General features: G+C 49.2%; 2 protein-coding genes across 2 annotated transcripts; one reads left to right on the top strand and one right to left on the bottom strand.

Annotated features, from left to right (window-relative positions):
• Nucleotides 1–62897: 62897 nt before the first annotated feature.
• Nucleotides 62898–64482, bottom strand: LOC103637983 (proline-rich receptor-like protein kinase PERK14). Its single transcript, XM_008660982.3, has 3 exons — nucleotides 64112–64482; nucleotides 63288–64031; nucleotides 62898–63188 (listed from the first exon to the last, which is right to left on the bottom strand). Exons 1-2 carry the CDS (start codon nucleotides 64456–64458, stop codon nucleotides 63782–63784), a joined length of 597 nt encoding a protein of 198 aa, XP_008659204.1. The 5' UTR covers nucleotides 64459–64482; the 3' UTR covers nucleotides 62898–63188; nucleotides 63288–63781.
• Nucleotides 64483–64736: 254 nt separating this feature from the next.
• Nucleotides 64737–69870, top strand: LOC100193128 (uncharacterized). The gene is made up of 9 exons (NM_001138288.1): nucleotides 64737–64952; nucleotides 66032–66082; nucleotides 66364–66385; nucleotides 66494–66608; nucleotides 66697–66729; nucleotides 67197–67322; nucleotides 68892–68998; nucleotides 69099–69170; nucleotides 69267–69870. The coding sequence occupies exons 1-9, from the start codon at nucleotides 64767–64769 to the stop codon at nucleotides 69644–69646; spliced, it is 1092 nt and encodes a 363-aa protein (NP_001131760.1). The 5' UTR covers nucleotides 64737–64766; the 3' UTR covers nucleotides 69647–69870.
• Nucleotides 69871–70817: the final 947 nt, after the last annotated feature.

Raw genomic sequence — 70817 nt, 5'->3', positions numbered from 1 at the left:
GCTGAGGGTGGGGCTGGCGCTGCAAGAGCTGTCGCAGAATCTCATTCTGCTGGGCCATCAGCTCCTGCACTGTGGGAGCTGGAGGAGGTGGCGGGGGAACCTGCTCGTTCTGCCCGCTACGCTGCCTAGCTGCCATCTGAAAACAGAGATTGTCGCCATTGTTATCCCAACTCACAGTTTCGAACGACAAGATATCATCTCATATGGAAGGAAAATGCCATAATCATAATATTAGGTTCGAAATGAAGATAACACGGTGACAAAGATCCCACAGATTTCAAAAGTTTACAGGGTTACATCAATCAGGGGAAAGTACCCATAAGCCTAGTCCAAAATGTGATATTTCTAAGCTCACATAGGTTTCTATCCGCCTAAAAGTGTCGAAGTGACTGCTTAACCCTGAGCGGTGGAAGCGACACTGGATACGGGCGAAGGAGGCATCGCGGAGGTAGTCCCATTGGCACCAGGGGCTGGTCCTAGCTCCTCGGGAGCCTCTTCTCCCTCGCTTCCTGCTTCATTGGCCTCCATCTCCAGGTGGTGCATGTCCAAGTGGTCATTTGCTTCTTCGAGTTCCCTCTGCACATCGTGAAGCTGGTTCTCCAAGACATCAATAGTGTTGTCTCGGATCTCCACCTGCTGCTCCAAGGTGGCAATGCGCTGGTTCAGCCTCTCCACCTGCAGATCCTTCTCCACCAACTCTATGGATAGGTCGACCACAAAATCTTCCCGACTATCGAGAGTGAGCTTGGCAGTCTGAGCGGTGTTAGCAAGAAGTGCCATAGCATCGCTCTGAAGGGCCTGAAGGCGGTACAGCGCACTCATGCACTGAACGGTGACCCTCCCAACCAAGTCAGGATACATTGCCCACACATCCTTCACATGGCTCACGCGGTTACACCACATGGGATCATCCTTCTTCTCAGCAGGGAAGAGTCCCAAAGGGTGCATCACCATCTCCAGGGGATGGTAGCCACAGAAAGTCGTCAGAGTCTTCATGGCGGCTGCCTCGACGGTGTCGTCCGTCCTGAGTCCAATCGTCTCAGAGTCAAGAGGACGCCAACCCGGCTGAAGGGGATGAGCCTCCAAAGTCAGCCATACCCGACAACGAGGTACCCGATGCTCCTCATACAACTGCACCGTGTACAAAGGGGGCGTAGGGTAACCGGCGGAGTTAAGCACTTCCCACAAGATGGAAGGAAAGCCATCGCGAGAAAGGAAGTCAGAACTAAAACGAGAGTCTCCTCCACTGGCGGGGGTGGGTGAATTCATCTGCGGAAGGGAATCAAAGGTAAAGATTATGGTGGAAGGAAAAAGAAAAAGAGAGCCCGGATGGTTTTTTTAAAGAAAGGGGTTAGCTCAATTTTAATTTCTCTTGGTGTTTTATAATGCATGCATGCTGGAAGAAACGTTGCCTCTCAAAGAGAAAATAGGGTGCCTTTTTAGGGCATCCTAAAAATATAAGTACTGGCCCACGGGGCCTAATTAATTAGCCACCTATTTCTCCCTCTATGCCTAAGGCCTTTCGTCCTAGGTCTAGCGGTCTAGTCCTGACGATCCGTAACAGTTTCTAGGCAAGTTTTAGGTTTTAAAAATTGGTATTCATGGTTTATTGTCCTTCTCTGTGGTGGAATTTGCTCTGATACCAGCTGTGGTAGAACCGCCCGAATTATTCCAGCTTAAGTGCCTAAGTCACGCCTCAGGGGCCGTAACACACTTAAATCGGAATAACCCGTCAGTCCCTCAGATCTAGTCTGATAGAGCCACTTAACCAGGATCAAATTCCACAATCTCACTCGAAGGTGAGTCACAGAAGAAATACAATAAAACAGGAAACCTCAAATTAAGTACTGAGTTATTACATCAATCGGAGTTTTGAGTAGCAAATAAAGTTCACAAAATAAAGTGCAGCGGATAATCGATGTCGTCGGTAATGAGGAAATGGGCAAGGCCCAGCCCACTATTCCTCATGCTTCTCTCCTGTCGGAGCAACATCCCACTCGACCGTCCAACCCGGTGGCAGGGTGGTAGGCCAAGTCACACCATCAACCATTTCCTGCATGGTACCTGCAAAAATGGTGCCACAAGCAAGGCTGAGTATACTAATACTCAACTAGACTTAACCGGTGTGAGGAGTCTACTCCTCTACCTCTAGACTATGTAGCTGTTTGGCTGAGGGGTTTGGTTTGCCAAAAGCACTAGCTGTTTCTAAAAGCAAATTTTAGCTTTTCAAATTCTATCATCATTAACTTAGCTAGATTTGCTCCTTCTAAGCATACATGGTAACAACCAATTAGTTCAATCAACAAATTATCTCATATAACCACATTTCACTTCTTACTCGATGCAGTACAAGGAATCAAGCAGTCTCATTAGCTGCGAGAAGCAGACGATTCGAATCGAGTTTTAACCTTGCAAGGTAAACCTAAACACACGGCATGTCAGGGTACTCCGACCCCACACATGACAACCGTCCCCATCGATTCCACGTTCGCGTCCAGGCCTCACCGCCTTGGCATACAATGCTCCACTGACCCCGGTTGCCACCGTGCAGTGACCGCACTTGTACCCACCATAGCTAGCATGGGAGACCCAGTCTCAGGTCGCATGAGGGATAAAGTTCGCGCCCGGCTTCACTCAGGTACTAGGTTTACCGGTTACCATTTTTCCCGGCATGTGCTTAGTACGTTCAAAAGCTTGACTCAGGTATCCACACATTAATCCTTAATTCATTTTTTCCCGTCTCATGGACAAGGCATCCTCCCTAGATCCAAGTCCATAGATCAACATAAATCCCGTTATCAAGATGAATACAATCAATTCCTGACCTCGCGCGAGTGCTAGAAAAATCACCCGACTTCTACCGAGATCCTGATTAGCAAGCAGCTACTCGACCTAGCATACTAGTATTCATCTCAAAAAGGAATCCTAAGTTCATGCAACTAGAGGTTTCAAGCAACTCCTACACTTAAGTGCACATTGCAATCCTACAAGCATTAAGTGTAGTAAAGTAGCATATAATAATACGGTTATGCATAAAACCGGGGCTTGCCTTCAATTGCTGGGGCTGCGGGGAGATCCTCGATAGCAGCCTCTGAAGCCTGCTCCTGGTCCTCCTCTTGGACAGGTCCTTGCTCGGGGATGAGCACGTACTCTCCGTCGGCAAGATTACAATCTAATGAATGCAATGCGTAAGATATATGCATGATATGATATGTGCTTCTAGAAATTACAACTTTAAAGGTGTATGATCTTCTTGAGTTAAACAAAGTTAACTTTACTTATGTAAGACCCTTAGTGGTATACTTGGTAATTTGGGTTAAACTTAGCTAAGGTAAGTAGATTAAATTTTGGGGTTCCACTGAATTCCCTTTAAGTTTTAGTGAGAATTGATAAGTACTCAAGTTAGATTTATTGAGGTGAGGTTTATTTCTTCTTCCCTTTTCTTTTATTCTCTTAAGGTTTTGGAGTAGATTTGAACTACAAGTTGCTTTTATAAAATTCTAAAAATTCTGCAAAACTTACAGTGGCTTGCTACTGGTGTGTGTTTCTCTGTCTCAAATTTTGGGGATCAGAAAGTGAATAGTTTTTTCTGGACAAAATTATTAAATTCTAGGGCAGAAGGGGTGCTCTGAACTACAACTACTATTTAACAGTGGGCAAATCTCCAAAACTTATTTTTGCTGGCTTTTAGGTGTTATAACATGACTTGATACAGATTTCTACTCATTAATATCTTTTAATTATTTCTCTATGGTTTTCTCAAGTTTCTAGCCAAATGGGTGCTTTCTACTACCACTATATTTGAAAAACATCAAACAACAGAGTTCTTATTTTTCTTGGTTATCATTTTGTGCAAGAGCAATCATTCTGAAGTTTGGCATCTTTTTGCTTAAGGGAAGGGGTGGTATGCATTATTTGGATTAAGTGGTCTTTCTCTTAAATCATTAGCAATAGGTGTGAGTTTGCTTTTTTTTCATGGGTTTGCATTTTTCTCTGGTAGTTTATCTCATCATGGACTTAGCAAAATTTTGGTTGCCCATTATCATATTATTTGGGGCTGTTCATGATTTATTTGGAAAATACCTTACTATCACTTTGTATTTATTTTCCTTACTTAAAAAGTTGGGCTGAGGTGCTCTGTATTTTTGTAGTGGGGCTCTGGTGGTTGTAAGTCCACTGGATTTTTATTACCCATTTTGGTTATAGTTTTGCTACCTTAATAGTTGATTTTCAGTCCAAATAAGGCTAAATAAAACATTTTAATTTAAAACTGGTCCAACTTAATGGTCTCTGTATTTTTCCTAGGTTCTTTGTTACATAAGTAAACTAGGAAAAATAACCTTAATCACTGTTCATTAATTTCTAATGCCTTTCTGATTTTCTCTAAGTTTTGGACAAAATAGCTTTAAAGGAATAACTACATCATGATTTCTAATGCTGGGGTTCCTACTATTTTTAAACAGTGTCTAAATGAGGTTTAAACATCTACAAATTTTCTTAAGTTCAGCACAGAAGAAAAACTAATTTCCCTTAATTAAACAAGGTTTAGTGGGTTTCTGTTTTTAATTTTAAACTCTAAAATTTAGAACAGAAAGCATAGGGTTTACCATTTTTAAATGACAGTTCATAATATTTAGGATCTAGCAAAATTAGTTTGACATCTTTTGATTAAGAATTCATCAAGTTATGGATTTTCTAAGTTCTCTAGTCATTTTAAAAAGATTAACAGAATTGATTAAATGGAAATCCACTTTGCACTGGGGTCCCTGGCGGGTTTTAAGTTTTCTTCGCGGATTAGTCCTTAAGCTACTATTCACATGAGTCACTGACGTTACAGAAAACCCCTCGGGTTCTACAAATCCTAACTGAAAGGGAAATGTGCCCTTGGGCCATTTCTAAGTATTTTGGTGATTGAGTGCCAACACAAAGTGCTTAAATGTGAATTTATGCCCATGGATGAACAAAGTGCAAATCACAAGTAAAGGTATGTTTCTAAGCCTTAGTACATTGGTTTTGTGTACTAATATACTTGTCTAAGTGTTAGAAACAGGAGAAAACGAGTCAGAGAAGAGTTGGCTGTGTACAGCCAAAAGGCTGTTTCGGTCTGGTGCACCGGACTGTCCGGTGGTGCACCGGACAGTGTCCGGTGCGCCAGGCTGACTCGGCGCGAAGTGGCCGCTCTCGGGAATTCGCCGACGGCGTACGGCTAAAATTCACCGGACTGTCCGGTGTGCACCGGACTGTCCGGTGAGCCAACGGTCGGCCGAGCCAACGGTCGGCCGCGGAATCTGCGCGCGACACGTGGCCTGGCCAACGGTCGGAAGGCGGCACCGGACTGTCCGGTGTGCACCGGACATGTCCGGTGCGCCTACGGCTCCCAGATCTGCAACGGTCGGCTACGTCGTTTAAGGAAGGAAATCGGGCACCGGACAGTGTCCGGTGTGCACCGGACTGTCCGGTGCACCCGACGACAGAAGGCAAGGATGGCCTTCCAGATTTGTTCTCAACGGCTCCTAGCTGCCTTGGGGCTATAAAAGGGACCCCTAGGCGCATGGAGGAGTACACCAAGCATTCCTACAACATTCCTAAGCACCAAGACATCGATCTCGCGCATTTGGTTCATTGTGATAGCATCTAGAGCTCTTGTTGAGTTGTGAACTCATTGAGTTGTGTTGCGAGCTCTTGTTGCGACTTGTGTGCGTGCTGTTGCTCTGATTTTGAGTCTTGTGTGCGTTGCTAGTTCCTCCCTTACTCCGTATTTCTTTGTGAATCTCAAGTGTAAGGGCGAGAGGCTCCAAGTTGTGGAGATTCCTCGCAAACGGGATATTGAAAGGCAAAGCAAAACACCGTGGTATTCAAGTTGGTCTTTGGACCGCTTGAGAGGGGTTGATTGCAACCCTCGTCCGTTGGGACGCCACAACGTGGAGTAGGCAAGCGTTGGTCTTGGCCGAACCACGGGATAAACCACTGTGTCATCTCTGTGTTTGATCTCTTGTGGTATTGTGTTTTGTTGAGACTCCTCTCTAGCCACTTGACGATTATTGTGCTAACACTTAACAAGTTTTTGTGGCTATAAGTTTAAGTTTCCCAGGATCACCTATTCACCCCCCCCCCCTCTAGGTGCTCTCAATTGGTATCGGAGCCGTTCTCTTCAAGAAAGGGACTAACCGCCCGAAGAGATGGATCCTAAGGGGAAGGGAATCGTGATCAACGATAAGGAGAAGGAGTCCTTCATCAACGAGCCCAAAGATGACAAGCCTACCGACTCCGGCTCGGGCCATAGACGGAAGGAAGGGAAGAAGAAGAAGACAAGGCACATCAAGGAGATCGTCTACTACGACGACAGCGACGAATCTTCCTCTTCCCAAAAGGACAACGACGACAACGACTATGACAAACAAAAGACGGTTAACTCAAACTTTTCTTTTGATTATTCGCGCATTCCGCATAGCTCAAATGCTCATTTGCTCCCCATTCCACTTGGCAAGCCTCCTCACTTTGATGGAGAGGACTACGGATTTTGGAGTCACAAAATGCGTACTCACCTATTTTCTCTCCATCCAAGCATTTGGGAGATTGTGGAAAGTGGAATGAAATTTGATAGCTCGAATAGCCCTTCGTTTATTAATGAACAGATCCATAAAAATGCACAAGCTACTACTGTGTTGCTAGCCTCTTTGTGCAGGGACGAGTATCACAAGGTGAGCGGCTTGGACAATGCCAAGCAGATTTGGGACACCCTCAAGATCTCTCATGAGGGGAATGATGTCACCTTACTCACCAAGATGGAGTTGGTGGAGGGCGAGCTCGGACGATTCGCGATGATAAGGGGCGAGGAGCCGACACAAACATACAACCGGCTCAAGATCCTTATCAACAAAATAAGGAGCTACGGAAGCACGCGATGGACGGATCACGACGTCGTCCGCCTAATGCTAAGGTCATTTACCGTTCTTGATCCTCACTTGGTGAACAATATTCGTGAAAATCCTAGGTACATCAAGATGTCGCCCGAAGAAATTCTTGGAAAATTTGTAAGCGGGCGAATGATGATCAAGGAGGCGAGGTACGTGGACGACGCGTTGAATGGCCCAATCCATGAGCCTCAACCCATTGCTCTCAAGGCAACAAGGAGCAAGGAGGCGCTACCCAGCAAGGTGGCGCAAATTGAGGCGGCCGGTCTTAATGATGAAGAGATGGCCCTCATCATCAAAAGATTCAAGACGGCACTAAAGGGTCGCAAGGGACAGCCAAGCAAGACTAAGACCAAGGGAAAGCGATCATGCTTCAAATGCGGTAAGCTTGGTCATTTTATTGCTAACTGTCCCGACAATGATAGTGACCAGGAACACGGGAGCAAGAGGGAAAAGAAGAAGCATTACAAGAAGGCCAAGGGCGAGGCACATATCGGAAAGGAGTGGGATTCGGATTGCTCCTCCTCCGACTCCGACAATGAAGGACTCGCCGCTACTGCCTTCAACAAGTCATCCCTCTTCCCCAACGAGCGTCACACATGCCTTATGGCAAGGGAGAAGAAGGTATGTAATCAAAACAATGTCACTTATGATTCTTCCAGTGATGATGAGTCTAGTGATGATGAAATAGATTACTCTAGTTTGTTCAAGGGATTGGATAGAACTAAGGTAGATAAAATTAATGAATTGATTGATGCCTTGAATGAAAAAGATAGACTCTTAGAAAAACAAGAGGACCTTTTGTATGAAGAGCATGACAAATTTGTAGAGGCACAAAAATCTTATGCTTTAGAAGTTAAAAGAAATGAAGTGCTTTCTAGTGAACTATCTTCTTGTCATGAAATCATTGCTACTTTAAAGAGTGTTAATGATGACTTAAATGCTAAACTAGAAGTAGCTAGTAAATCTAATTCTTGTGTAGAACATGTTGAGATTTGCACTAGGTGTAAAGATTTCGATGTTGATGCTTGTAGTGATCATTTAGTTTCAATTTCCAAATTAACTGAGGAATTGGCTAGTCTTAATGCCAAACTTAAGACTAGCAAGAATGAATTTGATAAACTAAAATTTGCAAGGGATGCCTACACGATCGGTAGACACCCCTCAATTAAGGATGGACTTGGCTTCAAGAGGGAAGCCAAGAACTTAACAAGCCATAAGGCTCCCATTCCGGCTAAGGAGAAAGGGAAGGCCCCTATGGCTACTAGTGCTAAAAAGAACCATGCCTTTTTGTATCATGATAGGAGACAAACTAGAAATGCTTATAGGGGTTATAATGCGTACGATGATTTTTCTCATGCTATGTTTGCTTCTAGTTCTTCATATGTGCATGATAGAAATGTTGGTAGAAGGGATGTTGTTCATAATATGCCTAGGAAAAATGTTGTTAATACTCCTAGGAAAGTTAATGAGCCTTCTACAATATATCATGCTTTGAATGCTTCCTTTGCAATTTGCAGAAAGGATAGAAAGGTAATTGCTAGGAAGTTAGGGGCAAAATGCAAGGGTGATAAAACTTGCATTTGGGTCCCTAAGGAAATTGTGACTAACCTTATAGGACCCAACAAGAGTTGGGTACCTAAGTCCCAAGCCTAAATTTGCCTTGCAGGTTTATGCATCCGGGGGTTCAAGCTGGATTATTGATAGCGGATGCACAAACCATATGACGGGGGAGAAGAAGATGTTCACCTCCTACGTCAAGAATAAGGATTCCCAAGATTCAATTATATTCGGTGATGGGAATCAAGGCAAGGTAAACAAGTGGGAGGAGCGCATCATAGCAAGAATGTGATGACCACTTCAAGACCCCTGGAGCTGCTGCATATGGATCTTTTCGGACCCGTCGCCTATCTGAGTATAGGAGGAAGTAAGTACGGTCTAGTTATTGTTGATGACTTTTCCCGCTTCACTTGGGTGTTCTTTTTGCAGGATAAGTCTGAAACCCAAGGGACCCTCAAGCGCTTCCTCAGGAGAGCTCAAAATGAGTTTGAGCTCAAGGTGAAGAAGATAAGGAGCGACAACGGGTCCGAGTTCAAGAACCTTCAAGTGGAGGAGTTCCTTGAGGAGGAAGGGATCAAGCACGAGTTCTCCGCTCCCTACACACCACAGCAAAATGGTGTGGTAGAGAGGAAGAACAGGACGCTAATCGATATGGCAAGGACGATGCTTGGAGAATTCAAGACCCCCGAGCGTTTTTGGTCGGAAGCCGTGAACACGGCTTGCCATGCCATCAACAGGGTCTACCTTCACCGCCTCCTCAAGAAGACTTCGTATGAGCTACTAACCGGTAACAAAGCCAATGTATCTTACTTTCGTGTATTTGGGAGCAGGTGCTACATTCTAGTGAAGAAGGGTAGAAATTCTAAATTTGCTCCCAAAGTTGTAGAAGGGTTTTTGTTAGGTTATGACTCAAATACAAAGGCGTATAGAGTCTTCAACAAATCATCGGGTTTGGTTGAAGTCTCTAGCGACGTTGTATTTGATGAGACTAATGGCTCTCCAAGAGAGCAAGTTGTTGATTGTGATGATGTAGATGAAGAAGATGTTCCGACGGCCGCTATACGAACCATGGCGATTGGAGAAGTGCGGCCACAGGAACAAGATGAACGAGATCAACCTTCTTCCTCAACAATGGTGCATCCCCCAACTCAAGACGATGAACAGGTTCATCAAAAGGAGGCGTGTGATCAAGGGGGAGCACAAGATGATCACGTGATGGAGGAAGAAGTGCAACCGGCACCTCCAACCCAAGTTCGAGCGGTGATTCAAAGGGATCATCCCGTCGACCAAATTTTGGGCGACATTAGCAAGGGAGTAACTACTCGGTCTCGATTAGTTAATTTTTGTGAACATTACTCCTTTGTCTCTTCTATTGAGCCTTTCAGGGTAGAGGAGGCCTTGCTAGATCCGGATTGGGTGTTGGCCATGCAGGAGGAACTTAACAACTTCAAGTGTAATGAAGTTTGGACGCTGGTGCCTCGTCCCAAGCAAAATGTTGTGGGAACCAAGTGGGTGTTCCGCAACAAACAAGACGAGCACGGAGTAGTGACAAGGAACAAGGCTCGACTTGTGGCAAAAGGTTATGCCCAAGTCACAGGTTTGGACTTTGAGGAGACGTTTGCTCCTGTGGCTAGGCTAGAATCAATTCGTATCTTGCTAGCATATGCCGCTCACCATTCTTTCAGGTTGTACCAAATGGATGTGAAGAGCGCTTTCCTCAACGGGCCAATAAAGGAGGAGGTGTACGTAGAGCAACCCCCTGGCTTCGAGGATGAACGGTACCCCGACCACGTGTGTAGGCTCTCTAAGGCGCTCTATGGACTTAAGCAAGCCCCAAGAGCATGGTATGAATGCCTTAGAGATTTCTTAATTACTAATGCTTTCAAGGTTGGGAAAGCCGATCCAACTCTTTTCACTAAGACATGTGATGGTGATTTGTTTGTGTGCCAAATTTATGTCGATGACATAATATTTGGTTCCACTAATAAAAAGTCTTGTGAAGAGTTTAGCAGGGTGATGACGCAGAAATTCGAGATGTCAATGATGGGCGAGTTGAACTACTTCCTTGGGTTTCAAGTGAAGCAACTCAAGGACGGCACCTTCATCTCCCAAACGAAGTACACGCAAGACCTGCTGAAGCGGTTTGGGATGAAGGACGCCAAGCCCGCAAAGACGCCGATGGGGACCGACGGACACACCGACCTCAACAAAGGAGGTAAGTCCGTTGATCAAAAAGCATACCGGTCAATGATAGGGTCATTACTTTACTTATGTGCTAGTAGACCGGATATTATGCTTAGCGTATGCATGTGTGCTAGATTTCAATCCGATCCTAAGGAGTGTCACTTAGTGGCGGTGAAGCGAATTCTTAGATATTTAGTTGCTACGCCTTGCTTCGGGCTCTGGTATCCAAAGGGGTCTACCTTTGACTTGATTGGATACTCAGACTCCGACTATGCTGGATGTAAGGTCGATAGGAAGAGCACATCGGGGACGTGCCAATTCTTAGGAAGGTCCCTGGTGTCATGGAACTCTAAGAAACAAACTTCTGTTGCCCTATCCACCGCTGAGGCCGAGTATGTTGCCGCAGGACAGTGTTGCGCGCAACTACTTTGGATGAGGCAAACCCTCAGGGACTTTGGCTACAATCTGAGCAAAGTTCCACTCCTATGTGATAATGAGAGTGCTATTCGCATGGCGGAAAATCCTGTTGAGCACAGCCGCACAAAGCACATAGACATCCGGCATCACTTTTTGAGAGACCACCAGCAAAAGGGGGATATCGAAGTGTTTCATGTTAGCACCGAGAACCAGCTAGCCGATATCTTTACCAAGCCTCTAGATGAGAAGACCTTTTGCAGGCTGCGTAGTGAGCTAAATGTCTTAGATTCGCGGAACTTGGATTGAATTGTAGCATACATGTGTTTATGCCTTTGATCATGTTCATTCTGCATTTTGTTGCTTATTGTGGTGCTCAAGTTGTACAAACACTCCCTGGACCTCACAAGTCCGTTGCAAAGTGATGCACATGTTTAGGGGGAGATGTGTTACAACTTGACCCTTTGAGACTAACTATATGCTTGAGTTTGCTTGATTTAGTCTCAAAGGAGAATTGAACGGGAAAAGGTGGACTTGGACCATGCAAGACTTCCACTGCACTCCGATGAGAGGGTAACTTATTCCAAGTCCATCTCATGAACTCTTATTGCCTTTGTATTCTTATTGAAGATTTTGGTGAGGCAATGGGGTTAAAGGGCCAAAGTTGATCCCGTTTTGGTGCTTGATGCCAAAGGGGGAGAAAATAAAGGCCAAAGCAATAAATGGATCAGCTACCACTTGAGAAATTTTGAAAATAGTGAAATAGAGATTTTGGTTTGTCAAAACTCTAGCATTGTCTCTTTTGTCAAAAGTTGGCTTCTTGTGGGGAGAAGTAGTGATTATGGGAAAAAGGGGGAGTTTTTGAAATCTTTGGTCAATCTCTTTTGGAATGACTCTCTTTATGCTTCAACATGTGTGTTTGACTTAGAGATAGAGATTTGAGTTTAATTTGCAAAAACAAACCAAGTGGTGGCAAAGGATGATCCAAATATGCCAAATCGAATCAAAATGAATTTAAGTTCTATTTGAAGTGATTTTGCACTTGTTCTAGTTGCTTTATGTTGTGTTGGCATAAATCACCAAAAAGGGGGAGATTGAAAGGGAAATGTGCCCTTGGGCCATTTCTAAGTATTTTGGTGATTGAGTGCCAACACAAAGTGCTTAAATGTGAATTTATGCCCATGGATGAACAAAGTGCAAATCACAAGTAAAGGTATGTTTCTAAGCCTTAGTACATTGGTTTTGTGTACTAATATACTTGTCTAAGTGTTAGAAACAGGAGAAAACGAGTCAGAGAAGAGTTGGCTGTGTACAGCCAAAAGGCTGTTTCGGTCTGGTGCACCGGACTGTCCGGTGGTGCACCGGACAGTGTCCGGTGCGCCAGGCTGACTCGGCGCGAAGTGGCCGCTCTCGGGAATTCGCCGACGACGTACGGCTAAAATTCACCGGACTGTCCGGTGTGCACCGGACTGTCCGGTGAGCCAACGGTCGGCCGAGCCAACGGTCGGCCGCGGAATCTGCGCGCGACACGTGGCCTGGCCAACGGTCGGAAGGCGGCACCGGACTGTCCGGTGTGCACCGGACATGTCCGGTGCGCCTACGGCTCCCAGATCTGCAACGGTCGGCTACGTCGTTTAAGGAAGGAAATCGGGCACCGGACAGTGTCCGGTGTGCACCGGACTGTCCGGTGCACCCGACGACAGAAGGCAAGGATGGCCTTCCAGATTTGTTCTCAACGGCTCCTAGCTGCCTTGGGGCTATAAAAGGGACCCCTAGGCGCATGGAGGAGTACACCAAGCATTCCTACAACATTCCTAAGCACCAAGACATCGATCTCGCGCATTTGGTTCATTGTGATAGCATCTAGAGCTCTTGTTGAGTTGTGAACTCATTGAGTTGTGTTGCGAGCTCTTGTTGCGACTTGTGTGCGTGCTGTTGCTCTGATTTTGAGTCTTGTGTGCGTTGCTAGTTCCTCCCTTACTCCGTATTTCTTTGTGAATCTCAAGTGTAAGGGCGAGAGGCTCCAAGTTGTGGAGATTCCTCGCAAACGGGATATTGAAAGGCAAAGCAAAACACCGTGGTATTCAAGTTGGTCTTTGGACCGCTTGAGAGGGGTTGATTGCAACCCTCGTCCGTTGGGACGCCACAACGTGGAGTAGGCAAGCGTTGGTCTTGGCCGAACCACGGGATAAACCACTGTGTCATCTCTGTGTTTGATCTCTTGTGGTATTGTGTTTTGTTGAGACTCCTCTCTAGCCACTTGGCGATTATTGTGCTAACACTTAACAAGTTTTTGTGGCTATAAGTTTAAGTTTCCCAGGATCACCTATTCACCCCCCCTCTAGGTGCTCTCACTAACCCGAGGTCCTTCTTCTACCTTAAACAGTAACCGCGGCGAAAGAAAGGGCGGAGGGGCTTACCGGCGGCGAGATTGCTCCGGTGAAGTGGTCGAGGACGTAGGGGAGGTCTCGGGGATCACAACGGTGTGCGGGACGCCGTCGGAGATGGCCGGAGTCGGTCGGTTCACGCGCGCAGGCGGGGATGCTCGTCGGCGGCGAGGAGACCGGCCTGGTCACGGCGAGATAGTTCAATCAGATGGGTCAGGGAGGTCCATGGGATGCTAGAGAAGACATGAACGCAAGGAATTGGGCGGAGACTCACTGGATAGCTCGGTCCATGCGCGGCGACGGAAGACCGAAGTCCGGTGAGGTCGATCTCGGGCCTCCAGTGAAGTCCGGCCGGGTCCGAGGGCTTGGCGAGCTTCACGGGCTACTGGCGGAGCTAGCCGAAGCACTGGCTTGCCCAGAGGGTGGCTGGAGTGGGCTGGCCACGATGGCCGAAGCTCTGGCGGCAATGGCGGGCGGAATTGAGCTCGCCGGAGCTAAAGGAAAGTGGCTGGCCGGTGAGGGTGAGTGCGGGGCAAAGTGGGGCGCGCCTGGGAGGGATTTATAGGCGCGGCGCGGTGCACGGGCGGTCGTGGACCAGCGAATGCGCGCGGGCGTGCACTGGGAGGCGTGGTGCGCGAACGGGCGTGAACCGGGGGTGTCAGCCACGGTCGAACACGTGTTCCCGTTGCCTCCGCCCCTGTTCAAGCGCCGATTGGGAGCAAATCTTCGCGAATTTGGGCAAGATCGATGTGAAGGATTTGTTCACCTGACCAAGCTTTGTCTTTTGTGTATGGACGTCGCGCGGTTTTAGGCTAGGGACAGGGAGTTGTAGCGTCACCAAGGTGCCAGTGTCAGAATGCCTGGTCCCGAGGTCAAGCTGCGCCAAAACCGTGCCAAATGAATTTGGTTTGAGTTCAAACTTTTCCAGGACGTGTTCAAGGGAATTTGGCACAACTTTGATATTTGGATCTCCTGGCTTTGAGTTTTGAAAAACAGAGAACGCAGATGATCTTTGGGAAGAGGTCTGAAATTCAGAAATTCAGAAATCTGAATTTCTCCAAGGGTTCATAGATCAAGGGCTGATTTGGGGATTTATTTGAGTTATTTTGGCTAAGCTTTCTCAATCTTTTTTGTTGCTTAATAAACATACTTTAATTTTTATAATTGGCTCAACTCAAAATTTTAAACTTTTCATTCCCTTTTTCTTATTTCCTTGAAATTTTCTCATGGGGCTCACTTAGGGTTTTTAATTAGGGTTGCACAATCATATCTTTTAAAAGACTCAATTGTTTTGATCATGATACTTTTAAGTATATACTTGGTGAATTCTTTCTCACTTTTATTAATGTGATGCTCATGCTTACTTTGGCTCACATAAAATAATGATTCTTGGGTTGGTATTTGAGAGAAACCCTAGGTGACACTGGGGTGTCACAGCGGGAGGACGCCGGCGGGCGGGGAAGGGTGAGGGAGGGGAGGGAGAAGGGGGGAGGGGGAGGGGGGCGGGGGGAGGGGGAGGGGAGAGGGAGAGAGGGAGAGAGAATGACGGGTGGGGCCCACATGGGAGGAGAGAGGAAATTGGGGGAAGGGGGAGGGGGGCGGCTGGGCCGCTTTGGGCCCAAATGGGGCGCGGGGGGGGCTGGGCCGCCGGGGTGGCCCACGGCAGGGGAGGGAAAGGGGAGGGGGCGCGGCTGGGCCGGCTGGCTGGGCTGGGCGCGAGGGGGAGGGGGCGGCTGGGCCAAAAATGGGGAAGGACGGGGGGAGAGAAGAAAAAGGTTTTCCTTTTTTCTAAAATCTATTTTCCTCTAGATGAATGTATTCACATTTTTAAACAATCAAAAGGTATGCATGGTTCGGCATGGTGCATCACATAAAATAAAGTATTTTAGGATTTTGCTTTACATGGGATCTCAAGCCGAATCCCGCTATAACTTTGGAAAAGATCAAGGTTTAGCGAGGAGAAAAGGGAAAAGGAAAGGGTAACGCCTGAATTTGGTGAGGGAAAAGAAGAAAAAAATTCTACCCCCAAATTCAGGGCGTTAAGCTGTCTTTAGAAGAAGTGATGATTCAGTAGCATTTAAGGGAGTGTTAGAGGGTCAGCTATACTTAGTTGATTTTAATAGAGCTGAACTCGACACTTGCTTAATTGCTAAGACTAACATGGTGTCGGCGTTTCGAGACCGGGGGGTCCCTGGGCCGACGAGTGAAATGTCGTCGCGTGCCCCAGCCCAGATGGGTCGGCGTGAGGCCGAGCGCGAAGAGGGGAGAAAAGGCAGCCGGAGACGGGCGTGAGAGAGGTGGAAATCTCGCGGCCTTCGTGTTCGTCCCGCGCCCAGGTCGGGTGCGCTTGCAGTAGGGGGTTACAAGCGTCCACGCGGGAGAGGGAACGAGCGGCCTCACGTGAGCGCCTGTCCCGTCCTCGTCCCTGCACGGCCAACCCTCTGTAAGAGGGCCCTGGTCCTTCCTTTTATAGGCATAAGGAGAGGATCCAGGTGTACAATGGGGGGTGCAGCAGAGTGCTACGTGTCTAGCGGAGGAGAGCTAGCGCCCTAAGTACTCGCCATCGTGGCGGTCGGAGAGGTTTTGGCACCCGGTTCGTGTGGTGTCGTGGCCGTCGGAGGAGCGCTAGAGCCTGGCGGAAGGACAGCTGTCGGGGCTGTCGAGTCCTTGCTGACGTCCTCTTGCTTCCGTAAGGAGGCTGAGAGCTGCCATCGTCATAGAGCGTGTGGGGCGCCATCATTGCTTGTCTGGCGGAGCGAGACAGATGGGACGCTGGTCTTGTTTCCCTTAGCCTGAGTCAGCTTGGGGTAGGGAAATGATGGCGCCTCCCGTTGACGTGGACGGTCCGCGCCCTAGGTTGGACGATGTGGAGGCTCCTCCGAGGTCGAGGTCGAGTCTATTTTCCGTGGCCGAGGTCGAGTCCGAGCCCCTGGGTCGGGCGAGACGGAGACCGTCGGCTAAGGCCAGGGCTGAGTCCGAGCCCTGGGGTCGGGCGAATCGGAGTTCGTCGTTTTCCGGGGCTGAGCCCGAGTCCGAGCCCTGGGGTCGGGCGGAGCGGAGTTCATCGTCTTCAGGGGCTGAGCCCGAGTCTGAGCCCTGGGTCGGGCGGAGCGAAGTTCGCCGTCTTCCGGGGCTGAGCCCGAGTCCAAGCCCTGGGTCGGGCGGAGCGGAGTTCGCCGTCTTCCGGGGCTGAGCCCGAGTCCGAGCCCTGGGTCGGGCGAAGCGGAGTTTCCTATGGTGCCTGAGGCCGGGCCTGACTGCCTGTCAGCCTCACTCTGTCGAGTGGCGCAGCAGTCGGAGCGGCGCAGGCGGCGCTATCCTTCTGTCAGGCCGGTCAGTGGAGCGGCGAAGTGACTGCGGTCACTTCGGCTCTGTCGACTGGAGGACGTGCGTCAGGATAAAGGTGTTAGGCCGCCTTTACATTAAATGCCCCTGCGACTTGGTCGGTTGGCGTGGCGACTTGGCCAGGGTTGCTTCTTGGTGAAGACTGGGCCTCGGGCGAGCCGGAAGTATGTTCGTCGCTGGAGGGGGGCCTCGGGCGAGACGGAGATCCTCTGGGGTCGGCTGCCCTTGCCCGAGGCTGGGCTTGGGCGAGGCGTGATCGAGTCCCTCGAATGGACCGATCCCTGACTTAGTCGCACCCATCAGGCCTTTGCAGCTTTGTGCTGATGGGGGTTACCAGCTGAGAATTAGGAGCCTTGAGGGTACCCCTAATTATGGTCCCCGACAGTAGCCCCCGAGCCTCGAAGGGAGTGTTAACACTCGCTTGGAGGCTTTTGTCGCACTTTTTTGCAAGGGGACCAGCCTTTCTCGGTTGCGTTTTGTTCCGGTGGGTGCGCACGAGCGCACCCGCCGGGTGTAGCCCCCGAGGCTTCGGAGGAGTGGTTTGACTCCTCTGAGGTCTTAATGCCTCGCGCAATGCTTCGGCTGGTCTGGTCGTTCCCTCATGCAAGCTGGCCGTAGCCCGGGTGCACGGTCGGGTCCCAAGTTCTCGGGCTGGTATGTTGACGCTGTCAACGGTTTGGCCGGAGCCGGGTTTGCGAGAGCAGCCCCCGAGCCTCTGCATAGGGCGAGAGGACGGTCAGGGATAGACTCGACTTTTTTACATACGCCCCTGCGTCGCCTTTCCGCAAGGAGGAGGGGGGGAAAGCGCCATGTTGCCCTCGGAGGGCGTCGAACATGGTGTCTCCAGTGAGCTGCTGGCGGGTAATCCGAGCGGACGTCCGTGCCCCATTTGTTAGGGGTCGGCTAGAGGCCCAGAGGCGCACCCAAAAGTACCTGCGGGTGATCTGCCGGACCCGGTCCCCTGTCGACGGGGTCCGAGGGCTCGATGCCTCCCTCTGATGGGATTCCATTACAAGATCGTTCCCGCTGGTCTCGGAAATGTCCTAGGGTACCTCGGGAGCGTAGCCCGAGCCTCGGTTATGTATCGAACGTACCCAGGGTCATCCCTCGCTCTATGTCTGAGGCGGCTGTGAACCCTTCGAGGGCCAGCCTTCGAACCCCTGATCAGTAGTGGGCGCGGAGCCCGAGTGGCCTGAGGCGGCCGTTGAACCCTTCTGAGGGGCCGGCCTTCGAACCTCTGACCAGTAGTGGGTGTGGAGCCCACGCGCTCTTAGGCGGCTGTTAAACCCCTCCGAGGGGCCAGCCTTCGAACCTCTTATCAGTAGGGAGGCTCGGAGCCTGTTTCCTTCACGGAGAAGGATCCTTTTCGGGGTATCCCCCTTTCCCGGCCCCTTTTGTAAGAGAGAGAAAGAGGAAAAGGAAAAGGATACGAAATCGAACGACGCGGCGTACCTTTTTTGACGCGGTCATTATGGCGAAGGCGAAGCGTCGCTTGCTTCTCCTGCCAGAGGCGCCGCCTGTCCCGCCGCGGAGTTAATGCAATGGGGCGAGTGGTTCGTGGGGCGGCCGTTGCGCGTGCGCGAGCCGTTCGAGGAACGGAACACGGGCACGCCGTCTTCACGCCGTGAGAGAGGGTTCTCTCACTGCCCCAGGATGGGACGTAAGCTTGGCTGACGACGTGACCGCTGCTCCCGCCCGCCTGCCACCGCCATTACTGCCGGCCCATTTTTGGCCGTATTGACCGTCGCGCCAGGCTGGCGCTGCTGGGTCGTGCGCTGGGTCGCCTCGAGTCGCGGTACTGGTTCCACAGTCGAGGAGGCGCGGTAGTGGTGCGGGTGGCGGCGCAGTTGCTTGCACGTAGCGACCGGCGCGCCGGTTGCATGACGCGTGGGCGTGGGCCCCCATGCTGGGTGCGTTGGAAGTCGGAGGGGCGCGCCCACTTGGCGCGGTTGCATGCCGCCTGCATGGCTGCCCGCCATTTCACCCGCTGGTCTGGGCGAAAGTGGAGGGACGCTTGTAACCGCTGGACGGTTGCATGCATCGCGCACGGCGGTTTGGCTTCTTCTGCCGTGGGCCAGCTTGCATGACGCGTGGGACCCAGCCCCCGCGCCTAGGGGGAGGACCTTGGAGCGTGTTGGAGAAGACTCAGCCCATGACGGCTGGGGACGCAAGTAGGGAGAGTCGCCTTTAAAAGGAGGGTGACTCCCTTGAAAGGCGACCATGTCTTCGCGCTCCCTTATGCATCGTGTCTTTCCACCTTCCGAGCCCCCGGATGGGGGATGCCCGCAGTCCTTCCGCCTTGTCGTTGGAGGAACACAACTCCATGGGAGTTGGTACCTTTCAGCCATCGTTTGGCTTCAAGGATTTTCATCATGCAGTCCGGCTGCACCCCTCCGCCGGCGGTCACCCAAGACGGTGACCTCCAGTTTGATGGCGGGGGAAAGCACGCCGGACTGCGGCCTCTGCCCCTCCCTCAGCCTCAAGGATTTTCATCATCAGTGCTGGGGAGGGGAGTGTGCTGAGTTGGGGTCGGCCCCTGCGTGGGCGGTGGCCCGCTCCTTCCCTCAGTGATGGGGGGAAGGGCGTTCGCCGTTCGTGGCGCTGGCAGCTGCCGCATTCCCGGCTCTCGGACCCGAGTGGCTTCGGAGCCGCTCCCGGCGCCGCCATCCGCCACGGCAGCTGGAAGAGGTTCTTCCGCCGACGAGATAGCCGGGGCCGCCCACGGACCGACCTCCAACTCTACGGCCTTCTGCCCGTCCTTGCCTCACGAGTTTGGGCACGAGCGGGGGCCTCCTGGCAGCAGCATTCGCCCTGAGGTCATTGCTGCTGCTGTTCGGCCCCCCAGAGCAGAAGTCGTCGTCGTCGCCGCTGCTGGAGCGGGTGACGGCGTGCCGTTCGTCGGTCTTCTGTCGCTCCGCAGGCCCCCCGATCGAGTGGGGTTGTTCGTACCTGCGGAGGTGGAACCGGAGTTCCGTTTGTAATGGCACCTTGAATGCCGGTCTTTTGTTCATTGTGGCTGTCGGGGCCTGAACGTGTATGTATTTTTGGCACGGAGCCATGTTTTTTCCTCATTTTCGAGCACTAAGACTCGCCTGTTGGTTGTCTGAACCGCTTCACCAAGCGTGAGTCGCCCCGTGCAAAGGTGACGAGTGAGCTATCCGTATCCCGGAGGCGTAGGAGTCCCTCGACTCGGTCGGCCTTGCTGTCCGAGGCTTCTCTTGCTTAGTTAAAGGAACCCCTCGGCCGCTCTTCGATGAGCCGAAGCCAGGGGTAGCGGTGTCAGCACGGACAGAGGCAGAGTTGGCTCGAAAAGAAGACTTGGTCGGCCGGAGCCTGGCCGGGTCGTCCGTTAGCGGGATCAACGCCGGAGTTGATCTGCCGAGGCCTCGGGCCGGGCTGATGTCTTCGGGGGACAGCTGGCTGAGGCCTCGGGGTGATCAGCCGAGCCGCCTGCTCGAGCCGAATTCTTGGAGGAAACCCAGGCGGCGATGGCTCGGGCGTGATGATGAAGTCGTCCTTCAGAGTGGAGATCCTCGGACCACGTCGCCGTCGGAGGCTAGGTCGGACCTCGCCGAAGGTGTAGTCGACGCCGAGGGTGCTGCTGCTCCCTTCAGCCGTCAAGATCCGAGCCTGCAGGATCGGATTATCTTGTAGTGTGTGTTTTCTATGGCCGCCGAGGCCCAAACACACCCTCGCCGTGTTGTAAAGTTGTGCTTCTTTTCCTTTTGTTTCGAGTATCTAGACTTTTTTGTCGGTAACAGAATTGTCTGTGCGAGCGAGAGTTGCTTTTCACGGAAGGTGATGAGTGAGGTATCCGTATCCCGGAGGCGTAGGAATCCCTCGGCTCGGTTGGCCTTGCCGCTTACGCGCGCTCTTGCCCGTCCATGGGGTTCTGTCACCGACGCAGTCGAGAAGGCCCGAAGAATCGCTTTGGCAGAGGAGCTTTCGAACGTGAAGACTTGTTCGGTCCGCGGAATCACTTATCCGACCGTGAGTTACTTATCGCAGAAGGTGATGAGTGAGGTATCCGTATCCCGGAGGCGTAGGAGTCCCTCGGCTCGGTCAGCCTTGGCTGCTTACGTGTACTCCGTCATTTTCAGGATCCACTTTCGAAGTAGTCGAAAAGCACGAAAGACATTCTGGCAGAAAGGATCTTTTTTCGAGGAAAAAATTCGACACAGAGGGGGTTCCCCCCTTTTAGCCCCCGAGGGAGGGTCGGGCTTTGCCGAGGCAAGGCTGACCCTTCCTTGATGACTAAACTTTGCGTGGGAGCGAGGTATATGAACAACTTGAAAACATCTTAAGGGTAGAAGCGACGTAGCTGTTGGATGTTCCAAGCGTTGTTGTAGACCTCGCCTTGGCTGTTGGCCAGCTTGTATGTTCCGGGCTTCAGAACTTTGGCGATGACGAACGGCCCTTCCCAGGGAGGCATGAGCTTGTGCCGCCCTCGGGCGTCTTGTCGTAGCCGAAGCACCAGGTCGCCCACCTGGAGGTCTCGGGACCGGACCCCTCGGGCGTGGTAGCGTCGCATGGACTGGTGGTACCGCACCGAGTGTAGCAAGGCCATGTCCCGAGCCTCTTCCAGCTGGTCCAGCGAGTCTTCTCGACTAGCTTGGTTGCTTTGGTCGGCATAGGCCCTCGTCCTCGGGGAACCGTATTCTAAGTCTGTGGGCAAGATGGCCTCGGCCCCATAGACTAGAAAGAACGGCGTGAAGCCCGTGGCTCGGCTCGGCGTTGTCCTCAGGCTCCAGACCACCGAGGGGAGTTCCTTCATCCATCGCTTGCCGAACTTGTTGAGGTCGTTGTAGATCCGAGGCTTGAGTCCTTGTAGAATCATGTCGTTAGCACGCTCTACTTGCCCATTCGTCATGGGGTGAGCCACGGCGGCCCAGTCCACCCGGATGTGGTGATCCTCGCAGAAGTCCAGGAACTTTCTGCCGGTGAACTGGGTGCCGTTGTCGGTGATGATGGAATTCGGGACTGTCGGTGTTTTGGGTCCGACCGCACACCCGGGGTTGCCCCTCAAGGTGTTTTTAGGAGTAGGACGGTGTCGACGACTATAGCAAAATGGTTCGTGCCGATCGCACGAGGGACAATGGACAAGATTTGCAGGTTCGGGCCGCTTAGAGATGCGTAACACCCTACGTCCTGATGAGTGTTCTAGTATGGTTACAAGAGGACTCTCCGAGTTGAAGGCACAGAGAGTTTACGTGGGTGGCTAAGTAAAGTAGGGTCGATCGATCTGAAGGGGTGCCCCCTAGGCCTTATATACTCGACCGTGGGGCAGTACATGTGACATGATAACATCAAGTAGCTAAAAGATAGTGAACCTCTTGAGTTTATCCCTACGTAACCCTCGTCGACTTATCCTCGCATGGCTTCGTTGCATGGGGGCTTCAGCGCGGGAAAGTCGGGTCTCTGTTGCGATTCATTCGTTCGACGTTGTGGGCCGTCCGGGTTTGCACCAGTCCAGTCTCACGTCTTCTCTTCTTTGTTGGTTGTCTTTCCCTAGGCCCACGAAAGAATGACCTTACGAATTATTGGGCCCTTGGGCCTTTCGTGAGGCCTTTTACTTCTTTAGTGGACCCAGGGGATATCTATCCCCCACAAGCCCCCGATCTTTGGGTTGATTTAGAGGTAATCAACTCAAAGATCCAAGGTCCAAAAAATGACTCCCTGCTGTCTTCTCTTGCTCCGATCACTCGTTCGACCAAAGTTTAGTTTTGTGCTTGTGCCTTAGAGGTCGGCATTTTGGATTGTAAGATTCTGGACTTCATTGGGTGCACCGGAGGTGCACCCAATGGGTGTAGCCCCCGACCTTTGAGTAGATTTTAGAAGATAATCTACTCGAAGGTCTTCTCCAAAGATTATCTCCATTCGCGCTCCTGCATCTCGGTTGAGGATTGATCTTTTCAATCTTGTCCCACGCCTTAGAAGTCGGCGCTATATCGGTTTAGAATGATACTCCATGGGGTGCACCGGAGGTGCACCCAATGGGTGTAGCCCCCGACCTTCAAATGGATTTTTTAAGGATAATCCATTCGAAGGTCTTCCTTTTGAAAAAATTGGCATGAAGCTATTCGCATTATGCTTTGGAGGTCAGCATTATGTCATCAAAATTTTTGCTGCAGAGGTCAGCATATATTTTGTCTTTAGCAGCCGAGTTTGCAATCCGTCCATATCTTGCTAGGTAATGCAATTTATTTGCTTCTGCAACTTGATTGGACGTTTGATGGACGTTCTGTGTCTAGTCCTCACATCGCTTCTGTCGGTCATATCTTGTACTTTGCTGGCTATATTTGGCTTTCCTCTGATCCTTACTGATATCTCATTTTTGTCTTGAGGTATTTACTGCATGCCCTGCACGGATGTGACCGTTTTGAAAAATATACTGATAATTCCTGGGCGTCCCCCCCCAATGGGTGTGGGCAAGGGACGGCTTGGTACGCTGAGTGTTTTAGCCGGCTACTTCTGAGTAGTAATGTGATGGGACGGCTAGTGTAATCATATCCTTTGCGCTGTTGACTGGAGTCCCAATGGGTGTAGTGTTGCATGAAACGGCGTCCGCCGTCTGACGTGTCTTCAGATGGGTGGGAGTGCTTATTGAATGCTTTGCGACTGTTCAGTGACCGCGGTTGGAAGTGAGCGGTTGCCTTTCCTTTCTATAAATAACGCCCTTGCTCCTCTGGTTTTTTCGCATCCTTTGCTGTTCTCTGCTTCTTCCCTTTATTCTCTCCCAAAGCTTCCACCATGGGCAAGAACAACAAGCGCAAGCGTGAGCCAACTCCTCCATCGGAGGAGTTTGGTGACTCGGAATACTCAGAGGAGGAGTTCTCCTCTGAGTCCGAGGGGTCTCCGGCTCCGATCCCCCTGCATGAGTCGTCTGATGACTCAGACGACTCCCAGGGGCTTGCTGCGGAGGTCTGGACGTACATCCGGGCCGTCGAGCGCTCCGGGCTCGAGGGCTCGGATGAGTCTGAGTTCTCCTCGGACGAGGAGGACTCGGACGGCGGCGAGGACGAAGATGATGACGACGACGACGGCGACGACGACGACGGTGGCGACGGCGACGGTGATGGCGGCAACGGCGGCGGAGGCAGCGGCGGCGAGGGCAGCACCAGAGGCGGCAGCAGCACGGGCAGCACCAGAGGCGGCAGCAGCAAGGGCAGCACCAAGGGCGGCGGCGGCAAGGGCAGCGGCGGCAAGGCCAGTGGCTAAACGCCACTGGTCTTTAGATATTAGTATAGTGTAGTTAAAATAATGTAGTAGTAATGTAGAGTAGTATAGTGTAGTTTTAGTAGTAGTAGTAATGTAGAGTAGAAGTAGGGAAGCACCAACTCGCGAAGAGTTGGTTTGTAAACTTATTAACTTCCCCTTAATGAAGAACTGTCGTTGACCCCCCTTTTCGATGACTCGGCATTGCTTTTTCTGAATGTTGAACTGATTCTTTTGATATGGTAGAAACGACGCCGAGCGATGTGAAGGTTGACATCAGCGTTTTAGAAGTAACACCGAGCAATCGAACAAGAAACCGATGTTTTAGAGGCAACGCCGAGTCAGTGAAGATCAACATCGGCATTTTTAGAAGTAATGCCGAGCGATAGAATACGAGTTCAGCGTTTTGGAGGCAACGCCGAGTGTTTAAAGGTCGACGTCGGCATTTTAGAAGTAATGCCAAGCGATTTGGACACGAGGTCGGCGTTTTAGAAGCAACGCCGAGTGATTGAAGGTCGGCGTCGGCATTTTAGAAGTAATGCCGAGCGATAGAATACGAGTTCGGCGTTTTAGAGGCAACGCCAAGTGTTTAATGGTCGACATCGGCATTTTAGAAGTAATGCCAATCGATTTTGAACACGAGGTCGGCGTTTTAGAGGCAGCGCCGAGTGATTGAAGGTCGGCGTCGGCATTTTAGAAGTAATGCCGAGCGATAGAATACGAGTTCGGCGTTTTAGAGGCAACGCCGAGTGTTTAATGGTCGACATCGGCATTTTAGAAGTAATGCCAAGCGATTTGGACACGAGGTCGGCGTTTTAGAAGCAACGCCGAGTGATTGAAGGTCAGCGTCGGCATTTTAGAAGTAATGCCGAGCGATAGAATACGAGTTCGGCGTTTTAGAGGCAACGCCGAGTGTTTAATGGTCGACATCGGCATTTTAGAAGTAATGCCAATCGATTTTGAACACGAGGTCGGCGTTTTAGAGGCAGCGCCGAGTGATAGCCGGCCGCACGAGTTATTTTGAGGATAATAACCGAGCGATGAAGTGGCACGTCGGCTTTTTTGGAAATAACTGTTTAGATGTCTACGTGGCATGCTGGGATTTCGGAAGTAACTGTCGGGTGATGACTGGGTACTTTTTGAAAGGGTATCTGGCTCAAGAATATCCCATAAGAGTTGCGCTTTTAGCCGCCTTTGCTTTCCGTGCCCTAGTTCTTGCATTCCCGCATCTGAATCTTCTCTGCCACTCGCCTCCTACTCTGTTCGCCAGTGAGAAGCAAGATGGCGCCCAAGAGGAAAACTGCGAACTCGTCTGCTGCGGTGATCCCCGCAATCGACCCCAACAGTCAGTTACCCTTCGTAGGTAACCACATGTCCGTTATTTCCGAAGCTGAGCTTCTCCGTCTTGTCTCCATCGGGGTTCTTCCTCCGCGGGAACTCTGTTCTTGGCGGATTTGCCATGGGACTACTGTCCCAACCGAAGATACTCACGAGTCAGTAGTTTATGCTCCTTTCCTTCTCCGCGGCCTCGGCCTTCCCATCTCTCCTTTTTTCCGTGGCCTCCTTGATTTCTATCATATCAACTTGACTCATTTGAACCCTAATTCCATTCTCCAAATCTCCATTTTCGTTCACCTGTGCGAAGCCTACCTCGGTGTGCTGCCGCATTTTGGTTTATGGAAGTATCTGTATCATTGTCGCCCTGGGATGGCCGGGGGGCAACATCAGCTGGTCGGAGGTGCTAGTTTGGAGATGCGCCGTGGGCGGAAGACCGAGTATCTTGAGATTCCCCTCAAAGATAGCATTAAAGGGTGGCGTCTGGGGTGGTTTATAGTTGACAATTATGGAAATTCTCTCCCCTCCCGGCCGGGAAGACAGCCAGACGTTCGCACTCCGAGTTGGACTGAGTCTCCTACAGATCAAGAAGTTGCCGAGGCAGGCGTGTTGCTTACTGAAGTCGGATTACTGAAAGAGAGAGGTTTGACTGCCGAAGCTGTGGTCACTGATTTTGTTTTCAAGAACATTCAGCCACTGAAAGACAGGGCCTATCCGGCATATCTGTATCGAGGGCTGGCCGACTCAACTCGGGTTACCAATAGGAGAATTCCTTCTGTTGACTTGGTAAGCCGACTTGAAATGATCCTCAGGGGTAAAGTTTCAAATGTCGGTGCTCCAGTGGCATACTCGGCTTGGAACCTACCTCCTCCCCAAGCTTTCTCCCTTTTTGTGTCAAATCCGCCTGTGACTGATAGCAATTTGGGCCTTAGAGTGCGACCCTCTGCTGAAGAAGTCAGTACTTTGGTCGCTTCGCTCGGGGCGATTCCTGATGATGAACGGCAGGTTTATTTTGAAGTGCCTCTGAACCCCAGTGATGCTGACATAAACGACATGCTTGATCTGTTAGCTGAGGATTCATCTGATATTGCTCCTGATGGTACATTGGCAGTGGTGCCTCTTCCAGAGGTTGATACAACTTTGGATGTCCCGAAACCTGTCAGCACTCGTCCGAGGCGCCCTAGCCGAACCAGTCAGCCCGAGCCTTCTGCTGATGAGCAAAAGAAAAAGAGAAGACGCCTCCGGCGAGTATCCAGTTTTGATGAGGACGCCGGCACTTTAGCTCCTGCTGCTGAAGAAGTGCCTGTAATCGGTCTTACTGACACTGATCCCAATGGGTGTGCCCAAACTGTTGCTGAACCCAATGGGTGTGCCCAAACTGTTGCTGATCCCAATGGGAGTGCTGCTTGTGTTGCCGCTGTGGAGGATGAAGAGGAAGAAGATGAAGCTCCTTTAACTCGGAAAAACAGTCGGCAGTTCATTGCCAGCGGTGGAAGTAGTGGAGTTCCTTCTCCTGCTTTGTCTGCCCTTATTGGTCTGCAAGAGCTGTCCATGGCCAACTTTGATCAAACTCTAGAGGATATGGTCCCAGAGGATTTGCTATCAGAGCCTGTAGATGTTGATGCAACAGAGACTTGTGCTGCCGTGCCCGATGCTGGGTTGAGGTCATCCCGTGCCTTGTCGACCTTAGAGCATGATCTCGAGGGTCGGGATGTTGATTTGGATTGTCCTGGTCCCATGGAAGTAGCTGAAGTCCCGTCAACCTTAGAGGTGGTTACGGCAGAGAGCTTGGACCCCTTGAATAGTGCTGACACGCGCCCAGCCCCCGAGGATGTCGCCGGGGAAGGCTTAGCTCGGGTGAAGAGTGTAAGCCACTGCCCAGCCCCCGAGGGTGTTGCCGGGGATGATCCGGCTCAAGTTTGCAGTGCCAACTTTGACCCAGCCCCCGAGGGTGTCCGAGCGAGGTCTCCTTCCTGCACTTCCATGGATGTTCATGTGGGTTCACCTCCGCACTCTGGCGGTATGGTGGTGGCCCAAACTCCGGATCAGGGGGTCGCTTTAGAGGGCAGCATCCCCACTGGTCTAGCGTTAGGCTCTGTTGAATGTACTGAGCTTGTTCCTGCTGGTCTGCTGCAAGCTGCTTCGAGTGGTGGTCTGGCACCTGGTTACCAGCTGATTTCTCCTGACTTGGGGATCCCTTCGCTCTTTTCCAACCTCCAGGTGCATTGCTGTGCTTTAGTTTGATCTTTATGTTGCATGAATTGTTGTCATTATGTTCATCCGCTCTTCTTATCAGGCTTTGGTGGATGGAATGGCCAGTCGCTGAAATCGTAGGGTGCTTCCATCCCAGAAGTGGCTTCATCTCTTGAGCGTTGGAATCCGGTGTTGCTTCATCGTCGTGTATCCGAGTTGGAGGCAACTAATGCTGGTTAGTGCCCTTTTTTCTTCTTCCTTGCCCTTGTTCGTGGATTGTTTTACCTTCTGACCTCATTTCGTTTGATTACCTCTTGATAGGAATGACTCGGCAGATTACAGTTCTTGAGGAAAAACATTCCCAAGATCAAGCTGAAATGGCTCGACGGTGCGCTGACTTCGAGGAGAGGTATTCTCAGAGCCAGACTGAACTGAGTCAGGTCTCCGCGGCTTTGGATGACGCCAACGCTCTGAGTTCTTCTCTTCATGCTCAGCTTGACTCTGAAAAGGTAACTTACAAAACCGTGCTTCGCCTTATCATGCTCTTTTTACTTGCTTGGATTCTGAAGGAGTTGATTTTTGTTTGCAGGAAGAGAAACGTATCCTCGCTGCTTCTCGCGACAATCTGGATAGATTGTATCGAGATTCTAGCAATTCGCTGACCATCTTGGAGAGGAGCCACCGTTTTACAATGGAAGAACTGGACAATCAGCGTTGCAAGCTGCAAGAATCTTCGGACGAAGTGACCCGCCTTACGCAGTTGCTATCAGCAAAGGATGCCACCATCAAGGGACTCCGAGCTTCTAAGAAATCCATTGCTCAGGAGTTAGAAGCTGCTCAGCTGGCTACTAGAGTTGCCGAAGAAACTGCTGTCACTTTCAAAGCTCAGCGTGATAAAGCCCTGGACAAGGCTATTCGGGCGGGACGAATCTTGATGAGAAGACCCGGCGTGGTTGTCCCTGAAGACATAAGAGCCGATGTGAATGCTGCCCCCGATTCTTCGAATCGCCCTTCTTCGTCAGTCGTTCCTGAGAAAGACATTGGAAAATAAAGAAACATTTCGCGTGCTATGAGCGCGCGGTTAGCATGATCAAGTACTCGTTAGAGGTTATCGGCTTATCATTCGAATGACATCATCACTCTCTTATTGTATCCGAATTTATTAATTTGCAAATTTGTGGTAACGCTGCATGATGATTATGAAGTTTGTTTTCGGGATATGGAAGTCATCCCTTGGGTTGCGCAAGCGCGAGTAAGCTGCACCGGCTTGAGCCACCACTGACTTTAGCCGATAGCTCCGCTAGTAGGGTATAGTGGTCACCCTGGGTTAAGTAAGCGTGAGCATGTTGCACCGCCTTAAGTCGTTGCCGACTTAAGTCGATTGCTCCGTTTGTAGGGCATAGTGGTCACCCCGAGTTAAGTAAGCGTGAGCATGTTGCACCGCCTTAAGTCGTTGCCGACTTAAGTCGATTGCTCCGTTTGTAGGGCATAGTGGTCACCCCGAGTTAAGTAAGCGTGAGCATGTTGCACCGCCTTAAGTCGTTGCCGACTTAAGTCGATTGCTCCGTTTGTAGGGCATAGTGGTCACCCCGAGTTAAGTAAGCGTGAGCATGTTGCACCGCCTTAAGTCATTGCCGACTTAAGTCGATTGCTCCGTTTGTAGGGCATAGTGGTCACCCCGAGTTAAGTAAGAATGCAAGTCAATCGTAAACGAGCCGAGTATCTTTGAAATCTCTCTTTATTGATGACGTATTTCCATTATACAGAATACATGGTCGCCCCAGCTGTTTTGAAATACAGCTAGGGGTAAAACTTTCGGAGGTGCTCTATGTTCCAGGAGTTCCCAACTTCTGTGCCATCCATCTGGGTGAGGCGATATGATCCGGGCCGAGTGACCTCTGCTACTATGAAAGGCCCTTCCCATAAGGGTGATAACTTGTGCCGTCCCTCCCCCGTTAGAATTCGGCGGAGGACGAGGTCTCCTATCGAAAAGAAACGTTGCCGCACAGCTTTGTCGTGATAGCGCCTTAGAGTCTGCTGGTACCGTGCTGATTGGATTACTGCATTCAGTCGTTCTTCCTCGAGTACATCAATATCCTCCAGCCTGGTGGCCTCGGCTTCTGCTATGCTTTCGAAGATCAATCTTGGCGCCCCAAATTTGAGATCAGCAGGTAGCACTGCCTCTGACCCATAGACCATGAAGAAAGGGGTGTTTCCATGCAGGGCTCGGCTAGGTTGGGTTCTCAGGCTCCAAACAACATAAGGCAGTTCTCTTATCCATTTTCCCGCGAATTTTTCATTCTTATCGAAGACCCTTTTCCTGAGTGCCTCCAGTATCATTCCGTTGGCTCGCTCAACCTGCCCGTTGGCTCTTGGATGTGCTACGGATGCGTACTTGATCTGAATGCTCTTTTGCTCGCAGAAGTCAAAGAATTCTGAGCTGGTGAAGTTGGATCCCAAGTCAGTAATGATACTGTTTGGTATCCCGAATCTAAATATTATGCTTTGTATGAATTCCACGGCTTTAGCAGAGGTTAAAGAAGCAATGGGCTGAAACTCTATCCATTTAGTGAATTTGTCAATTGCCACCAATACATGGGTATATCCTCCTTGAGCTTTCTTGAAAGGTCCAATCATATCCAGTCCCCAGCATGCGAAAGGCCAAGTTACTGGTATGGTCTGCAGCTGCTGCGCTGGCATGTGCTGTTGCTTTGACAGGTATTGGCAAGCTTCGCATCTCTGAACTAACTCGGCTGCATCGTCCTTCGCCGTCGGCCAATAGAATCCTGACCTGAAAACCTTCCCGACTAGTGTTCTGGATGCAGCATGTACTCCACATTGCCCTGCATGGACTTCCTTCAGAAGTTGCTTCCCGGTGGACGGGAGAATGCATTTCATGAGGACGCCTGACGCGCCCCTCCTGTATAATACCTCCCCAATGAGTGTATAGTGAGCCGATTGTCTGGCAATACGCTCTGCCGAGTTCTTGTCATCTGGTTCTTCTTCATTCTTTATATACTTAATAATCGGCCGTCTCCAGTCATCAGAGTCTGACTCGGGTTGATCTATGACGTTGCACTCTTCTGCTTGATCCATCGAGATACTCGGCTGCAGGATTTCTTGCACGAAGACTCCGGGTGGGACCTGAGTTCGACCGGATCCGAGCTTGGACAATACATCGGCTGCCGTGTTCCGATCTCTTTCTACATGATGAAATTCCAGACCCTCGAATTTATCTTCCAGCTTTCGGACGGCAGCGCAGTATTTTCCCATCGAATCACTTGAACAATCCCATTCTTTGTTTATCTGGCTGATGACTACCAGAGAATCTCCGTATACCATCAATCTTTTGACGCCCAATGATATGGCGATGTTCAATCCGTGTATCAAGGCTTCATACTCGGCTGCATTGTTAGAGGCCGGGAATAGCAACTGGAGAGCATACTTGAGGTGTTCGCCTCCAGGTGCAGTGAAGAGGATCCCTGCTCCTGCTCCCTGCAGCTTCAGCGAGCCATCAAAATACATTCGCCATACTTCTGTCGTCTCTGGATTGTCTGGAACTTGCTGTTCTGTCCACTCTGATACGAAATCAACCAGTGCTTGAGTTTTGATGGCAGTGCAAGGTCGGAACTCGATATCATGGGATCCCAACTCGCAAGCCCACTTGGCTATTCGGCCAATGGCTTCCTTGTTGTGAAGAATGTCCCCTATTGGAAAACCAGTAACTACTATGACTTTGTGGTCGTCAAAGTAGTGACGCAGCTTGCGGGCAGTTAGAAGTACTGCATATAATAGCTTCTGAACCTGAGGATACTTTTTCTTCGAGGGGCCTAGAACCTCACTGATGAAGTAAACAGGATGCTGCACTGGATAGGCATGTCCTTCTTCTACTCGCTCGACTACCAACGCAGTGCTTACCACGTGAGTCGTGCAAGAAATATACAGCAACAAATCTTCAGCCGGTTGAGTTGGCGTAGCTCGCCGGGGTGGTTTCAATACTGGTGGTGTTGTCAAGAATTTCTTCAGTGCGTCTAGAGCTTCTTGTGCTTCTGAAGTCCACTGAAACTTATCCACCTTCTTGAGCAGTTTGTAAAATGGCAAACCTTTTTCTCCCAGCCTGGATATAAACCTGCTCAGAGCTGCCATACACCAGTGAGTCGTTGAACCTTCTTTTGTGACCGAGGAGCTTCCATCTTCATGATAGCTTCAATCTTATCTGGATTGGCCTCAATTCCCCGGTGGCTGACGATAAATCCGAGCAACTTTCTCGCTGGTACCCTGAAAACACATTTTTCAGGATTGAGCTTCCATCTATATCTTCTCAGGCTGTTGAAAACCAGCTGTAAGTCTTCGATGAAGTCTTCCGGATTCTCTGTTTTGATCACCACGTCATCTACGTAAGCCTCCACACGCTTGCCCCAGTGATCGGCTAAGCATGTTTGAATGGCTCTCTGATAAGTCGCTCCAGCGTTTTTGAGGCCGAACGGCATGGAGGTATAGCAGAAAGCACCAAACGGGGTGATGAACGCCGTCTTTTCCTCGTCTTCTTTTGCCAAACTAATCTGATGATACCCAGAATAGCAATCTAAGAAAGACAGCACAGAACATCCAGCGGTGGAATCCACCACTTGATCTATCCTCGGGAGCCCGAAGGGATCCTTCGGACAGTGTTTGTTGAGGTCAGTATAGTCGACGCACATGCGCCAATCCACTTTATTCTTTTTGAGTACAAGAACAGGGTTGGCTAACCACTCGGGGTGTAATACTTCTCTAATAAATCCAGCTGCGACCAAGCGAGCTAACTCGGCACGAATGGCCTCTCTCTTGTCGGGCGTGAAACGACGTAGCTTTTGCCGGATCGGCCTCGCCTGAGGATAGACCTTCAATTTGTGCTCGGCCAGTTCTCTTGGGACTCCCGACATATCCGCAGGTTGCCATGCGAATACGTCTCGGTTATCTTGCAGGAACCGGACGAGCGCGCTTTCCTATTTGTCATTCAAACTGGAGCTGATGATGGCCGTCTTGCGCTCATCAGCGAACCCCAGGTTGACCCGCTTGGTTTCTTCAGTCGGCCGCATAGAGGTCGTGGCCTGAGCTTCGTTTGTCGGTACGGCGAGGTCTTTCTCAGGCTTAGAGTTCGCCGGTGTAGAAGGAACCGTTGACGGCTTGGTGGTGAGGGCAGCTTGGATGGCCACTCGGAAACATTCTGCGGCGCCTTGGAAGTCGGCGCGCACAGTTATGATTCCTTGCGGTCCTGGCATCTTCAGTATCATGTATGTATAGTGCGGAATGGCCATGAATTTGGCCAGCCCCGGCCTCCCGATGATGGCGTTGTACCCGCAGTCGAAGTTCGCCACCTCGAACCTCAGGAACTCGGTTCTGTAGTTCTCCGGAGTTCCGAAGGTGACCGGCATGTAGATGTGGCCCAGCGGGTATTCCCCTTCCGTCGGCACGATGCCGAAGAAAGGAGTGTCCGACTCGTGGAGCTCTTTGAGGTGAACTCCCAAGCCTTGGAGCGTACGGGGGAAGGTGACGTTGATGCTGCTCCCCCCGTCCACTAGCACCTTCTTTACCCGGCTCTCTCGGATCACTGGATCGACGAGGAGCGGGTATTTGCCTGGATGGTCGAAGTTGAGCCATTGATCCTCCCGAGTGAAAGTGATCGGGTGCTCCGACCACCGGTATGGGGCGGGAGGACCGGTGGTTGCCACCAGTATCTGGCGGTCGTTGAGCTTTTGTTGTCTTTTGTTCTCCTGCAACCCATGTCCGCCGAAGATGACGTTGACCTCCCTGTCAACGCGTGGGAAAGCTCCTCCTCCCCCCTCCTCCTGCTGATGGGGCTGTCGTGGTTCATCTGGTCCTCCCCTCGGCGGAGGAGGCGGTAGAGGTTGGAAGGGTCGGCCGTGTCCGACGGAGTGCTTGAAGTCCCGGCAGTTACGGAGAGTATGGCGCATGTCCTTGTGGTACGGGCACTGGGCGTCGAGGATGTCGTCCAGCGTGCACTCGCCTCCACGAGGCCCTCCTCGGGCGCGAGAGGCGGGTGGTCCGGCGGCGTGTACTTCTTCACGAGGCCTCTTCTCCCAGCGTTTGTCGGGTGGCTGGTTCGCGTCGCGTCGTGGTGCTGTCGGTGCAGGCTTTGCTCCTCCAATGAGATCCTGGGCCCGCTCGTCGGCGGTGATGTAGAGGTCGGCTTCCCGGAACAGCTCCTCGGAGGTAGTCGGCGCCTTTTGTAGTATGGCTCGGACGAAAGCCGAGTCATTGGATCCTCTGTAGAAGTCCTCGATCACGGCCGCCTCCGTGACCTCGGGGATGCGGTTTCTCATGGTCTGGAACCTTTTGAGGTATGACCGGAGAGTCTCATCCCCCCGGCGCTTGATGGATTTGAGGTCCCATGGTTGCGCTGGCTTGTCGGAGAGAGACTGGAAGTTGGCGGTGAAACGTCGACTGAAGTCTCCCCAGTCGTCGATGCAGTGTCGGGGTAGATGTCGTAGCCACTGCAGCGCATCTTGCCCAAGGACGATGGGTAGATACGCGGTCATGACGTCTTCGGATGCTCCGGCAGCCCGAGCAGCGGTGGTGTAGACGGCTAACCAACCCCCCGGATCCTGCTTAGGTTCATATTTGTCGACATTGGATACCTTGAAGTTGGGAGGCCATTGGATGGCCCTAAGGCGTGGAGTAAGAGCGGATACTCCGCACGTGTCCTCCTGTCGTCGGGGATGACGTCTGTCCCGGGGAGGGGAGTGGTGGTGGTGGTTCCTCGACCGTCCCCGGGTGGTACCGCCAGTTGAAGCTGTTGCCGACTCAGTCCTGGTGGCCTGGCTTTGAGTCGGGAAGCCATGATCTCGGTCATACTCCTCCCGACGGCGAATTTCGTTCTCATGCTGCCGTTCGCGCGAAGCATTGATAGAGCTTCGCGCGTCTCGGCGACTGTTGATGGCGTGTCGCAAATCGTTCGGCGGGTGAGCGAGCGGTAGAAGATGGTTGGCCGCCTGAGTGAACAGGCGTCGGTATCCCTCGGCGTCGGGAGTCCGAGGAAGTCCGTCAGCTATCCGAGCTAGAACGCCTCCGACCTCGCTCGGCGTGTTCATAGCTCGGGCGAAGTCGGGGTTCAGGTTGCGCCCGAAGAGCGGATTCTCCCGGCGTTGCCTTGCATTTTGCTCGGCTTGCTCCTGAGTCCGTCGGCGATCACGTCATCGGGAGTTCCTTCGTTCCCTGAAGACGCGTTCTTCCGGAGTTTCCCCTATCTCCGAGACCTCGTCTCGCGAGACAGGCTGCTCCGGATCCCGTTCTCCGGCCGCGTGATGTCGTCGAACGTTCCTGCGTCGGTTCCTCCGTCGGCGGGATTCTCGTTGAGGTGGTTCTTCTCCAGGCGCGGTCGGTTCGTCGTCAGAGACGGCGGGCGACTCCACTCTCCCGATGAAGAGGACGTCGGGGTAGAACGGTACTGCTGTCGTGGCGACTTTCTTTCTGTTCTCCTTTGAGGCCGGAGGAATGGGAAGAACGACTTGCCTCTCCCTGGTCTCCTTCTTTCTCGCGACCCGTGTCCACTCTTTCGTCGGGGAAGTAGACAGCGGAGTCTTCCGGGTCAGCGAGCTTCTAGCTCCAGCCTCCCCGGAGACGATCTTTTTCCGAAGAGCCGGAGGTAGCGTCTTTCCAGCATTTTCGGAGTTTGTTGGAGGAAACTTCTTTTCCGGCAGATCCGCGATGCGGTGTAGAATTCCCTCTTCATCCGCTACAGATGAGATTGTCCCGAAGCAGAATACAGATCTGGGACGCACGGTGATCTTGCTACGGAAGGTGACGGCCATTGAGCTAGCTTGGATCGTCGACACACCCCCTACTTGGCGCGCCAGCTGTCGGTGTTTTGGGTCCGACCGCACACCCGGGGTTGCCCCTCAAGGTGTTTTTAGGAGTAGGACGGTGTCGACGACTATAGCAAAATGGTTCGTGCTGATCGCACGAGGGACAATGGACAAGATTTGCAGGTTCGGGCCGCTTAGAGATGCGTAACACCCTACGTCCTGATGAGTGTTCGAGTATGGTTACAAGAGGACTCTCCGAGTTGAAGGCACAGAGAGTTTACGTGGGTGGCTAAGTAAAGTAGGGTCGATCGATCTGAAGGGGTGCCCCCTAGGCCTTATATACTCGACCGTGGGGCAGTACATGTGACATGATAACATCAAGTAGCTAAAAGATAGTGAACCTCTTGAGTTTATCCCTACGTAACCCTCGCCGACTTATCCTCGCATGGCTTCGTTGCATGGGGGCTTCAGCGCGGGAAAGTCGGGTCTCTGTTGCGATTCATTCGTTCGACGTTGTGGGCCGTCCGGGTTTGCACCAGTCCAGTCTCACGTCTTCTCTTCTTTGTTGGTTGTCTTTCCCTAGGCCCACGAAAGAATGACCTTACGAATTATTGGGCCCTTGGGCCTTTCGTGAGGCCTTTTACTTCTTTAGTGGACCCAGGGGATATCTATCCCCCACAGGGACCCCGAAACGATGGATGATGTTGGTGAAGAATGCCACCGCCTGCTCGGACCTGATGCTGTTTAGGGGTCGGACCTCGATCCACTTGGAGAATTTGTCGATGACGACCAATAGGTGCGTGTAGCCCCCGGGTGCCTTCTGCAAGGGGCCGACGAGGTCCAGACCCCACACAGCAAAAGGCCAGGTGATGGGTATCGTCTGCAGAGCCTGAGCAGGCAGGTGGGTCTGCCTTGCGTAGAACTGACACCCTTCGTAGGTGCGGACAATTCTAGTGGCGTCGGCCACCGCCGTCGGCCAGTAGAAACCTTGTCGGAAGGCGTTTCCAACAAGGGCTCGGGGTGCTGCGTGATGGCCGCAAGCCCCCGAGTGTATCTCTTGTAGGAGCTCCTGGCCTTTGGCGATGGAGATGCATCGCTGGAGGATGCCTGAGGGGCTGCGGTGGTAGAGCTCCTTCCCGTCTCCCAGCAAGACGAACGACTTGGCGCGCCGCGCCAACCGCCGAGCTTCGGCTCGGTCGAGGGGTAGCTCTCCTCGGTGGAGATATTGCAGGTACGGGGCCTGCCAGTTTTGATTAGGCGTGACCCCGCTTCGCTCCTCCTCGACGCGCAGTGCCTCACCCTCGGGGGCCGAGGGTACCTCGGGCTGAACCGAGGATGCCTCGGGCCGAGCTGAGGGTGCCTCGGGCCAAGCCGAGGGTGCCTCGGACTGAGCCGAGGGTACCTCGAGCTAGGCCGAGGGTGCCTCGGGCTCGGGCGAGTCGTCGATCTTGACGGAGGGTTGATGCAGGTCTCGGGAGAAGACGTCCGGGGGAATCGTTGTTCGCCCCGAGGCTATTTTAGCCAGCTCGTCCGCAGTCTCGTTGTAGTGTCGGGCGATGTGGTTGAGCTCGAGCCCGTAGAACTTGTCTTCCAGGCGCCGAACCTCATCGCAGTAGGCCTCCATCTTTGGGTCGCGGCAGTGGGAGTTCTTCATGACTTGGTCGATGACGAGCTGCGAGTCACCGCGAGCGTCGAGGCGTCGGACCCCTAGCTCGATGGCGATCCGCAACCCGTTGACCAGAGCCTCGTACTCAGCCACATTGTTGGACGCCGGGAAATGGAGGCGTAGCACGTAGCGTAGGTGCTTCCCGAGGGGCGAGATGAAGAGTAGGCCTGCGTCGGCTCCTGTCTTCATCAGCGACCCGTCGAAGAACATGGTCCAGAGTTCCGGCTGGATTGGAACTGTTGGGAGCTGGGTGTCAACCCATTCAGCCACGAAGTCCGCCAAGACTTGGGACTTGATGGCCTTCCGAGGGGCGAACAAGATTGTTTCGCCAATGATTTCCACCGCCCACTTTGCGATTCTACCCGAGGCCTCTCGGCACTGGATGATCTCCCAGAGGGGGAAGGATGACACCACAGTTACCGGATGAGACTCGAAGTAGTGTCACAACTTCCGTCGCGTCAGGATCACCGCGTACAGCAGCTTCTGAACTTGTGGGTAGCGGATCTTGGTCTCGGACAGTACCTCGCTGATGAAGTAGACTGGCCTCTGGACGGGCAATGCATGCCCCTCTTCTCGTCTCTCAACCACAATTGCGGCGCTAACCACCTGAGTGGTCGCAGCGACGTAGATCAAGAGGGCTTCTCCGGCAGCGGGGGCACCAAGATGGGCGCGTTCGTGAGGAGCGCCTTCAGGTTCCCGAGGGCTTCCTCGCCCTCAGGGGTCCAAGTGAAGCACTCGGCCTTCCTTAAGAGGCGATACAGAGGCAGGCCTCTTTCGCCGAGGCGTGAGATGAAGCGGCTCAGAGCCGCAAGACATCCCATGACCCTCTGTACGCCTTTCAAGTCCTTGATGGGCCCCATGCTGGTGATGGCTGCGATCTTCTCCGGGTTGGCTTCGATGCCCCGCTCGGAGACGATGAACCCCAAGAGCATGCCTCGGGGCACCCCGAAGACACACTTTTCGGGATTGAGCTTGACGCCTTTCGCCTTGAGACATCGGAATGTCACTTCAAGGTCGGAAAGGAGGTCGGAGGCTTTCCTCGTCTTGACTACGATGTCATCAACGTAGGCCTCGACCGTCCGGCCAATGTGTTGGCCGAACACATGGTTCATGCACTGCTGGTACATCGCACCCGCATTCCTCAAGCCGAACGGCATGGTGACATAGTAGTACATGCCGAAGGGCGTGATGAAAGAAGTCGCGAGCTGGTCGGACTCCTTCATCCTGATTTGGTGATACCCTGAGTAGGCATCGAGAAAAGACAGGGTTTCGCACCCAGCAGTGGAATCCACGATTTGATCGATGCGAGGCAGAGGGTAGGGAACCTTCGGACATGCTTTGTTTAGACCAGTGTAGTCTACACACATCCGCCATTTCCCCCCTTTCTTTCTCACAAGCACAGGGTTGGCAAGCCATTCGGGATGGAATACCTCTTTGATGAACCCTGCCGCCATTAGCTTGTGGATCTCCTCGCCTATGGCTCTGCGCTTTTCTTCGTCGAATCGGCGCAGAGGCTGCTTGACGGGTTGGGCTCCGGCTCGGATGTCCAGCGAGTGCTCGGCGACATCCATCGGTATGCCGGGCATGTCCGAGGGACCCCACGCGAAGACATCGGTGTTCGCGCAGAGAAAGTCGACGAGCACTGCTTCCTATTTGGGATCGAGCTCGGAGCCGTTCCGGATCTGCTTGGAGGCGTCGCTGCTAGGGTCGAGGGGGACGGACTTAACCATCTCCGCTGGCTCGAAGTTGTCGGCGTGACGCTTCACGTCTGGCACCTCCTTAGAGAGGCTCTCCAGGTCGGCGATGAGGGCCTCGGGTTCGGCGAGGGCCTTGGCGTACTCCACGCACTCCACGTCGCATTCGAACGCGTGTTTGTACATGGGGCCGACGGTGATGACCCTGATGGGGCCCGGCATCTTGAGCTTGAGGTAGGTGTAGTTGGGGACGGCCATGAACTTCACGTAGCATGGCCTCCCCAGTACCACGTGGTAGGTTCCTCGGAACCCGACCACCTCGAACGTGAGGGTCTCCCTTCGGAAGTTGGAGGGCGTTCCGAAGCAGACGGGAAGGTCGAGTTGTCCGAGGGGCTGGACGCGCTTCCTGGGGATGATCCCGTGGAAAGGCGCAGCGCCTGCCCGGACCGAGGATAGATCAACACGCAGGAGCCCGAGGGTCTCGGCGTAGATGATGTTGAGGCTGCTGCCTCCGTCCATGAGGACCTTGGTGAGCCTGACGTCGCCGATGACGGGGTCGACGACGAGCGGGTATTTCCCCGGGCTCGGCACGTGGTCGGGGTGGTTGGCTTGGTCGAAGGTGATGGGCTTGTCGGACCAGTCTAGGTAGACTGGCGCCGCCACCTTCACCGAACAGACCTCCCGACGCTCTTGCTTGCGGTGCCAAGCCGAGGCGTTCGCCGCTTGCCCACCGTAGATCATGAAGCAGTCGCGGACCTCGGGGAACTCTCCTGCCTGGTGATCTTCCTTCTTGTCGTCGTCGCGAGCCCTGCCACCCTCCGCGGGTGGCCCGACCCTGTGGAAGTGGCGCCGAAGCATAGCGCACTCCTCAAGGGTGTGCTTGACGGGCCCCTGATGATAGGGGCACGGCTCCTTGAGCATCTTGTCGAAGAGGTTGGCACCTCCGGGGGGTTTCCGAGGGTTCTTGTACTCGGCGGCGGCGACAAGGTCCGCGTCGGCGGCGTCGCGTTTCACTTGCGACTTCTTCTTGCCCTTCTTCTTGGCGCCGCGCTGAGTTGACGCCTCGGGGGCGTCTTCCGGTGGGCGGCCCTGGGGCTGCTTGTCCTTCCGGAAGATAGCCTCAACCGCCTCCTGGCCAGAGGCGAACTTGGTGGCGATGTCCATCAGCTCGCTCGCCCTGGTGGGGGTCTTGTGGCCCAGCTTGCTCACCAGGTCGCGGCAGGTGGTGCCGGCGAGGAACGCGCCGATGACATCCGAATCGGTGATGTTGGGCAGCTCGGTGCGCTGCTTCGAGAATCGCCGGATATAGTCCTGGAGAGACTCTCCCGGCTGCTGCCGGCAGCTTCGGAGGTCCCAGGAGTTTCCAGGGCGTATGTACGTGCCCTGGAAATTGCCGGCGAAGGCTTGGACCAGGTCGTCCCAGTTGGAGATCTGCCCCGGAGGCAGGTGCTCCAACCAGGCGCGAGCGGTGTCGGAGAGGAACAGGGGGAGGTTCCGGATGATGAGGTTGTCATCGTCCGTTCCACCCAGTTGGCAGGCCAGCCGGTAGTCCGCGAGCCACAGTTCCGGTCTCGTCTCCCCTGAGTACTTTGTGATAGTAGTCGGGGGTCGGAACCGGGTCGGGAACGGCGCCCGTCGTATGGCGCGGCTGAAAGCCTGCAGACCGGGTGGTTCGGGCGAGGGACTCCGATCCTCCCCGCTGTCGTAGCGTCCTCCACGCCTGGGGTGGTAGCCTCGGCGCACCCTCTCGTCGAGGTGGGCCCGACGGTTGCGGTGATGGTGCTCGTTGCCGAGGCGACCCGGGGCCGCAGGCGCTGTGTTGCGCGTGCGCCCGGTGTGGACCGAGGCTTCCCGCATGAATCGGGAAGTCGCGGCGCGATGTTCCGAGGGGTACCCCTGCCTTCGGGAGGCGGAGCTTTCGGCCCGTCGGACCGCGGCGCCCTCCAGGAGATTCTTGAGCTCTCCCTGGATTCGCTGCTGAAAGTCGCCTAGAGGGGGGGTGAATAGGGCGAAACTGAAATTTACAAATATAAACACAACTACAAGCCGGGTTAGCGTTAGAAATAAAATCGAGTCCGCGAGAGAGGGCGCAAAACAAATCGCAAGCGAATAAACAAGTGAGACACGCGGATTTGTTTTACCGAGGTTCGGTTCTCGCAAACCTACTCCCCGTTGAGGAGGCCACAAAGGCCGGGTCTCTTTCAACCCTTCCCTCTCTCAAACGGTCCCTCGGACCGAGTGAGCTTTTCTTCTTCTCAATCAAACGGGAACAAAAACTTCCCCGCAAGGGCCACCACACAATTGGTGCCTCTTGCCTTGGTTACAATTGAGTTTTGATCACAAGAACAAGTGAGAAAGAAAGAAAGCGATCCAAGCGCAAGAGCTCAAAAGAACACGGCAAATCTCTCTCGCTAGTCACTAAAGGCTTGAGTGGAATTGGAGAGGATTTGATCTCTTTTGTGTGTCTAGAATTGAATGCTAGAGCTCTTGTAGTAGTTGGGAGGTGGAAAACTTGGATGCAATGAATGGTGGGGTGGTTGGGGTATTTATAGCCCCAACCACCAAAAGTGGCCGTTGGGAACCTGTCTGTTCGATGGCGCACCGGACAGTCCGGTGCACACCGGACAGTCCGGTGCCCCCTGCCACGTCATCACTGCCGTTGGATTCTGACCGTTGGAGCTTCTGTCTTGTGGGCCCGCCTGGGTGTCCGGTGCACACCGGACAGGTACTGTTTGCTGTCCGGTGCACAGTATGGGCGCGCCTGACTTCTGCGCGCGCAGAGCGCGCATTAAATGCGCGGCAGAGAGCCGTTGGCGCGGAGGTAGTCGTTGCTCCGGAGTCGCACCGGACAGTTCGGTGCACACCGGACAGTCCGGTGAATTATAGCGGACTAGCAGTTGGAGTTTCCCGAAGCTGGCGAGTTCCTGAGGCGGATCTTCCTTGGCGCACCGGACACTTCCGGTGAATTATAGCGTGAGTGCCTCTGGAAATTCCCGAAGGTGGCGAGTTTAAGTTGGAGTCCTCTGGTGCACCGGACACTGTCCGGTGGTGCACCGGACACTGTCCGGTGTACACCGGACAGTCCGGTGCTCCCAGACCAGAGGGCCTTCGGTTCCCACTTTGCTCCTTTGTTGAATCCAAAACTTGATCTTTTTATTGGCTGAGTGTGAACCTTTTACACCTGTATAATCTATATACTTGGGCAAACTAGTTAGTCCAATTATTTGTGTTGGGCAATTCAACCACCAAAATTAATTAGGGGCTAGGTGTAAGCCTAATTCCCTTTCAATCTCCCCCTTTTTGGTGATTGATGCCAACACAAACCAAAGCAAATATAGAAGTGTATAATTGAACTAGTTTGCATAATGTAAGTGTAAAGGTTGCTTGGAATTGAGCCAATAAGACTACTTACAAGATATGCATGGATTTGTTTCTTCCTTTTAACATTTTGGACCACGCTTGCACCACATGTTTTGTTTTGCAAACTTTTTGTAAATCCTTTTCAAAGTTCTTTTGCAAATAGTCAAAGGTAGATGAATAAGAGTTTGCAAAGCATTTTCAAGATTTGAAATTTTTCTCCCCTGTTTCAAATGCTTTTCCTTCGACTAAACAAAACTCTCCCTAAATGAGATTCTCCTCTTAGTGTTCAAGAGGGTTTTGATATATCATTTTGAAATACTATTTTCTCCCCCTTTTGAACACAATAGGAAAACCAATTGAAGAATATTCAACACTTAAGTTTTTTTTGAATTTGGTGGTGGTGCGGTCCTTTTGCTTTGGGCTTATTTCTCCCCCTTTTTGGCATGAATCGCCAAAAAACGGAACCATTAGAGCCCTCGAAGTGCTATCGTCCCTTTTGGCAATAAATAAATGAGTTAAGATTATACCAAAGACGAAGTCCGGTCCTTTTGCTTGGGGCTCTTACACTCTCCCCCAAAGACAAGGTCCTTTTCTTTGATGCTCAGCTTTTCTCCCCCAAGAATGGAGAGTTGCTTGAAGTGACGGCGAAGTATGAGTTACGTAGTGGAAGCCTTTGTCTTCGCCGAAGACTCCAATTCCCTTTCGATACACCTATGACTTGATTTGAAATAGACTTGAAAGCACATTAGTCATAGCATATGAAAGAGATATGATCAAAGGTATATAAATGAGCTATGTGTGCAATCTAGCAAAAGAAGTTCCTAGAATCAAGAATATTGAGCTCATGCCTAAGTTTGTTAAAAGATTGTTCATCAAGAGGCTTGGTGAATATATCGGCTAATTGATCTTTAGTATTAATGTAAGAAATCTCGATATCTCCCTTTTGTTGGTGATCCCTTAAAAAGTGATACCGAATGGCTATGTGTTTAGTGCGGCTGTGCTCGACGGGATTTTCGGCCATTTTGATTGCACTCTCATTATCACATAGCAAGGGGACTTTGGTCAATTTGTAACCGTAGTCCCGCAGGGTTTGCCTCATCCAAAGCAATTGCGCGCAACAATGGCCTGCGGCAATATACTCGGCTTCGGCGGTGGACAGAGCGACCGAATTTTGCTTCTTTGAAGCCCAAGACACCAAGGATCTTCCCAAGAACTGGCAAGTCCCCGATGTGCTCTTTCTATTGATTTTGCACCCCGCCCAATCGGCATCAGAATAACCAATCAAATCAAATGTGGATCCCCTAGGATACCAAAGCCCAAACTTAGGAGTATAAGCCAAATATCTCAAGATTCGTTTTACGGCCGTAAGGTGAGCTTCCTTAGGGTCGGCTTGGAATCTTGCACACATGCATACGGAAAGCATAATATCCGGTCGAGATGCACATAAATAGAGTAAAGAACCTATCATCGACCGGTATACCTTTTGATCCACGGACTTACCTCCCGTGTCGAGGTCGAGATGCCCATTAGTTCCCATGGGTGTCTTGATGGGCTTGGCATCCTTCATCCCAAACTTGTTGAGAATGTCTTGTGTATACTTCGTTTGGCTAATGAAGGTGCCCTCTTGGAGTTGCTTTACTTGAAATCCTAGAAAATACTTCAACTCCCCCATCATTGACATCTCGAACTTTTGTGTCATGATCCTACTAAATTCCTCACAAGTAGATTCGTTAGTAGACCCAAATATGATGTCATCAACGTAAATTTGGCATACAAACAAATCATTTTCAAGAGTTTTAGTGAATAGAGTAGGATCGGCTTTACCGACTTTGAAGCCATTAGCAATAAGGAAATCTCTAAGGCATTCATACCATGCTCTTGGGGCTTGCTTGAGCCCATAAAGCGCCTTAGAGAGCTTATAGACATGGTTAGGATACTCACTGTCTTCAAAGCCGGGAGGTTGCTCAACATAGACTTCTTCCTTGATTGGTCCATTGAGGAAGGCACTTTTCACGTCCATTTGATAAAGCTTAAAGCCATGGTAAGTAGCATAGGCCAATAATATGCGAATTGACTCAAGCCTAGCTACGGGTGCATAGGTTTCACCAAAATCCAAACCTTCGACTTGGGAGTATCCCTTGGCCACAAGTCGAGCTTTGTTCCTTGTCACCACACCATGCTCGTCTTGCTTGTTGCGGAAGACCCATTTGGTTCCTACAACATTTTGGTTAGGACGTGGAACTAAATGCCATACCTCATTTCTAGTGAAGTTGTTGAGCTCCTCTTGCATTGCCACCACCCAATCCGAATCTTGAAGTGCTTCCTCTACCCTGTGTGGCTCAATAGAGGAAACAAACGAGTAATGTTCACAAAAATGTGCAACACGAGATCGAGTGGTTACCCCCTTATGAATGTCGCCGAGGATGGTGTCGACGGGGTGATCTCGTTGGATTGCTTGGTGGACTCTTGGGTGTGGCGGTCTTTGTTCCACATCCTCCTTGTCTTCATCATTTGCATCTCCCCCTTGATCAATGCCATCATCTTGAGGTGGCTCATTTGCTTGATCTTCTTCTTCATCAACTTGAGCCTCTTCCTCATTTTGAGTTGGTGGAGATGCTTGCGTGGAGGAGGATGGTTGATCTTGTGCATTTGGAGACTCTTCAGATTCTTTAGGACACACATCCCCAATGGACATGTTCCTTAGCGCGATGCACGGAGCCTCTTCATCACCTATCTCATCAAGATCAACTTGCTCTACTTGAGAGCCATTAGTCTCATCAAACACAACGTCACATGAGACTTCAACTAGTCCAGTGGACTTGTTAAAGACCCTATATGCCCTTGTGTTTGAGTCATAACCAAGTAAAAAGCCTTCTACAGTCTTAGGAGCAAATTTAGATTTTCTACCTCTTTTAACAAGAATAAAGCATTTGCTACCAAAAACTCTAAAATATGAAATGTTTGGCTTTTTACCGGTTAGGAGTTCATAGGATGTCTTCTTGAGGATTCGGTGTAGATACAACCGGTTGATGGCGTAGCACGCGGTGTTGACCGCCTCCGCCCAAAACCGATCCGAAGTCTTGTACTCATCAAGCATGGTCCTTGCCATGTCCAATAGAGTTCTATTTTTCCTCTCCACTACACCATTTTGTTGTGGTGTGTAGGGAGAAGAGAACTCATGCTTGATGCCCTCCTCCTCAAGGAAGCCTTCGATTTGAGAGTTCTTGAACTCCGTCCCGTTGTCGCTTCTTATTTTCTTGATCCTTAAGCCGAACTCATTTTGAGCCTGTCTCAAGAATCCCTTTAAGGTCTCTTGGGTTTGAGACTTTTCCTGCAAAAAGAATACCCAAGTGAAGCGAGAATAATCATCCACAATAACTAGACAGTACTTACTCCCGCCGATGCTTATGTAAGCAATCGGGCCGAATAGATCCATGTGGAGTAGCTCAAGCGGCCTGTCGGTCGTCATGATGTTCTTGTGTGGATGATGGGTGCCAACTTGCTTTCCTGCCTGACATGCGCTACAAATCCTGTCTTTCTCAAAATGAACATTTGTTAGTCCTAAAATGTGTTCTCCCTTTAGAAGCTTATGAAGATTCTTCATCCCAACATGAGCTAGTCGGCGGTGCCAGAGCCAACCCATGTTAGTCTTAGCAATTAAGCAAGTGTCGAGTTCAGCTCTATCAAAATCTACCAAGTATAGCTGACCCTCCAACACTCCCTTAAATGCTATTGAATCATCACTTCTTCTAAGGACAGTGACACCTACATCAGTGAATAGACAGTTGTAGCCCATTTGACATAATTGAGATACGGAAAGCAAATTGTAATCTAAAGAATCAACAAGAAAAACATTTGAAATGGAATGGTCAGGAGATATAGCAATTTTACCCAAACCTTTGACCAAACCTTGATTTCCATCCCCGAATGTGATCGCTCTTTGGGGATCTTGGTTTTTCTCATATGAGGAGAACATCTTTTTCTCCCCAGTCATGTGGTTTGTGCACCCGCTGTCGAGTATCCAACTTGAGCCCCCGGATGCATAAACCTACAAAACAAGTTTAGTTCTTGACTTTAGGTACCCAAATGGTTTTGGGTCCTTTGGCATTAGACACAAGAACTTTGGGTACCCAAACACAAGTCTTGGAGCCCTTGTGCTTGCCCCCAACATATTTGGCAACTATTTTGCCGGATTTGTTAGTCAAAACATAAGATGCATCAAAAGTTTTAAATGAAATGTTATGATCATTTGATGCACTTGGAGTTTTCTTAGGCAACTTAGCACGGGTTGGTTGCCTAGAGCTAGATGTCTCACTCTTATACATAAAAGCATGGTTAGAACCAGAGTGAGACTTCCTAGAATGAATTTTCCTAATTTTGTCCTCAGGATAACCGGCAGGGTATAAAATGTAACCCTCGTTATCCTGAGGCATGGGAGCCTTGCCCTTAACAAAATTGGACAATCTTTTAGGAGGGGCACTAAGTTTGACATTGTCTCCCATTTGGAAGCCAATACCATCCTTAATGCCCGGGCGTCTCCCATTATAGAGCATACTTCTAGCAAATTTAAATTTCTCATTTTCTAAGTTGTGCTCGGCAATTTTAGCATCTAGTTTTGCTATGTGATCATTTTGTTGTTTAATTAAAGCCATATGATCATGAATAGCATTAATATCAACATCTCTACATCTAGTACAAATAGATACATGCTCAACAATAGATGTAGAGGGTTTGCAAGAATTAAGTTCAACAATCTTAGCATGAAGAATATCATTTTTATCTCTAAGATTGGAAATGGTAGTATTGCAAACATCTAGTTCTTTAGCCTTAGCAATCAAATTTTCATTTTCTACTCTAAGGCTAGCAAGAGAAATGTTTAATTCTTCAATCCTAGTAAGCAAATCATTATTATTATCTCTAGGATTGGGAATTGAAACATTACAAACATGTGAATCAACCTTAGTATTTAAACTAGCATTTTCATGTCTAAGGTTGTCAATCATCTCATGGCAAGTGCTTAGCTCACTAGATAGTTTTTGACATTTTTCTACTTCTAGAGCATAAGCATTTTTAACCTTAACATGTTTCTTGTTTTCTTTAATTAGACAATCCTCTTGGGAATCCAAAAGGTCATCCTTTTCATGAATAGCACTAATTAATTCATTTAACTTTTCTTTTTGTTCCATGTTAAGATTGGCAAAAAGGGTGCGCAAGTTATCCTCCTCATCGCTAGCATTTTCATCACTAGAGGTTTCATATTTAGTGGAGGATCTTGATTTTACCTTCTTTCTTTTGCCGTCCTTTGCCATGAGGCACTTGTGGCCGATGTTGGGGAAGAGAAGCCCTTTGGTGACGGCGATGTTGGCGGCGTCCTCGTCGTCGGAGGAGTCGCTTGAGCTTTCGTCGGAATCCCACTCCCGACAAACATGGGCATCGCCGCCCTTCTTCTTGTAGTATCTCTTCTTCTCCTTTCTTCTCCCCTTCTTGTCGTCGCCTCGGTCACTGTCACTTGATATAGGACATTTAGCAATAAAATGACCGGGCTTACCACATTTGTAGCAAACTTTCTTGGAGCGGGACTTGTAATCTTTCCCCCTCCTTTGTTTGAGGATTTGGCGGAAGCTCTTGATGACGAGCGCCATCTCCTCATTATCAAGCTTGGAGGCGTCGATTGGTTGTCTACTTGGTGTAGATTCCTCCTTCTTTTCTTCCGTCGCCTTGAATGCGACGGGTTGAGCTTCGGATGTGGTGGGTTCGTCAAGCTCGTTGATTTTCCTCGAGCCTTCGATCATGCACTCAAAACTTACAAAATGCCCGATTACTTCCTCGGGGGTCATTTTAGTATATCTTGGATTACCACGAATTAATTGAACTTGAGTAGGGTTAAGGAAAATAAGAGATCTTAGAATAACCTTAACCACCTCATGGTCATCCCACTTTACGCTCCCGAGGTTGCGCACTTGGTTCACCAAGGTCTTGAGCCGGTTGTACATGTGTTGTGGCTCCTCTCCTTTGCGAAGCCGGAACCGACCGAGCTCCCCCTCGATCGTTTCCCGCTTGGTGATCTTGGTGAGCTCATCTCCCTCGTGCGCGGTTTTGAGCACATCCCAAACCTCCTTGGCGCTCTTCAACCCTTGCACTTTGTTATACTCCTCTCTACTCAAAGAGGCGAGGAGTATCGTTGTCGCTTGAGAGTTGAAGTGCTCGATTTGGGCCACCTCATCCTCATCGTAATCCTTATCCCCTACGGATGGTACCTGTGCACCAAACTCAACAACATCCCATATACTTTTGTGGAGTGAGGTTAGATGAAATCGCATTAAATCGCTCCACCTAGCATAATCTTCACCATCAAAAGTTGGTGGTTTGCCTAATGGGACGGAAAGTAAAGGTGCATGTTTAGAAATGCGAGGATAGTGTAGGGGGATCTTACTAAACTTCTTACGCTCTTGGCGTTTAGAAGTTACGGAGGGCGCGTCGGAGCCGGAGGTCGATGTTGATGAAGTGTCGGTCTCGTAGTAGACCACTTTCCTCATCCTCTTTTGCTTGTCCCAACTCCGATGCGGCTTGTGGGAAGAAGATTTTTCCTTCTTCTCTTTGTGGTGAGAAGAAGATTTCTTCTCCTTCCCTTTGTTGGAGGAGATCTTCTTCTTCTCCCTCCTCTTGGTGCGGGATTCTTCCGATGAAGTGCTCCCTTGGCTTGTAGTGGGCTTTTCGTCGGTCTCCATCTCCTTCTTGGCGTGATCTCCCGACATCACTTCGAGTGGTTAGGCTCTAATGAAGCACCGGGCTCTGATACCAATTGAAAGTCGCCTAGAGGGGGGGGTGAATAGGGCGAAACTGAAATTTACAAATATAAACACAACTACAAGCCGGGTTAGCGTTAGAAATAAAATCGAGTCCGCGAGAGAGGGCGCAAAACAAATCGCAAGCGAATAAACAAGTGAGACACGCGGATTTGTTTTACCGAGGTTCGGTTCTCGCAAACCTACTCCCCGTTGAGGAGGCCACAAAGGCCGGGTCTCTTTCAACCCTTCCCTCTCTCAAACGGTCCCTCGGACCGAGTGAGCTTTTCTTCTTCTCAATCAAACGGGAACAAAAACTTCCCCGCAAGGGCCACCACACAATTGGTGCCTCTTGCCTTGGTTACAATTGAGTTTTGATCACAAGAACAAGTGAGAAAGAAAGAAAGCGATCCAAGCGCAAGAGCTCAAAAGAACACGGCAAATCTCTCTCGCTAGTCACTAAAGGCTTGAGTGGAATTGGAGAGGATTTGATCTCTTTTGTGTGTCTAGAATTGAATGCTAGAGCTCTTGTAGTAGTTGGGAGGTGGAAAACTTGGATGCAATGAATGGTGGGGTGGTTGGGGTATTTATAGCCCCAACCACCAAAAGTGGCCGTTGGGAACCTGTCTGTTCGATGGCGCACCGGACAGTCCGGTGCACACCGGACAGTCCGGTGCACACCGGACAGTCCGGTGCCCCCTGCCACGTCATCACTGCCGTTGGATTCTGACCGTTGGAGCTTCTGTCTTGTGGGCCCGCCTGGGTGTCCGGTGCACACCGGACAGGTACTGTTTGCTGTCCGGTGCACAGTATGGGCGCGCCTGACTTCTGCGCGCGCAGAGCGCGCATTAAATGCGCGGCAGAGAGCCGTTGGCGCGGAGGTAGCCGTTGCTCCGGAGTCGCACCGGACAGTCCGGTGCACACCGGACAGTCCGGTGAATTATAGCGGACTAGCAGTTGGAGTTTCCCGAAGCTGGCGAGTTTCTGAGGCGGATCTTCCTTGGCGCACCGGACACTGTCCGGTGAATTATAGCGTGAGTGCCTCTGGAAATTCCCGAAGGTGGCGAGTTTAAGTTGGAGTCCTCTGGTGCACCGGACACTGTCCGGTGGTGCACCGGACACTGTCCGGTGTACACCGGACAGTCCGGTGCTCCCAGACCAGAGGGCCTTCGGTTCCCACTTTGCTCCTTTGTTGAATCCAAAACTTGATCTTTTTATTGGCTGAGTGTGAACCTTTTACACCTGTATAATCTATATACTTGGGCAAACTAGTTAGTCCAATTATTTGTGTTGGGCAATTCAACCACCAAAATTAATTAGGGGCTAGGTGTAAGCCTAATTCCCTTTCAGCCGCCCCTCGGTGGTTGATGGCTCCGGCATCGCGCGGAGGAGCATTACTGCTGCAGCCAGGTTCTGGCCGACCCCACTGGAAGCGGGCGGCGGCCTTACCCTGACATCGTCGGCGATGCGGTGCTGGATACCCTGGGGTAGATGACGCATTTCTTCGGCCGGAGGCTGGCCCACCCATTCCTGCCCGACGTCCCGGCGGATCGGCTCAAGTGCTCCTGCTCCCTCGTCGAGCCTGGCCTGCACCCCACGGATTTGCTCAAGCTGTGGGTCATGACCCCCCGCCTGAACGGGGACCACAGCTAGCTCCCGTAGGATGTCAACGCGAGGCATAGGCCTAGGGAGATCACCGTTCTCCGGCATACCAAGATGGTTGCCTTCGGAGGGACCCCCTACATCGACGTGGAAACATTCACGACTTGGGCCGCAGTCCTCGTCGCCGAGGCTGCGGCTACCGTCGGAACAGTCGGAAAGGCAGTAGTCGCACGCGGTCATGAAGTCCCGCATGGCACTGGGGTTACCAAGTCTGGAGAAATCCCAACCGAAGTCGGGCACGTCATCTTCCTCAGAACCAGAGGGCTCGTAGGTCGAGACGTCTGTCAGCCGGTCCCAGGGTGACCGCATACGAAACCCCAGAGGGTTTGGACTCGCCTCTACGAGAGCGTCCGCCAAAGCGAAGCCGCTTGGCGGGTCGAGGCTGAATCCGAAAGGCGTGAGATGGGAATCGGTGGGTACCTCTTGGTCGACGGGCGGTGACGAAGTCACGTCAGGGACTGACTGCACCGTCGTCTTAGGTACGAGGGTGATGCCCAACAAGCCTTTCGCTAGCGTGCTGGCGTCGTCTGTTTGCTTGGGATCGGCGCGTTGCGGGGAGACGGTGCTCGTCTTCGTCTCAGACGCGAGGTCGATGCCCGTCGCGCCCCCCGTTGGGGCGTCGGCGCCGTCGACTTGCTCGACAGCCGACGAGGGGCCTCCTCCTGCTTGGCCTTGGTTGCCCCGCCTCCTCCTCCGTCGGCGGGGGAGAGGACGAGGTGAGCTCGAATGTTGTTCTTCCACCACGCGGGGAAGACGTCGTCGATTCCGCCGCCAGCGGGCGGGCTGTCGGCCGCCATTGTCGTTGCCGCACGGCGGGGGAAGGAGTGTCATGTCGTAGCTGCCGTCGAGGGACATGAACTCAAGACTCCCGAAACGGAGCACCGTCCCGGGCTGGAAAGGTTGCTGAAGACTGCCCATCTGGAGCTTGACGGGAAGCTGTTCGTCAACACGCAGCAGGCCCCTACCTGGCGCGCTAACTGTCGGCGTTTCGAGACCGGGGGGTCCCTGGGCCGACGAGTGAAATGTCGCCGTGTGCCCCAGCCCAGATGGGTCGGCGCGAGGCCGAGCGCGAAGGGGGGAGAAAAGGCAGCCGGAGACGGGCGTGAGAGAGGTGGAAATCCTGCGGCCTTCGTGTTCATCCCGCGCCCAGGTCGGGTGCGCTTGCAGTAGGGGGTTACAAGCGTCCACGCGGGAGAGGGAGCGAGCGGCCTCACGCGAGCGCCTGTCCCGTCCTCGTCCCCGCGTGGCCAACCCTCTGTAAGAGGGCCCTGGTCCTTCCTTTTATAGGCGTAAGGAGAGGATCCAGGTGTACAATGGGGGTGCAGCAGAGTGCTACGTGTCTAGCGGAGGAGAGCTAGCGCGCTAAGTACACGCCATCGTGGCGGCCGGAGAGGTTTTGGCACCCGGTTCGTGTGGTGTCGTGGCCGTCGGAGGAGCGCTGGAGCCTAGCGGAAGGACAGCTGTTGGGGCTGTCGAGTCCTTGCTGACGTCCTCTTGCTTCCGTAAGGGGGCTGAGAGCTGCCATCGTCATAGAGCATGCGGGGCGCCATCATTGCTTGTCTGGCGGAGCGAGCCAGATGGGACGCTGGTCTTGTTTCCCATAGCCCGAGTCAGCTTGGGGTAGGGAAATGATGGGGCCTCCCGTTGACGTGGACGGTCCGCGCCCTAGGTTGGACGATGTGGAGGCTCCTCCGAGGTCGAGGTCGAGTCTGTTTTCTGTGGCCGAGGTCGAGTCCGAGCCCCTAGGTCGGGCGAGACGGAGACCGTCGGCTGAGGCCAGGGCTGAGTCCGAGCCCTGGGGTCGGGCGGAGCGGAGTTTGTCGTCTTCAGGGACTGAGCCCGAGTCCGAGCCCTGGGTCGGGCGGAGCGGAGTTCGCCGTCTTCCGGGGCTGAGCCCAAGTCCGAGCCCTGGGTCGGGCGAAGTGGAGTTTCCTATGGTGCCTGAGGCCGGGCCTGACTGCCTGTCAGCCTCACTCTGTCGAGTGGCGCAGCAGTCGGAGCGGCGCAGGCGGCGCTATCCTTCTGTCAGGCCGGTCAGTGGAGCGGTGAAGTGACTGCGGTCACTTCGGCTCTGTCGACTGGAGGACGTGCGTCAGGATAAAGGTGTCAGGCCGCCTTTGCATTAAATGCCCCTGCGACTTGGTCGGTTGGCGTGGCGACTTGGCCAGGGATGCTTCTTGGCGAAGACTGGGCCTCGGGCGAGCCGGAAGTATGTTCGTCGCTGGAGGGGGGCCTCGGGCGAGACGGAGATCCTCCGGGGTCGACTGCCCTTGCCCGAGGCTGGGCTCGGGCGAGGCGTCATCGAGTCCCTCGAATGGACCGATCCCTGACTTAGTCGCACCCATCAGGCCTTTGCAGCTTTGTGCTGATGGGGGTTACCAGCTGAGAATTAGGAGCCTTGAGGGTACCCCTAATTATGGTCCCCGACACATGGGTTGGCTCTCGCATCGCCGACTAGCCCACGTTGGGATGAAGAATCTTCACAAGCTTCTAAAGGGAGGACACATTTTGGGACTAACCAATGTTCATTTTGAGAAAGACAGGGTTTGTAGCGCATGTCAAGCAGGGAAGCAAGTTGGTGTTCATCATCCACACAAGAACATCATGACGACTGACAGGACGCTTGAGCTACTCCACATAGACCTATTCGGCCCGATAGCTTACATAAGCATCGGCGGGAGTAAGTACTGTCTAGTTTTTATGGATGACTATTCTCGCTTCACTTGGGTGTTCTTTTTGCAGGAAAAATCACAAACCCAAGAGACCTTAAAGGGATTCTTGAGACGGGCTCAAAATGAGTTCGGATTGAGGATCAAAAAGATTAGAAGCGACAACGGAACGGAGTTCAAGAACTCACAAATAGAAGGCTTCCTTGAAGACGAGGGCATCAAACATGAGTTCTCTTCTCCCTACACACCTCAACAAAATGGTGTAGTGGAGAGGAAGAATAGAACTCTAGTTGACATGGCGAGGACCATGCTTGATGAGTGCAAGACTTCGGACCGGTTTTGGACGGAAGCAATCAACACTGCTTGCTACGCCATCAACCGTCTCTACCTTCACTGAATCCTCAAGAAGACATCATATGAACTCCTCACCGGTAAAAAGCCAAATGTTTCATACTTTAGAGTCTTTGGTAGCAAATGATTTATTCTTGTTAAAAGAGGTAGAAAATCTAAATTTGCTCCTAAGGCTGTAGAAGGCTTTTTACTTGGTTATGATTCAAACACAAGGGCATATAGAGTCTTTAACAAGTCCACTGGACTAGTTGAAGTTTCTTGTGACATTGTGTTTGATGAGACTAACGGCTCTCAAGTAGAGCAAGTTGATCTTGATGAGCTAGATGATGAAGAGGCTCCGTGCATCGCGCTAAGGAACATGTCCATTGGGGATGTATGTCCTAAGGAATCTGAAGAGCCTCCACATGCACAAGATCAACCATCATCTTCAAATCAAGCATCTCCACCAACCCAAGATGAGGATCAAGCTCAAGATGATGAAAATGAAGATCAAGAGGAGCCACCTCAAGAGGAGGACAATGATCAAGGGGGAGATGCTAATGATCAAGACAAGGAAGATGATGAGGGTCCAAGGCCGCCTCACCTAAGAGTCCACCAAGCAATACAACGAGATCACCCCGTGAACACCATTCTCGGCGATATTCAAAAGGGGGTAACCACTCGATCTCGTGTTGCTCATTTTTGTGAACATTACTCCTTTGTTTCTTCTATTGAGCCATACAGGGTGGAAGACGCATTAAGGGATTCGGACTGGGTGTTGGCTATGCAAGAGGAACTCAACAACTTCACGAGAAATGAGGTTTGGCATCTTGTTCCACGTCCTAATCAAAATGTTGTAGGAACTAAGTGGGTCTTCCGCAACAAGCAAGATGAGCATGGTGTGGTGACAAGGAACAAAGCCCGACTTGTGGCCAAGGGATATTCACAAGTCGAAGGTTTAGATTTCGGTGAAACCTATGCACCTGTAGCTAGGCTTGAGTCAATTCGTATATTACTTGCCTATGCTACTTACCATGGCTTTAAGCTCTATCAAATGGACGTGAAAAGTGCCTTCCTCAATGGACCAATCAAGGAGGAGGTCTATGTTGAGCAACCTCTCGGCTTTCAAGATAGTGAGTACCCTAACCATGTCTATAAACTCTCTAAGGCGCTTTATGGGCTCAAGCAATCCCCAAGAGCATGGTATGAATGCCTAAGAGATTTTCTTATCACTAATGGCTTCAAAGTCGGAAAAGCCGATCCTACTCTCTTTACTAAAACAATTGCAAATGATTTGTTTGTATGCCAAATTTATGTTGATGATATCATATTTGGGTCTAGTAACAAATCTACCTGTGAAGAGTTTAGTAGGATTATGATTCAAAAATTCGAGATGTCAATGATGGGGGAGTTAAAGTATTTTCTAGGATTCCAAGTCAAGCAACTCCAAGAGGGCACCTTCATCAGCCAAACCAAGTATATTCAAGACATACTCACCAAGTTTGGGATGAAGGATGCCAAGCCCATCAAGACACCCATGGGAACTAATGGGCATCTCGACCTCGACACGGGAGGTAAATCCGTAGATCAAAAGGTATATCGGTCAATGATAGGATCCTTACTCTATTTATGTGCATCTCGACCGGATATTATGCTTTCTGTATGCATGTGTGCAAGATTCCAAGCCGATCCTAAGGAAGTTCACCTTAGGGCCGTAAAACGAATCTTGAGATATTTAGTTCATACTCCTAAGTTTGGCCTTTGGTACCCCAAGAGATCCACTTTTGATTTAATTGGATATTCAGATGCTGATTGGGCAGGGTGTAAGATTGATAGAAAGAGCACATCAGGGACTTGCCAGTTCTTGGGAAGATTGTAATACCCAATTTGTACTAGATAATAAAAGAGGAGGAAAGTTATTTTTCTATATTTTATGTGTATGTTGAATCTACTTATCATCACATGTGAACACCATGTTCAAAAACAAATAATTAATAAAAGAATATATGCCCTTAAATTATGCATCATGCTGGATATTATTTTTGTGTGTGCGTATTATGATAAAATAAAATAAAATGTGACAAGAAATATATTAAAGTCCAAAGTGGAATTTAAAATTAAAAAGGAATTGTATAATTTAGAAAGGAAAAGCAAAACAAATGGTATTTAAATAAAAATAAGGAAATAAAAATATATTTCTACATTAAGGTTTGAATTTGTATAAATGGTTCAAAGGAGGAACTCATATTCAAATTCAAATTTGAATCAAAATAATTAGGAATAAAATAAAACAGAAAATAAAACATAAAAGAAAAAGAAAAAGGGAAGAAGACTTACTTGGGCTTCGGAACCAGCTTTCGGCCCACTAGGAAAACACCTCCCGCGCGGCCCAATCCGCCCTCTTTCCCTTTTCTTTCTGTGTGCTCACTTGCAAGTGGGGCCCACTATCCAGATTCTTTTTCTCCTCTCATGCGCGAACTTGGCATTCTCCTACCGTTCCTCAGCAGCGCGCAGCTCCCGGGACCTGGCCGCCATTCTCGCGCCAACCGAATCTCTCCAACCTTCTCCGCTTATCCTCGTGCCGTACCACTGTCCATAAATATCTAAAGCCACCCTTCGCACCTCGCCTTATCTCGCCGTGATCACCACGCTACTGGATTGAGAGAAGAAGAAAGCGCCCAGGAGGATCGCGAGAGAAATAGGAGAGAGAAGGAGAGTGGGGCCCGCGTCGGGGTTCCACTATCGCCAGCCCTCAACCGTAGACAGAATCAGGGAAGGTTCGGGGTGAAGAATTGGAGTTGGGGAAGGGGAGGAGTTCCCTGGATCGATCACAATTGCTCGACGGAGTGTAGTATCGCGACGGAGCCACTGCACCCTATCGGATTGCTACATCGCGTAAGATGGTAAATTGTTACTTCCTCGTCTCTCGCACCTCCCTGCGTAGTTCTCTATCGATTTCTCCCTATGGTTTGGAGCGTCAATTATGGTTAGCCGTGGGAAACGCCATCGCAGTACCGCCGGGTGGCGCTCTAGCGCTGCTGCGGGTCGCCTAGTTCGGGTCAAGGGTTGAAGACGCGCCCTGCGCCGTTGATGTGTGGTGAGCCGTGGAGATTAGACGGTGGCTGGGCTGTTCATTTCTCGCCGGAGAATCGCTCCGCCATGGCTCCGCCGTTGGGACCCTGTGCACCGCCGCGGCTACGTAGGCACGGTCGTGTTCTGCCGCCTGGGGAAGAAGAAGTAGCATGGGCCGTTGATCCGGATTTGAACGGCCATGGGCGGATAGAGCTGAGAGAGGTGTTGAGAACCGTAGATCTAGATGGACGGTCGTGGTGAGATCGGAGGCTAAACGCAACTGTGACCGCAGATCCGGGATCGTGCAGCTATTAAGGCGTACCGGTTCAGTGCGCGCTCGATCTAATCTGAGTCGTTAGAATTTGATCCAACGGCTGAGATCCTAGGATATCCCTTTGTGTAGACAATTTTACATAAGAGCCCCCCCATTTTTAATGAATCAACCCGCAGTCCATTCTGGTGACCGTCTGAGTCTATAAAAATTTTATATTTTCACCCCTGTGCTCTCTGAAAATTAATGCGCAGTCTAGATAATAAAAAAACCATATAAATAACATCAGAAATTGATTTTAACACAAAAATAACTCTAGGAACTTGTAAAATCCATATAAAATTTATTTTAGCTCTTTTCCAGTCCATTCCAGTTGCTATAATTCTATAATATTATTGTTTATCACATAGTACCTCTAGTTTGGCGTGAAAATTGTATTAAAATTAATCCCTTGATTAATCTTGTATTGAATACATATAACCTTAGGAAATTCATAATTACTCTGTTTTAACTCCGATTTGATCCGTTCAAGTTGCGTTAGTCTCGTAGCAACGTGTAGATCATTATTATTCAGTTTGTTATTATGTTTGGTGTGATGTTAATTTTGTCTATGTCATGTTTGTTTGTATTGCTACGACTAGCGTGAGGTTTCAAGTCACCTGAAGTTCACCCTGGTAATTGGAATCTCAGGTGCCAGGCAAGTTGTGCCCTTGATACACTTTTGTTACCCAATAATATTGTTTAATATCATTTATTTAATGCATAGGTTTAATTCTGATGGGACCCAATAGGTCACCCTAGTATGTTTATCCTGATTACCTTGTTTACCCCTGAATCATATGGGTAATTTTTGCTATTGCTTTGCATGGTTTTGGGATAATATTTTGTGCATCCATGTTCCAGATATTTTTGTTATTCTATTTATGTTCATGTCAAGATCATTAATGTTAATTGGAACATGGAGCTTAACTTGAGAAACACGTGCCACCACAAGGGTTTAATGGGACGCCCTTGGCCAACTAACTATAAAAGCTAGTGGAAGACTACCTTACCCGAAAGGGGCAAGGGCAGTAGGGGATTGCATGCAAGGAGGTTCTCTGGTTGATTTTGCTGCGATGGCGGTCAGACGGGGGATTCTTGCAAGTGCTCTTCCCATAAACTGTAGCGGGTTTTTGGAAGCTAGTGGAACTTTGTAAAGGCCTCGTAGTGGATCCCTAGCCATTCACCTCGGTAATGTCTAAGGGTCTAGCTAGCCCTAGCGACATGGGAAACACGACTTGTGGGTAAAGGGGACAACCTCTGCAGAGTGTAAAACTGATATACTAGTCGAGCTCACGGTCATGAGCAGCTCAGGACTCTCTGATGATTAATTTATGGAACCTAAATTCAATTTTGTCATTTTCATTGCATGGGTTTATTATTAATTTTGTTTTATTACTTTACTTAAGGTTTGGTATTTACTTACACTTAGTAACTGCTAATAAAATTTTGACCAACTACTTAAAAGCAATGCTCAGCTTTAACCCCTGTCATTGATTAGCCTTACACACCACATGAACTCCCACCTTTGTGAGTTCATGTCCACTGGTTCCCCACAACTTGTTGAGCTATGATCATGTGTGAGCTCACCCTTGCTGTCTCACATCCCCCACAGGAGAAGAACATGTGGTTCAGGAGGAGCCACAAGGCGAGGAGTTTGATCTGATCTAGGTGGCGTTTCCCCAGTTAACTTTTGCGCCAAGAACGATCCTTAGTTCGTTTTATATTTATTCTTTTATTTTGTAATAAGACTTCCGCTATGTAATAATACTCTGATTATTGTGACATTTATCTCTATACACTCTGTTATTATATATGTTGTCTTCTTGGCGCATGTATGAGATGCACCTGGCTTTGTTCCTTAAAGCCGGGTGCGACAAAGATCCCTGGTGTCTTGGGCTTCTAAGAAACAAAATTATGTAGCTCTTTCTACCGCCAAAGCCGAGTACATTGCCGCAGGTCATTGTTGCGCGCAATTGCTTTGGATGAGGCAAACCCTTAGGGACTATGGTTACAAATTAACCAAAGTTCCTCTTCTATGTGATAATGAGAGTGTAATCCGCATGGCGGATAATCCCGTTGAGCACAACCACACTAAGCACATAGCCATTCGGTATCACTTTTTGAGGGATCACCAACAAATGAGGGATATCGAGATTGCATATGTTAGCACCAAAGAACAATTAGCCGATATCTTTACCAAGCCACTAGATGAGAAAACCTTTACCAAACTTAGGCATGAGCTAAACATTCTTGATTCTAGGAACTTTGATTGATTCCTTGCACACATAGCTCATTTATACCTTTGATCATATCTCTTTCATGTGCTATGACTAATGTGGTTTTCAAGTGTATTTCATGCTAAGTCATAGATTGAAAGAGAAATGGAGTTCTTCGGCGAAGACAAGGCTTCCACTCCACTCCATCGAATTATTCATCCTTCGCCGTAGCTCCGCACCACTCTCCAATTTGGTATAATCCTCACTCCTATATTATTTACCAAAGGGGGAGACAGTTTGAAAAAGGGCTTATATTTCACTCACAAGTATCCGTTTTTGGCGATTCATGCCAAAAGGGGAGAAAGTATTAGCCCAAAGCAAAAGGACCGCATCACCACCAATTTCATAAATTTGTAGTCTTTCAATTTGTATTTAAAGAAGTTTTTCCATTGATATCTTATTTTTGATATAATTTCAAATTGGTATGACCTCTTTCAAAATTCATATCTAAAACCCTCTTGAACACTAAGAGGAGAATTTCATTGAGGGGGAGTTTTGTGTAGTCAAAGAAAAAGCATTTGAAACAGGGGGAGAAAATTTCAAATCTTGAAAATGCTTCTCAAAATCTTATTCATTTACCTTTGACTATTTGCAAAAAGACTTTGAAAAGAATTTCCAAAAGGAGTCTGCAAAAACAAAACAAGTGGTGCAAGCGTGGTCCAAAATGTTAAAATGAAGAGAGCATCCATGCATATCCTATGAGAATATATATTGGTTTAATTCCAAGTAACTTTTGCACTTACCTTATGCAAACTAGTTTAATTCTGCACTTATATATTTGCTTTGGTTTGTGTTGGCATCAATCACCAAAAAGGGGGAGATTGAAAGGGAAATAGGCTTACACCTTTTCCTAAATGATTTTGGTGGTTGAATTGCCCAACACAAATAATTGGACTAACTAGTTTGCTCTAGATTATAAGTTCTATAGGTGCCAAAGGTTCAACACAAACCAATAAAAAGTCCAAGAAAGGGTTCAAATAAAAAGAGCAAGAGACAACCGAAGGTTGCCCTGGTCTGGCGCACCGGACTGTCCGGTGTGTCACCGGACAGTGTCCGGTGCACCAGGGAGATCAACTCCAAACTTGCCACCTTCGGGAATTTGGGAAGACACTCCGCTATAATTCACCGGACTGTCCGGTGTGCCAAGCAGAGCAACGGCTACTCGCGCCAACGGTCGTCTGCAACGACTATAGTGAACAGTGAACAGTGCCGACTACGCGCGCAGAGTCAGAGCAGGCGTCAGATGGCGCACCGGACAGTGAACAGGACCTGTCCGGTGCACCACCGGACTGTCCTGTGGCCCCACATGTCATAGCTCCAACGGTCGGAACCCAACGGCTTGGTGACGTGGCTGGCGCACCGGACACTGTCCGGTGCGCCATACGACAGAAGCCCTCACCAACGGCCATTTTGGTGGTTGGGGCTATAAATACCCCCCAACCACCACACTTCAATGCATCCAAGTTTTCAGCCATCAAACCTCATACAAGAGCTCTAGACTTCATTTCAAGACACAAACAAAGATATCAAATGCTCTCCCAAGTCCGGAGTCACTCCAAACAAATTAGTGACTAGAGAGAGACTTTTGTGTTCTTTTGAGCTCTTGCGCTTGGATCGTTTTTCTTCTTCCTCTATTCTTGTTTCCAACTCACTTGTAATCAAAGCAAGAGACACCAAGTTGTGGTGGTCCTTGTAGTGGACTAAGTGTCCCATTTGATTGAAGAGAAAGGCTCACTCGGTCTAAGTGACCATCTGAGAGAGGGAAAGGGTTAAAAGTGACCCGGTCTTTGAGACCACCTCAACGGGGAGTAGGTTTGCAAGAACCGAACCTCGGTAAAACAAATCACCGTGTTCATCCGCTTCATTTCTTTGTTGATTTGTTTTCCCTCTCTTTCGGACTCGAATTTAATTCTAACGCTAACCCCGGCTTGTAGTTGTGCTTAAACTTCATAAATTTCAGATTTGCCTATTCACCCCCCTCTAGGCGACTTTCAGCATGCCTAGAACTACTACACAAAACTTGTTGTGTATTTTGTCTAAAAAACACTATATCTTTGATATATGCTTGCTTGATCTATATTTTTTCTGCTCTTCTATTTTTGTGTAGGTCTATCAAGAATGAGGCAATTAGATAAGGATATATTTGTTGTCAATATTGTCTGAGTCTTTGAGCGTAGCAGCAAAAGACTTGGCACATCATTATTTTAGTTATTATGATCCGAATAACCCATTTTATATATGGAGCTTGTGGCAATGGCAGGACCCCAATAGGACAATGGAACTCGTGGCGTCGAGTGGTGGCATGCTCGGGCTTGCGCTCCTTTGCAACAAGGCATTGTTTCTTGTGAGGGTTCCCATCACCATTGTACTCACATCACCCGTCACCAGGGCCCTGAGCCGTTGGAGGCTCGTCAATTTGTGTTCCGTGGCATCGCACGAGCACATACCTAGCAACAGCTATGCATCTATATCAATAGTCCAATACTACAGAAATTTTCCTCTATGTCAACTCATATTTCATGGACGCCTTTGAAGCCATCTGGGTACAATGAGGGCAGGTCATAACCACCAACATCAGACATTGGTATACTGCATGAACAAAAGACGACAGTCCTTCTGAAGTGTTTTATGCTTGATTGCATAAGCTGATAAGCATCTTACCACCACAACTATCACCCATAGGAGTAACCACAGCTAGGGCGCCCAGAGTTCTTTTTAACATGCCCAATAGTTGACAGACTGACTCCCACTAAAAGGTAACAGGTCTAAGGCTACTTACTGTTTCACTCCTGCTAACACATACTGTGTGTAAAACAACTTAATATAAGATCTGATCAGATATGTGTCGATGTTCATCTCAGCGTACTCCCGTTATAACGCACGGGCACACATCTAGTTATATTTAATAATATAGTTTAATAGTTGTATTGATATATAGGAATACAATGTCAAATAAGTGCATATGTAGAAGATAACGGCCCATGTCCCTTGACAATTGACATCACATGACGAATAAATATATAATTTTTTTTAAAAGAAAACGATGGAAACCAAAACAATTGATGCTTTATATCTCGTAAGGACCGGACGACTTTGTTGCCCTAGCTTGGCGAGTAGAGAAGAGAAATAATAAATAATTATATATTTAGAGTTTAAATTTTATTTTGAAATAAATACATTTTTAAGTATGGGACAATTTAATTATATTTTCCCAGTTTCTCTTCTGAAATGTAATAATTATATTTTATTAAAAATATATTCATTTTTATTAATATTGATCTCTTTCCTGAAATTATATTTTTTTCGTGGGAGGGAGGGAGTAGTTCGGAAGAATCCTTATTGAAAAAGAAAAGAGTTAATCCTTTATTTGCCCTTGTTTTTGGACGCCATCCCTTATTTACCCTTGACTAAACATGTTTTCCCTACATGTCCAGAGTTTCAAATCCTTTCCCTTTTGTACCCTTTTTCTGTTACTGTGGCTGTTTTTTACCATTTGGACATGCATGCCCTTAGCAGCATATCCCTTATTTGTCCCTGTGTACACTTTAAATATGAGTTTTTTTTATTTTTTATGATCGAACATGACAATTTTATCAATATTTTTTTGACAACATAATATTATGCAAACAAATTATTGGAGTATGGATCAAGCAAATTTGACATCTAGCAAGTTCAAATTTCGATTACATTCCATCCAGCAAGTAGTGTTGGAACAAAATAGAGCTTAGCACATTCCTTCCATGAAGCAGTTTTGGAGCAAAATAAAATTCAGTACACCCAACAAGACTTTTAATTCTGCCACATCCCTTCCATTGACCAATTTTGGAGCAAAATAAAATGCAGACACTCAACACATATTGGACTCTTGACGCATCAAGCACCCTCTAACGTATTGGAGGCATCTACATTCGATTCAACAACTTGTAACTGATTAGATTCAGCAACATTTGATGTCCCACCCTCCAATTGATTTGAGACAGCAACACTTGATGTCTTCTTGTTTCTCCTCCTATGTGCAACACAGTAAAAGGTAGTTGAGAAAAAGTATAAGCACACCTCATCATTGCAAATTCATAAGCTTAACCGAAAGAAAAGAATGTTTTTATACCTCTTCTTCTTTGGTTCATCGTCTACATCAGGTTGGCCTCTTTTGCATGTTCTCCAACGATGACCTGTACCTTGGCATATAGAGCATTTTGATGGTGCCCTCTTTTTACCCCCTCATGACTTCCTTTGTATCTTTGTATTTTTGGCCTCCCTGCAGTTCTCCTTAGGATGGGTGGGTGTAGCCTAAATCCAAGATTCACTTTGGGCCAATGAGCTTGGTCAGTAAGTGGTGGAATGACTCCAGCATAGGACAACTTGAACTTTTCAACAGTGTAGTATGGGTGTACAAAATCAGCAATTTTGTTGTTTGGAAGTGAAGTGATGAAAGCAATAGCATGAAAACAAGGCAATCCAGTTACTTGCCATCTTCTACATGTGCAAGTCCATGCAGCTAGATCAACTATATGTCTAAAATGTCCCGAAATATCCTTACCACTTACTTCAGCAATTGTGTTGCTACTAGACTCAACATCATAATGCAAATTCCTGCTTTTCTCATTGAGATGACTCATGATACTTGACATCATAATGCACTTGACTATTTTTATCCATAAAAGATACATGCAACACTTGCTCCTTGCCATGCTTAATCTTTAACTTTAGGTCTGCCAAAAAATCCATCCAATTTGTAGTATCTTTATCCACCACGAACTTCAGATTTTCAGTTACATGGTACTCCTGATATGGCAATTCTACATATGCAGGAACCTTAACAATAACTCTACAGGCTGAATTTGGATCCATCCTACATGCAAAAAATGTGAACAATTTTAAAAGGACCCATATACATGACAATGAAATTTAGAAATTCGACAATATTCTTACCCGGTTGGAATCCACTTCATTGGTCGAGGAACATCATAGCGGAAACAACTTTCGGTGTTTGGTTTGGGGCCTCGATGTGGTGCTGCTAGAGTAGGCAGGACGGACGCGGGGCATGGAGGCGTCATCTGGCCTGGCGGCGCTGGCCTAGACACATCTGCTACGGGGCATGGAGGTAGCGTCCGACTAGACACTGCTGGGCTGCACACGTCTATCCTAGCCAGGTCGCGCAAGCCTAGAGATGGAGGAGGCTGGGACGCGAGAAAAGGTTCACCAGTGTCCGGCGATGGCGAGGGCTTGATGTGCGATGGGGAGGGCTTCAAGTCCCCCAGCCGCACGGAGCCCTCCATGGAAGCTGCAGTCTGTCAAGGAAAACTTTCTGGCTTCTGGTCGAAGGAAACGAGACGTTTTGGCTTCTCATCGAAGGAAAAGAACGTCCAGTTCTCTCACTAGGAAGCAAAGGGCAATTTAGCCATTTTGAATTTTTTAACGGAGAGACTAACTTGACGGATGGAGTAAGCTGACGTGACAGACTTAATAGGGTATAAAAGGGATGAACATTGAGAATCTGAATATAAACGGGAACTAGACTTTACTAAGGGGAAATAAGGGATGGCGTCTAAAAACAGGGGCAAATAAAGGATTAACTCAAAAGAAAATGGTCTTGCGGTCTTGCTCTCCTTCCTCGTGGTCGGCGGCCGGTGCAGCTGTAGCCACGCGCGCCTCGGCAAACCCTCCGCCTCCTCGCCCATCCTCCCCTCCATCCCGTCCCAGCCGCAGGGCCATGGACTCTGCTGCCGGCGCAGGCCGCCACCGCGTTCGAATCGCAGTCGTCGGCGACGTGGTACCCTCTATCTCTCTTGACAATCATGTACTCCTTAGGAGGGAGGGGACGCCAGAATATGGGTTTGGTGCGGATGTAGCCCTTTGTTATGCCATGTTGGTTTCCAGGTTCAAGGGATTAGAAGCAAGGAGGCGAGAGAGGACTTTGAGAACCGGGGTTCTGCACATTGACTTGATTGTTGCGGTTTTGGGGTGACTGGAATACTGGATAGTGCGTGCCTCGGTAGGGTTCGGAGATGAGCGCGGCACCCAGGCGGTACTTGATTTCTGGAGTTTCAGTTTAGAATGTTTGAAAGGGGGAGATGATTTCCTTTGGCCCTGAGCCTTCGGGGTACATGGGTTGTGTACTTGTATTTCCCCCAAATTTGAGCATACCCATGCATAGAGTCTCAGGCGGATCCTTTGATTCCATGTTCTGCTAATCAAAGACATCAAACACTGGGGACTAGTCACTTGGATTTCTCTGATGCATAGAGTCCCAAGGAAGCAGCCGTACAAGATATCCAACCAGCGGCTGAGGGAGCTGGGCTTGGAGTTCACAACGGCGGCGCAGGCCCTGTACAACACCATCGTATGCTTCCACGAGAAGGACATCCTCCCTCTCCCTGTCCCTGCCCCAATGCCGTCACCGGATGCCTGAGCTGGCCCTAAATCAATAGCATATTTGGCACGCAACAAACTATAAAACAATCGCTGCTTCAATCAGTCCGCTAGAGATAGAATATGAACTGTGCACCATTGTGGGCGTAAGAGTGTCAGAAGCATCGAGAGTGCAACAGTAACTATCGATGTGACTTTCTATGTTGCTATATCCTGTGTGACAGTCTCCTAATAAATAAAATAAATCTGGAGTATCATCCTACATTTGTGTGGCTATGTAGTTTATACCGGACTTCTTGCCATATCCTGGGTGATAATTGCCTACTTTTGTGGCTTGGTCAGTCAGTGTCACACCATTAATTGTAGTAGCAACATAATAACTCCTGTACCATTTATTTTCCCGGGTTTAAAATCTATATGATGAGATCTCTAATCGTGTGCCGTACTAATTTATTGGCTTTTATGTGTTGAGCCTTGCAGCACAATGATTGGGCCCTTGAGGAAGATTCAAAGGCGCTTCGATTTCTTCAGGTATTGCACATTGACCTTTCAGCTTTCTGATAAACTAGTCAATTGGATATCTTGTTACGCTGTGTACACTGTACACTTCATATGTAGCTTCTCTCTTCTCTCTAATTCTATAGTTGTGCAATGTGCTATTGTCTAAAATGTGTCCTATTCCATATGCTTCCATGCATTTGCAATACTTCCTCACACTGACATCGAAATCAAACATAAAATATTTGTATCAACATAACTGTAGGAAATACTCTTTTCCTCAGAAATTCTAACTTGTTCTCTGTAAAATGCAGCCGGATTTAGTGCTTTTTACAGGTACGCTGCTTTCCAGATATTCCCTTTTCTTCATGTTGTACTCAATCATTCTGAAATGAATTATTGGTGTTTGCCGTCTTCTGTTTCCTTTTCCTCCATATATGGCAGGCGATTATGGAAATGAGAATGTTGAACTTGTCAGAAGCATTTCAGATCTTCAGTTACCAAAGGCGGCAATTCTTGGCAATCATGATTGCTGGCACACACATCAATTCTCAGAGAAGTAAGAGTCATGATCTCATCCTGAAAGGAGAAAGTACTAAAGTAATTTAATTTCTTTTTATGTCAAAATGTACTTGGTTGGTATTCAGGAAGGTCGATCGTGTTCGGCTTCAGCTCGCAAGGTAAGATATTCCTGTTTTTTGCAATAAGCTATGCATTTAATTGTTTATTGCAATATTTGCTACGATAGCAGGGTTTGTTTAGGAAGGAAATTTTGTTGAAGTAGATGTTGCACCTTGTAGATTGCATAATTGATGTTGTGCTCTTTAGCTGTACCACACTTGATCATTGTCACTTTAAGAGTTTCAGCTTTATTGTCTAGTAATTTCTTTTCTCTTTAGAAGAGTGAAATTCGAATAATACTGAACCCAATCGGATGTTAGTTGAGTAAAACTGTACACCAACCTTCTAGAACTAAGTTAAAAGCCGATTCTTGGCCTAACTACTTGATGGCACTCAACTAGGTTATAGCCAGTAGAGAGATCTTGGGGTTAACTATCTTCGCTCTTCACTAGATTAATATACCTTTTAAGCTGGAAAATGATCAATAGTACTTACATTTCATTTCCTTTTTTCTTATTAATATCAGCCTTGGTGAGCAGCATGTTGGATACAAATGTTTGGACTTCCCATCAATTAAGCTGAGCGTTGTTGGTGGACGGCCATTTTCTTGTGGGGGTGATAGGCTACTTAGACCAAGGCTTCTCTCAAAATGGTTGGTAAGGGATATGACAACTAATACATACATATGCTTGTTAACGTTCTGTTTTGTACTTTGATATTTCTTTTGTCATTTCCTTGAATTAACATTGAGATTTTGTAATGTTGTTGGAATCATGGGTTTACAGCTTACCACCCAAGACGGTAAAAACTGCTGAAGTTATTTTCTCACCAACTGCATCTCATACATGTTATTACTCCCATTTTCATGTGTGTGTCTCTCAGCTACAGGATTCCAAAGTATAGTCATATAGATCTCTCTCTCTCTCTCTCTCTCTCTTTTTCTCGAACACGTAGGAGAGCTGCACATGATTATATTAAGAAGAAAAAAGGGGAAGAACCCTTACAGTCTTGCAACATTCGCTGATCCAGTTGTCTGGGTAAATACTAGTAACTTAAATGATGAGTGATGGGGTGGCTAACCTCCAAGAAATAAGGAAATTGACAGTTTCTTGATTTTTTTTTTAAAAAAAACTCCCATCAAGTTTCAGATCTTTTTTTTATAATGGAAACAAAAAATGTTCCAGCCTTTTGTAGTTTCCTACATACGGCATTACAGATTGAAAATTAATAAAACATGCATCATTAAAAAAATAACATCCTTGACAAGAACATGTTCTCGAATCAAGCGTCCTTTAATCTGGCATTAGAACTCCAACCATGTTTTGCAAGGATCTCCATTGCCACCATCTCTAAGGATTGACATACCACAAGAATCTCTTGGTGAGCTTCTTGTTTCTGCAATAATCTCCAGAGTCTGAGCCAATACGTCCCCCTGAAAAGAACCTGCAAAATTGATGGTATTGGTTTAAAATTAAAGGCCACATCATTGCGGCACAACCAAATAGACCAAAACATTGCTGCCACTCCAATTAAAAGTTTCAGATGTAGATTACAGAGCATGCACTGTGGTCTGTTGGAGAACCAAAACCAATCTGGATCAGGATTTCACAAGAAATAAGATTGATGCCTTGATTCATTGTTTTGTATTGTTGATATCTTAGTCGTATCACATGGCTGATTATCAGGGTTTTTTGTAAGCAGTAGAATTACAACTGGAATGACCTTTAGGTGGTAGGAAATTGCATGAAATTGTGGTAATTGATGACTGATACCTGTCCAGCAGTGTACTCTAGATTGATGCTTTTACGGCCTGAAGGTATATCTTATCTTTAGAAGGATGGCTGGATTTTGATTGTGGAGCTAGTTTATTTGATTCACATTCATACATCACTAACTATGATGTTAGGACCAAATGGTAGACTACAATAGGAAATTTGCAGCTCTAGCTAAATCGGCTACTATTTGGTGGTGTAGTCAGTCACAGTAGCTCTTGGAAAATTTAGATCTATGCCTGGTTTTATTGCACTAGCAATGTATGCCACTGCCTTCTTCGTTATTGCATAATACTCTCCAGAAAATGTATCTCCACCTTTTTTTGTGCAATCAAGTATAGCCTCACACAATATTCTCGTTTCCTTCATTTCCCTTGCTGATACCTGTAGTTTTGATCCATCTTCACCCATCACCATTGAACACTTACTATTGTTATAATACCTTGTAGTTATGGTGTCAATGATATGGCTGGAAGTGCAAAGAAGATATACGATGCTGCTGCAGGTGCACCAGAGGGACATTCTGTTGTATTGCTTGCACATAATGGACCAACAGGTCAAGATTTGATTGAACAAATTTCAGAGGTAGTTCATGAAACAAATGAAAAAAAAGGTTGGGAGTCATAACATACATGTACAACGCTATGGTTACGCAGGTCTAGGTTCAAGAATGGATGATATCTGTGGGCGGGATTGGGTACCTGGTGGCGGTGACCATGGCGATCCAGGTCCGTGGTTCATGGCAATACTTTTCCCTCTACTTACTTTGCCTCTCCTTCACACAGCTATTTCATATGCGACATGCTTGAATAAAAACCACGTAGATCTTGAGCGAGCCATCTCCGATTTGCAAAGGGAAGCCAGAGTTTCCATCCCGCTGGTCGTTTTTGGGCACATGCACAAGAGCCTGGCCTACGGGAGAGGCTTGAGGAAGATGATCGCCTTTGGAGCCAACCACATCATATATCTGAACGGAGCAGTTGTGCCTAGAGTGAAATTTGCCCAAACAACTCCTGGGCACGAGCAAAATCAACCCGAAGGATCGGGATCCAGAGCTCCAACGTTGCGCGCGTTCACCATTGCCGATCTCTATGAAGGGCGTGTGGAGAAGATCTCTGAGGTCTGGGTACTGGTGAGTGGCGCCAGGACCGAGGTCGAGGAGGAAATCGTCTTGTACAAGCATCCTCGAGAGCAGCATATGTGATGGTTATGAGACCATTATCTTACCAAAAAAAGATGTGGAGTTGTGAGACGAAAATGTGACTGTTGTGAATGCCGTAAATGTGGGGGCGATGCTGAAGTTGTGTGTTATAAAGTGCCTTGTATTCCAACTGAAAGGAGCACTTCATTATAGAGAGCCTGTTACGGCTTCTACCTCTGGCACTCTGTGACTGTTATTAGTAAGTAATAATTGTAGCTGATTGACGGAAGAGAGATCTTTTGAAAAAGAAAAATGTGTCTCCATTCTAAGGATGGATTCGGGTGTCTGGAGATCCGAATTATTTGTATTCGGATAAAGTGCTAATATAGATATCCGTATTCATATTCGATTTTAATATGGACGTTAAATAGACATATCCGAATTCGTTTTTTTCTCTATCCGGTTTAAGATTCGTATTCGACAACATTCGACAAAACCGTAAAATATCCGATACTATTCGTATCCGAAAGGAAAAAAATATTCGATAAAATCAATTTAAACTTATTTTTATTACTAAATACTAATTACAAATGATTTTAAACTTTAAATAATATACTAAAGATTGATATACACCATTTAAAATGTTGAAAATATTTATGTCATAGATAAATGATTGTATTAATCTTACATTACTAGTGATATACAATGATAAATTTTAATTAATATTAAAAATTATAATTTCGAATACATTAGACTATTGGAGTTTTTAGAGTCCAAAATACAAATATACTTAATGTACAAAAAATATTATATTTAGAGTCCAAAGTATAAATATACCAAGTATAAATAATTTATTTAACAATATGATATTCAACTAAATAATGTATATGTACTATTGTTCATAATATACTAAGTAAGTATTCGAATGTGAATCCGAATTCGAACTATCCATTTTGTATTCGTATTCAAATTAAAATATGGTAAATAGTGACATTCAGATTCATTTCCATGCGTATCCGATTCGAATCCATCCCTATCCCATTCAAACTTCAAAGGAAAACTCAGCAACGCTGAGCGCGTCAGTGTGACAACTGATAACTTTTATCAAGCGCTCCAACCCCTAGTCTTTTCTTTTGCCCAGAGCTCGGAAGGACCGATTTGAGGATTCCTCCCCCATGGATGTCCACCAAATCAGTCCAAAACGTGAAGGAAATCCCGACGATTTTTTGACCGC

This window comes from Zea mays, chromosome 9, assembly GCF_902167145.1.
Source record: "Zea mays cultivar B73 chromosome 9, Zm-B73-REFERENCE-NAM-5.0, whole genome shotgun sequence".
Classification (NCBI taxonomy): Eukaryota; Viridiplantae; Streptophyta; class Magnoliopsida; order Poales; family Poaceae; genus Zea; species Zea mays.
The sequence above is the reverse complement of the archived record's forward strand: the minus strand, read 5'-3'. Positions and strand labels throughout refer to the sequence as shown.

Excerpts from the sequence above, each read along its gene's own strand:
- LOC100193128 (NM_001138288.1), top strand. The coding sequence starts at position 64,767 with ATGGTCTTGCGGTCTTGCTCTCCTTCCTCGTGGTCGGCGGCCGGTGCA. Across the intron at positions 64,953-66,031 it reads TCGCAGTCGTCGGCGACGTG|CACAATGATTGGGCCCTTGA; the intron begins GTACCCTCTATC and ends TGAGCCTTGCAG. Across the intron at positions 68,999-69,098 it reads TGCACATAATGGACCAACAG|GTCTAGGTTCAAGAATGGAT; the intron begins GTCAAGATTTGA and ends ATGGTTACGCAG.
- LOC103637983 (XM_008660982.3), bottom strand. The coding sequence starts at position 64,458 with ATGGAGGGCTCCGTGCGGCTGGGGGACTTGAAGCCCTCCCCATCGCAC. Across the intron at positions 64,032-64,111 it reads ATGAAGTGGATTCCAACCGG|GATGGATCCAAATTCAGCCT; the intron begins GTAAGAATATTG and ends TTTTGCATGTAG.